At 38.1% G+C, this 57440-nt stretch overlaps 1 long non-coding RNA gene across 1 annotated transcript; it reads left to right on the top strand.

Moving 5' to 3' along the window:
• Nucleotides 1–26169: 26169 nt before the first annotated feature.
• On the top strand, nt 26170–33788 carry LOC145775542 (uncharacterized). Its single transcript, XR_014290160.1, has 3 exons — nt 26170–26276; nt 31799–32596; nt 33133–33788. It is a non-coding gene; the product is annotated as an uncharacterized LOC145775542 (long non-coding RNA).
• Nucleotides 33789–57440: the final 23652 nt, after the last annotated feature.

Genomic DNA, 57440 nt, shown 5'->3' with positions numbered 1-57440 from the left:
AAAACGCCCATCATAAAATTCCGGACATTTGAGCATTTTTTTAAATTCCTCCCGGACGCAAAATTTAACCCTAAATTCCGGACATGTCCGGAATTTTCCGGACGGTATGGCAACCCTAACTTAGTTGCCCAATCTTCATAAAATTGGTATCTATCCCCCCATTTTCAGGGGTGGGCTTTTCAAAAATAAAGGTTAAAATGAGCTAGGAATTATACTTTTTGTGATATAAACATTTGTAGTGCTTCGATTGCATGGCCGATTTCGCCATGCGGCCACGTGTTTTTTTCAAAATTTTTATGATCACTATTATTAGCATAGATGATATATTCCAAAAATATCTTTGTAATCACGATAAATATCTTTGTAATCACGGTGAATCCCCCAACCGCGAATTTTTTTTTTGAAGCACGAAATGTTTTTCATCACCCACTCTTTAATTCTGAAGATATATTATTTTGGTGGTAATCCACTTCTAGCTAGTTGCGTCTACCTTACAAAACAATTTATTTCAGGCAAAAACTCCATCAACTTCGGATAGACGGAACAAAAGCGTCACATGGGGGAAGCATTTTCGAGAAAGGGGAAAAATCCCTAATGCGTAAATGCGCAGTTGGGGAAATTCGTGGATACAACAAATCTTTCAATTGCACGTTTATTTCGTAATAAATTTGCTTCTATTTGACATGGTTAGCTCCTGCATACCTACTGATTATTTTCACATAGTTTCATTTGAAAAAAAGAACAAACCTTGGCGTAATGGATCCCGAAAACGATGTTGGTCGGTAGGAAAATATGCATAAATTTCCTCGGATCCGCAATTTTCCTAATTTTTATTTATTTAGTGAAAAAATATCAATCCAAAGATTTTAAAGACTTGAGAACACAATAGCAGAGTTAACATTACTCATCAATTGATTGATTGAATGTTTATCCTCGGACTGGGAAAGCTTCTTGCAGAGCTTAATCCTGGCAGTTTCGCATACTTGCAGAGGCTTTGAATCACTGACACAGGCCCGGTCACCGAGATTGGCAGAGAGAAGTTTCCGATTGTTGAAGTCATGTTGCTGGGAATTATTCCATCCAGTAGTTGCCGCTGAATGGAGAGAAGTCGTGAACGTGCGACGTGCGTTGCTCAAGCGCACATCGCGAGAGTCGAACCAGCACCGCTTGATCTTGAAGCTTCTTCGTTCCAGAAGTCACGCGCTAACCAACAGAGCTATCGGGCGGACGCCACTACACAACGCAACAGTGGAAAAAAGAAATTTATTAAAGAAATTAAAATGAACAACACAGCATAAGAAAAACAATCAATCAAAATCAATCAATCAAAAACAATCAATCAAAATCAAGCAATCAATCAAAAACGGTGTCCGACGTTTTCTTCGTAAACAGTTCTTCGTAAAGCAATTGTTCGTAAGCAACTTTTCGTAAAACAATTCTTCGTAAAGTTAATTCTTTGTAAAACAATTCTTCCCAAAGCATTTATTCGTGCATGCATGCAACTTCCTCACTTTTTCTATGACCTGATCAAAACGGATATATTTATATAGTCAGGAAGAACAGCTCATACGACGAAGAAGAAAACGGATATGACAAAAGCAGGGTTGCCAGGTCCACTTATGGAAAAAATGCCAAACAACTAAACAAAAAATGCCAAATGACCTAAAAAAAATGCCAAATAGGCAAATCGGAGCAAAATCAAAGGTTTCTTCATTAATAAATAATGGAATTGGTAAAAAATGGGTAAAACTGCAAAAAAGCTCAGCCTACACTTGCTGCTATTGCACAACCTAGCTATCTTCATTCTTGAGAGTACCGTATTCTTCAGAAAAACAATTTTGAAAAAATGCCTAACAGGATTTTTTTCATGCCAAACAACATAAAAAAATTTCAAATTTATGAAATTTGGCATTACAAATGCCAACCTGGCATCCCTGGAAAAAAGCATGGTCGCTATTGCGCAGTGGTAAAATTGCTCTAACCGCGCTTCTTGCTATCGCTATGTAGTGGTTGCTGTTTCGAACTTTATTTGCCGCAAGGTGGTAGAGTATTCTTTTCTGATTTCATTAATCTTTCAGTGGTCATTGTAGGTTCACTAGAAGAGATTTAACAGCAAAGTTAGTGCAGACGGTCAGAAAGTTTTAATTTTTTTAGGGAAAGGGTTTTGGGACTAGGCCAAACATTTGCTGATTGCTAAAATCTGAAAAGCGGTTTTGGCCTAATTTTTAGTGCAGAAATAGGGATAGCAATCTTCTTGCCTGTGCCATTTCAGTTTTTGAGTTTGAACAAATATTAGCCTGTTTATTTTGAAATTCGTGATTGGGGTAATTTTACCAAAAATTCGCGGTTGGGGGAATCACTTATACAATTAACAACCTCATAATAAAAATTGTGCACAAAAATGCAGAATTTTTAAAATAGTCAAAAACATTGGATTTTAATTTTTTTCATCAGCCCATACTGGGCGGTCCGCCCCTCTCCCCCCCCCCCCTTACTACGCCACTGTATGTCAATCAAAGCATAGTAGTATAATACATTATTACACAAAGTGAAGGAGTCAAGACATAAAGATGAAGGAGTTTAATACATCGACAGGATGTAATGAGCTTGTCCGATGTGGGAAATAATTATATCATTTTCCAAACATATCTCGCTGCTACTGGTAGGACAGTGTGCATAGTACAATTGCGTTACTTTGATTTGTCAGAAGTTACATTAAAGAACAGCGACAGTCTTAATAGTAAAGTGAGTTATATGCAACAATCTGAGCAAGTATGTACATTGTACAACACCCCACCGGTACATAACATTGCAAAATAAAGTCACACTATTCTGACGCTATAACTACAAGTCTATACACTTCTGCTATCATTTCTGAATTGGAATACAGTATATATATAGGCTTTGTCTGCACTGATCATTGTAAAATTACATACATACATCATTGTAAGATTATTAGTGCCAAAAAGTGTACGAAACATTAAAGATAGTTTTAAGTGACTTTCTGCAATAAAATACAATTAAAAAGGATTCAATAAACCTGTAGTTTTGCATGCATAACTAGTGCATCCCATTTTGCATTTAACATTATGTGACACTGGACAAAATATGCTCACTGCAGAGCCATTACAACATGTGAGGGGCAACAATCGGAATGAATAAAAACGCAAGAACAAGGGCCGCCATGCATGTAAATTAACCGACAACCACGGTTTCTACCATGTAGCTAAACATGTGAAAAGCAGCATGAATTACTATACAATTGAACACGGGTTGTCATGCATGCGAATAAACTGCAAACCACGGTTTCTAGCATGTATTGTACAGTAACTAAGCTCTGTGAAAGGAAGCAAAAATATAAATACAACATAAATGAACAAAGGTTGTTGTACACTTGGACACATAGAACAACATGCCATTGTTGTAACATTAGTCAAGACCTAGACAGCAATTTCAGGCAATCAAACCCAACCATGGCAATCTATACTACTGGCCATCCCAACATGGCAACAGCCAAATAATGTGGGGGCCTATACAAAAATTCAATTTACCAACTGAGATAAGTGTTACAACATATAATCAGCAATTTTTATTGGTCAAGTAATGTTTTTGAGCCTAAAAATTGTAAATACAGTGCCAAAAGGTAATTTAGATGTAGTAATATTATTAAATAAGTGGCAAGAAAGCAGGACAATAGCTACATGTTAAGAATACAATGAGAATCAAGATATCAACAGAATCAAGGTACATGAAATCAAGAGTGACCCAACTTTCAAAACACTCAGTATGTTAAAAAATTCGTTTTCTAATCCAGAAGTATTTGTTTGTTAGTAATAAATCATGCAAAGACGCCTTTTTTACGCCTAATATCTGTTAGTTGCCAAAACTTAATAGGCCCCCACATTATTTGGTTGTTGCCACGTTGGGATGGCCAGTAGTATAGATCGCCATGAACCCAACCTAATAGAAGCCAATCAATGCTCTTCTTGAATGCAAATGAAGCGACGATTCACAGTTTCCATGTTTGGAGCCGAAAATGTGTATATTCTGCCTGTTATAGTGGAAACTGTCCAAAATCATCATGATTGAAGAAATTCAGGACCAGGCACAGTGCTTCCACGCTGGAATCTTTGTTGAGTATTTCTCACTGGCACCGGTTCCTCAGCTTTTATATAGAAGAAAGTTACACTTGTTACAGCTTCAGAGCAGTATTGATAGGCAGCTGCAGCAGTCAAAATTTGGTTAGCAGTTGGTCTGCCTAGACTTTCGTTACCCAGCTTCCTTTTTACTACTCCATCAATCCCGTCACATGGAGATTTACCATGATTTGTGGCAAAAAATGACCACTTTTGAACAAAGATTCCAGCGTGGAAGCACTGTGCCTGGTACTCGTGGATACCATTACTTTAGTTCAAGTTGTATTGGTTCTTTCAGTTTTAAGCGCGTATCAGATGATTCACAATTCGCTAGCAGCCTAGCACACATTGTTTCTTCGATGCAGCCCCAATGATAAACATCCAAGATGTAAGTGTCATGTCTTATGTAGCATGTGTTTATGACGGACAGTGGTGGGTTGGGCTTGTTGAATTATTGTGGACAAAGAAAAGAATGATGTTCTGGTCAATTTTATGCATCCTTGTGGCCCCTCTCCATCTTTTGATTAGCCTGGCCGTGAAGATAAGTGTTACAAGCACATTTCTTCAATCATGATGATTTTGGACAGTTTCCACTATAACAGGCAGAATATACACATTTTCGGCTCCAAACATGGAAACTGTGAATCGTCGCTTCATTTGCATTCAAGAAGAGCATTGATTGGCTTCTATTAGGTTGGGTTTGATTGCCTGAAGTTGCTGTCTAGGTCTTGACTAATGTTACAATAATGGCATGTTGTTCTATGTGTCGAAGTGTGCAACAACCTTTGTTCATTTATGTTGTATTGTATTTATATTTTTGCTTCCTCTCACAGAGCTTAGTTACTGTACAATACATGCTAGAAACCGTGGTTTGCAGTTTATTCGCATGCATGACAACCCGTGTTCAATTGTATAGTAATTCATGCTGCTTTTCACATGTTTAGCTACATGGTAGAAACCGTGGTTGTCGGCTTATTTACATGCATGGCGGCCCTTGTTCAATTGCGTTTTTATTCATTCCGATTGTTGCCCCTCACATGTTGTAATGGCTCTGCAGTGAGCGTATTTTGTCCAGTGTCACATAATGTTAAATGCAAAATGGGATGCACTAGTTATGCATGCAAAACTATAGGTTTATTGAATCCTTTTTAATTGTATTTTATTGCAGAAAGTCACTTAAAACTATCTTTAATGTTTCGTACACTTCTTGGCACTAATAATCTTACAATGATGTATGTATGTAATTTTACAATGATCAGTGCAGACAAAGCCTATATACTGTATTCCAATTCAGAAATGATAGCAGAAGTGTATAGACTTGTAGTTATATCGTCAGAATAGCGTGACTTTATTTTGTAATGTACTTTCTTTCTCAGATTGTTATGTATTTCTTAGATTGTTGCATATAACTCACTTTACTATTAAGACTGTCGCTGTTCTTTAATGTAACTTCTGACAAATTAAAGTAACACAATTGTACTGTGCACACTGTCGTACCAGTAGCAGCGAGACATGTTTGGAAAATGATATAATTATTTCCCACATCGGACAAGCTCATTACATCCTTTCGATGTATTAAACTCCTTCATCTTTATGTCTTGACTCCTTTACTTTGTGTAATAGTGTATTATACTACTATGCTTTGCTTGACATACAGTGGCGTAGTAAGGGGGGGGGGGGCGGACCACCCAGTATGGGCTGATGAATTGTTAGTGATTAAAGTAGAATTATTAGAATAGGAGTCAGTTATCTACGTCAATATTAGCATTGAGAAGAAAGCTTGACTACAGTTCTGCTCATAAAATAGTTGTAATACAAGTAGTGGTAATGAAATCTAAAGTCTTATCCCAAAATTCCCAAAAAAAAATAAAATCCAATGTTTTTGACTATTTTAAAAATTCTGCATTTTTGTGCACAATCTTTATTATGAGGTTGTGAATTGTAAGTGATTTAAAAGATATTTTTGGAATATAACATCTATGCTAATAATAATGATCAAAAAAATGTGTGGCCGCATGGCGAAATCGGCCATGCTATCGAAGCACTACAAATGTTTATATCACAAAAAGTATAACTCCTAGCTCATTTTAACCTTCATTTTTGGAAAGCCCATCCCTGAAAATGGGGGGATAGATACCAATTTTATGAAGATTGGGCAACTAGGTCCCAAGGTATGAGCATTTTTATGTGGCTCACTAAAAAAATCGCCACCTGGTGGTTAAACATTAAAATAGCGATAAAACAAAAATCGCTCAACCAATTTTGACAAAATTTGTGCCAAATAACTCAGAATTTCAAGCATTTTAAACTGTGAAAAAATGGGACAATTATAAATTTTATGGTTCCATGGCCTGCATGAATTATAATGAAATGACCCCACAGCATTGCTTCACCTCTATCTTAACAACAAAAAATTTAAATAAAACTCTAATAATTGCAATCGACAAGAAATACAATAAATTAGATTGCAGCAACTACCGTCCAGTAAATCTACTGAGCCATGTTCAGTTGTGCACAACTCTATTACTATTATTGCTACACTAGTAAAAAAAAAACTATCTTCACCCTTCCTCTGTACAGTGTACACAAGCAGCCTACCAACCAGGAAGAGGAACAATCTAGCAAGTCCTAGCTCTAGAACTAGAGATGTACCGTTATATCGGTATCGGTGATATCGGCCATTTTTTTAGTATCGGCATCGGCAAAATTTGACAGATACTAAACATTTAAAGAAAGGCTTTTGCTGCGGATTTTCTACTGAAGCAAAGATATAGATTTTTTAAAGTAGTAACTAACGTCACATTAATGTAGAAAAATAAGGGTCCACGTCTTTTAGGCACAGACAGTTAGGCGTCGGTTAAACAGGCGAGCACACTGTGGCGTCAGGATATTTAGGTGCGGAGCACTGTGGTGTCTGTTCATTTAGGTGCTATTCCTAGTAAAGTCTGCAGATTGTATCAGCTTGGCAGGTAGGGCAATGCTTTTTACACAAAATGTCATATTGAACAGAAAAATATGTTGTTTTGTTAATGCGCATGTATTTATTTGTTGTAAGTCAGGGTCTGCTACTATTCGGTGAGTCCGATTCGGTGAGTCTGATTCGGTGAGTTTCTAACCTCTAACCCCAAACCCCTAACCTTAAAACGGCAATGATAATTAGGCTACGGTACCCGATAATTAAAAAAAAAATTGAAAAAATCCCCCGTTAAGGGATCGGACTCACCGAATCGGACTCACCGAAACGGGCCATTCCGGTAAGTCATGGCTTCCGTGAGTGAAGCTGCTTAAACCGGCAATGTTTTTCACACAAAATGCTATCTTGAACAGAAAAATATATTGTTTTTTTAATACGCTTGTTCGGCATTTATTTGTTGTTAGTCCGGGTTTGCGTCGGCGAAAGCTTTATTAATAAATTATTCTAGTTTCCGAACATGACTGAGTTCACTTTTAGTTAAGTCAAATAATAACTACAATAAATATCAGTAAAAAATATACCGTAGCCTATATTTAAGCGGGTGGTAGACTTGAGTGAAAAGTAACTTAGTTTTCCGTCAAAACCCCGACTAGCTTTAACAACGAGCAAAGTCACACCATTATGCTTGCAACTTGTAGCCAGGGTTAATATGCCCCATAGCAGGGGTGGCCAACTTTTCATCGCTTGCGATCGACTGGAAAATTTCTTAATTGCTAGGGATCGACCGGTCGGTGATGAAGTCAATAAGCAACTTTTTTGTTGTAACACTTTTACTGTAAATGGATTTACATTTATCCCACATTTACCATTTTGTTTGTTTGTTTATCTTTATCCTGCATTGCGGGAAAGCGGACTTGAGCGCTATGCATCGGTGTACGCCTTCCGCCGTACACCTGACCCACGCTGCAGCCGACTGCAATGTCAGCACTGATCAGTATCATTGTCAGCACTGATCAGTATATTCAAGTTTCTGTTAATTTACCTTCCATCATCTGAAATCAAGATACCCTATCCTGCCAGCCGCTCAACGTCTGCTGAAAAAAGCTGACAAACAATACACATCTCAGTGGCTAATTGGGCGGACCTTAAATAAAAATCTGAATGGAAGTCAAGTACAGCCAGATTCATAGGCGCCTAACTATTTTTTTGGCCGTGGGGGCGAAAGCGTGTTTCATCAGCAGCAACGTAAATTCAGCAAAATGTCACGCAGATGGATGACGTATTTATGTTGTCACAGTAGGATTGCTTTTATTGCCACACTCGGAGTTATCGCTTACTTTCGACCGTTTCGACCTACCATTAATTATTATAAACAAAACTCGACCAAAACACAGTGACATGCTATGCGTCTGCGTTGGCTAGCGGTTGATGGACTGCGACTCTTTAAGCTAAGCACAACATAAAGTTTAGCAACGAACTAGATTTATTAGCATGGAACAAGAGACGAAAAGGTTTACTAAAAGGTATTGTCTGTAAATCGAATGACAATGTGTTAAAAATGGAATGCAAATTCTAACTTGATCATACGCTTGAAAATATTCATGTTTACATCAATTCAACAGCGAACAGCACGTCACCTTGAATAAATTTAAAAGTTGTTGATATCCGTAAATACGTAGCCCTTGAAAAATAGTTACGGAGAGACGTTTGATTAAGTTTCGACTTGACATTGCTCCCTTTTCACTACAATATCGCAACTTATGACTGACCTGCTTTCAAAATTCAATTTGCTGTAAAACGCCAGTTTTCGTGTAGCAGATGAAACAAAAGATGCGAATATTCCCGCCTTTGATCGGGTTTCTATGGCAACGGTCGTGTGTGCGCCATGCAGTTTGCGCCAGTCCGTTGTTGCGTTGATTATGCCGCGTGTGTGCAATGCGGTTTGTACCAGCCCTTGTTGCATTGGTTACGTTGGTTAGTGGCAGAGGTGGGCAGTAGCGCGCTACTTTTGTAGCGGCGCTACTAGCGGCGCTACTTTTTTGGTAAAAGTAGCGGTAGCGGCACTACTTTTTAGCTGGAGTAGCGGCTGCAGTAGCGGCGCTATTTTTTTTCCAAAGTAGCGGTAGCGGGAGAGGCGCTACTTTTTTTCAGTCGCACTCCCGCTACCCGCTACTTTTTAATTTAAATTGAAAAAAATTCTTGTTTTTTTTGCAATACTGGCGTGGTCAAACAGCTATATAGTCGGCTTGGTTGAAAAGTTTCGGTCTTTTCTAGCTGACGTCAACTTCTTCGGCGAATATCTCCGTGTGATGAAGCCTATCTGCCAGGCTTTAGACATTCTTCAGGGCAAGTCCAAGGCATATTACGGAGTCTTGCTTCCAACCATCACAATTTGCGAGAAGAAGTTGACCGAGATCAGCTGATCTTGTGACCTGTGAGGAGTTGAAAGTGAAAGTCCTTGAAGGCGTGAAGAAACGATTCAACAAATGCTTCAACAACATGAAATGCGTTATGGCATCATGTCTTCATCCCTCCTTCAAGACGTCGTGGCTACAATTTCTGCACTACGTTTCCACGGATGATGCTGACGCACTGCGAGAAAAAGTCAAGACAGATGTAATTCGACTGTTGCTGGAGACATCAAGCCAGGTTGATACCGAGAAGAGTGACACCAACACCAGTCATGACCCCGAGAATGTATTTTTTGGAGTGTTGGCGCCATCCCGTGAAACGTCGTTGCACAAGAAAGCAGCAATTGTGGACGCCTTTTTTTCGGACAAGAGCAAGTCCTTTAAGCTTTTCGAATACCGAGTTAAAACATATCTGTTCAATACAACACCCCCATTTCTTCCAGTGCTGCGATGGAGAGACTTTTCTCTGTTGGAAAAGATGTGCTTAAGCGAAAGCGGGCAGGACTTAGTGACTCTCATTTTGAAATGCTTGTGTTTTTGAAAGATGTGTAACAATAAATTTCCCTTAGAATGCGTTTTCTAATGTCTCAGGCAGCAAAATCAGTCATTTTTACATTGATTCAACGTCTGCAGACGTTAAATCAATGTAAAAATGACAGATTTTGTTGTCTGGTGTGGGATTGTAGCATCGCAACTCGTTCTAATGATTATTTATCGCGAAGCTGTTGCAGTTTGCATTCAAAAAATGTGTTCTCGCTGCGATCGCTAGTTCATCTATTGTTTTATGTATCAATGCAGCATAAAAAGTTACCCCCGCGCAGAAATATGCGTGGGGGCCTGGCCCCCACGGCTTAGGCGCCTATAGCCAGATTCCATTTGTTCATCTCCAAAGCCAACACCCGTCCCATCGGCTTGACGCTACCGAGATTGGCGTGGTTAGGCCAAAAAAATCTTCGCATGGGCATCGGGCTTTTCCGCTCAACCATGCACCAATGAGAAATGGCCTCTTCTTCTTGTTGTGAATATGGTGCTGAGGAACAGACCACATAATCAACGATTGTACCATCTTCAAGCCACCTAATGGAGGGAAAGGTGTGTGTGTCTTGGATGATAAAGTCAAAGACTGGCTGCTTTTAGTACGGTAGCCTTCCAGTGTAGTCCAAAAACACCGTGAAACGTTGGAGCTAAAAAGATAAATTCTCGGTCCCAGAAGTTAGAGCTCGACCGATATCACTTTTTCAGGCCGATACCAATAAAATTTTTAGGCCGATACCGATATATATCGGCCGATATATATCAGCTACGAAAAATTTGTTACCAACAAAGTTATTAAGCAACAAACCAGTCCAAGAAAGTTTATGCATTAGTTGCTGTAATGGAAAAATCATTCTTCACACTAATCACAAAAAAACACCAAACAAAAAAGAAACAACCCAGACCTCGAAATTCGTTTTTGCTGATGGCGGACAAACGTGTCCGGTCTGAATTCTTTGCCATTTAAGAGCTATGGCTACGGTTTGGAAGGCTTTTTAAAATTTCAGCGAAGGCTTTCATCAGATCAACGAGGTGCGCTTGGAGAGTCAAAGCACCGTGTAGCTGCAATACGCCGCATAACTGATTAACTTCCACCGAACGAGGTCATGTGGCTTCTTGCGTCACAATGCTCTGGGCACGGGTCGGAAAACTTCTACAATGATGCTACTATTTTCTTCTGTGCAAAGTTTCACTAAGCTTTTTTTTGGGGTTTATTTTTGCAACTTCTACAATGACACTACTATTTTCTTCCGTGCAAAGTTTCACTAGGCTTTTTTCTTTGGGTTTATTTTTGCATGTCATGCGAGCGAAAGTTAATTTTCCCTGGGCCTTTTCTTTCTTACTGTAATTCCAAAACTTGACAAATTTTGCTGCATCTTGCTGTGATAGCCTACTCGTATAATCTAATTTAGTAACGAATCTTGCCTTATCAATATCACTCAGAGATCAAAGCCAGAAATTGTGACGTAAGACTTGAAATAAGTTGCGCGTGATTAGTGTAGAAGTACACCGGTACTCCCATCGATTCTTAGCGAAAAATTCACCTTTGTTACACTGATTCAATGTCATCAATCGTTGAAGCAACGTAAAACTCGAAAGTTTTCCTGCTTGAATGGAAGCTAAGGGATACAGTACAGTACCCAGTAAACATTGATTGTTGGGGCAACATTGGCAAGAAGTTGGCCGCAACATTGGCAAGATGCAGACGCCAACGTTGGCAAGATGTTTTATGCACCATTTGGATGCATCTGGCCAGCGTTGGCGTCTGCATCTTGCCGCCGTTGGCTTCTGCATCTTGCCAACATTGGATTATGCATCTTGCCAACGCTGGCTTCTGCATCTTGCCAACGTTGGCTTCTGCATCTTGCCAACATTGGCAAAATGTTTTATGCACCATTTGGATGCATCTAGCCAGCGTTGGCGTCTGCATCTTGCCAACGCTGGCTACTGCATCTTGCCAACGTTGGCTTCTGCATCTTGCCAACATTGGCTTCTGCATCTTGCCAACGTTGGCAAAATGTTTTATGCACCATTTGGATGCATCTGACCAGCGTTGGCGTCTGCATCTTGCCACCGTTGGCGTCTGCATTTAGCCAACGTCGACTTCTGCATCTAGCCAACGTTGGCTTCTGTATCTTGCCAACGTTGGCAAAATGTTTTATGCACCATTTTGCTTCATCTTGCCAACGTTGGCATCTGTGTCTGGCCAACGTTGGCAAGATGGCTTGTACACCATTTTGCTTCATCTGGCGCCTAAATTCTGGTTGACTTTTATGCATCATAATGCTGCTTCTGACCTATTGACTATTGTGATGCCCGCGCTTTGACCAAGGTTGGCCATGCGAAGCAAGCTGGTGCATAAAACATCTGAACAGCATTGGCATCTACATTTGCCAAACGTCTCTGTACCTAAACCTCGCTCATCACCAAAAATTTATTGTTGAACCTAGCTAATCCTTGGGCGAAAGAACAGCAGCAACACGGATTTATAAGCAACACTACTCCCTTTGTGACAAAGCAAAGTAACAGCCGAGCTTCGTATATTTTCACATTTATTAGAAACAAGCCACATCAAATCGTATTGATAGATGGAGATTCATTGCACATCTTTATCATTCTGAATTCCTGCAAATGAAGCAAAAATATTTAATTCAAGAGGGCTGTTTGGCAACAGTGTAGGATTTTGATCAGTTGTCGTCCAGGATAATGCGAAGTTAATTGACAATCTGCAATATCAATGTAATATCCCTCTCTCCAACGTGCGTGACAAAAAACTTATCATTCGATTCTGCGCCACGCAGAGCAATAATCAAGTTCCAATACATTCTAATTGCGTGTACAGTAGTTATTCAACAACTAAAGCAACACATTCGCTGTTGTCTTTCAAACATATAACAAGCTCACCAAAAGTTAGTTTTTGCCCTTTTCGGCCACCAATTGCCTGTCCTTCCAATTTCGAAATCACTCTGAAACTCTTCATCAATTTGCTGCACGGCAGCAGCTTTGTCGTGTGCCATCACCATGTCTAATCATGAAAGTAAAAAAAGAAGTGTTAAATCAGTATATAAATGCCGACATAGCCTACTAACCACCATGTTCGTTGTTCACATCAATGCGAGTACACCACTAAAACATTTTCATACATTACTCAATACTCTTCACAATTACATCATACATTAATCAAAAGAGCAAAATGGCATAGTTATGACATAATCATTTAGTCGTAGTAGAAACATTTATCCGTACTCACCAAGAACAACTTTTTTCAGATTCTTTTTTAAACAATCAAACGAGTGCTTAGACTTCACGATGTTTTTTTTCTTTTCTTTCTTTGTTCTCGACATGACTTGAACTGTGTTGTGTTAGATAATAATAGTTGACATAAGTTCACTGATACAATCGCTTGCATTTTTGCCAACAACTTGACTTAAATTTGCGACCTGCAAAATGTAAATCGAATGTAATGACAGGGGTTTCATCCATCATATTAAAAAGCTTCAGCACTTGTTACAGACATTTTCGACTGTTACAAATGACAACCAACGTTTAAAGTTTATTTTGGGATTCCAGTCGTCTGTTGTGTTGCGTATGTAGGTCGCAGTGTAGGCTACTGTAGTCTATATGTTGTCGCAATGGGCGCAAAATAAAACATATTATTATTATTATTATTCAGCTGACTGCAATGAAAGCTACATTTGCAAATACTCTACAACCATCACAAACCTATCCACACGACATAAAAATACGAACACATTCAAGCAGTCAGGCAAACACCGCCGGAGCAGCAAAATCAAAGATTGAGTAAAACCCTACACATGTTGTGGGGCATCACAAGCTCTGCTACTTTGCTGATATGTTCTTAGCACTCATCTAAGAGCACTGGCACTAAATTTGTCACGAGAATATTTCATATGAAAGTTTTCCATTGGTCATTGAGTTTTATAACTTTCTTTAAATTGAGTAAACGTAGCCTAGTGACAAAAACGACTTTACACAATTATTTCAGGTTCAATGAATAAAAGACATTCACTTACCAGGTTTTCATAAACATTGTAGTAAGTCATTCCTATAGTTTCATTTTGATTATTTCTAAAACTCCTTTCGGCCGTAATATCTCAATTGAATTCGATTTTTTTATATTTTCGATGCAAGAAGCGAAAATTCCTCTTAGCGCTGTTCACATAAACATTGTGCTTTCGGCTCTCCACGTAATTGTGTATTGCGCACAACCGCCATGCTTGAACAGTCGAAGTGAATCGAGTGACGTCATAATCCCTTTAGCAAAGGATTAAGTCGTGGCCTTTGTCTTCCTTCATAAAAAAAAACAAGTTCTTTTTCTAAATTGCGTCTCCTCACGTTGATATAACACATCGCCGCATTCTAAAGCTTTGTTGCCTATTTCACTTCAACGCGTCATATTGCCCAGTCAAAGTTTAAGTAGTGACGTCATAATGGAGTTTTCACAACAATTATTGTGCCTGCAGTATTGTTCTATGCAACGCGGGAGAAGAAAAAACGATTTGCCGGATCGTTGAAAGTAAAAGTAGCGATCGTTTTGTGAAATCTCGCTTCAAGAAATTGAGGAGAGATTTCGACGCAACATGACTGCTCCTGACAAAATATTAAAACACATTATAGTATTGTTAAACGTGAAAGTTAATAAAGCTGTTGTTGACTCCAGGAAAAAAAATGAAGACCTGGCAACTTGAATTTGCAACCACGTTTTTATTTTTATTATTTGTTAGCTGTTGCTAACAATATATTGGTGGCGCCAAAGCGTAAACTTCCTGGAAGTGCCCTCTGAATCACAAGACATCTCTTGCACTAAATTATCTGAAGCAATTGAATATGAACAAACGATTTATAATATCATAATGTTGTTGGTGCCAGAATATGCTGGAGAAACTATGTTTTTCTACTAAACCACATGAAAGAGTCATTTAGGCTATTGGTATTTTTAAATTATAAAACAAGTGCTGAAATGAAGTGCTAACACATCAAGCATATAATAACCAACCTTACAATTGTTTATTTTGTGGAAACGTGTAGGCTAATGGAAACTTTAAACTGTTTCGGCATCAAGCACGTTATCACGCTCGCGTTTTGTTGCTCCTACCATTTTCAAGATCTCTGCTTCGTTTGACATAAACCAACTAAAACGCTGGTCCTAAATATTCATAGTACCGGTAAGTTATATTTGTACGGTATCATAAAAAGAATAACAGCATTGATAGCCTATTATTACAATCATAGCAAAATGATGGTATACATTTGCTTAATTTGAAAGAAAACACCAAAATTGTTATGAATTGGCACAACGTTGGCAATGCTTCTGACCGAGGTTGGCCAATCACACAACAGTGTTTTGCAGCAATACCACATGAAAAAGGTTTGTGTTAGTATTTTTCAAGTTTAAAACAAATAAACCTGAAATAAAATCTTTGAGACCATTTTGAACGCTTAATAAGAAGTATTGAAATTGTTGGCAATGTTGGACGAAATTGCCTACCTTGTGCCCTCACATCCAGCATATAGCCAACGTTGCAATTGTTTATTTTGTAGAAACGTGTAGGCTAATGGAAACTTTAAACTGTTTCGGTATCAAGCACGTTATGGCTTTCGCGTTTTGTTGCTCCTACCTTTTTCTAGACCTCTGCTCAGTTTGGCATAAACAAACTGAAATGAAACTACTTTGTTGGCAAAGCATTGGCTACTCTTCTGACCAACGCTGGTCTTAAATATTCATAATATAGCCTACTTGTACGGTATCAGAAAATAATAACAGCATTGATCGCCTATTATTAAAATTTAAAATTGTAGCAAAATGATGGCATACATTTGCTTAATTTGAAAGAAAACACTGAAATTGTTATGAATTGGCACAACGTTGGCAATGCTTCTGACCGATGTTAGCCAATCACACAACTGTGGTTTGCAGCAATACCACGTGAAAAGAGGTTTGTGTTAGTATTTTTCAAGTTTAAAACAAATAAATCTGAAATAAAATCTTTGAGACCTTTTTGAACGCTTAATAAGAAGTATTGAAATTGTTGGCAATGTTGGACGAAATTGCCTACCTTGTGCCCTCACATCCAGCATATAGCCAACGTTGCAATTGTTTATTTTGTGGAAACGTGTAGGCTAATGGAAACTGTAAAACTGTTTCGGTCAAGCACGTTATCTCGTTCGCGTTTTGTTGCTCCTACCTTTTTCTTGACCTCTGCTCAGTTTGGCATAAACAAACTGAAATGAAACTATACTTTGTTGGCAAAGCATTGGCTACTCTTCTGACCAACGCTGGTCTTAAATATTCATAATATACTTGTACGGTATCAGAAAATAATAACAGCATTGATAGCCTATTATTAAAATTTAAAATTGTAGCAAAATGACGGCATACATTTGCATAATTTGAAAGAAAACACTGAAATTGTTATGAATTGGCACAACGTTGGCAATGCTTCTGACCGATGTTAGCCAATCACACAACTGTGTTTTGAAGCAATACCACGTGAAAAGAGGTTTGTGTTAGTATTTTTCAAGTTTGAAACAAATAAACCTGAAATAAAATCTTCGAGACCTTTTTGAACGCTTAATAAGAAGTATTGACATTGTTGGCGTATTGTTGGCAATGTTGGCAAAATGTTGGACGAAATTGCCGACCTTGTGCCAACATACCCAGCATATAGCCAATGCTGGCCCAGCAATCAATGTTTGCTGGGTAGAGATGTACCGATACCAATATTTTGGCCGATACCGATCCCGATATCACTTTTTTAGGCCGATACCGATACTGATACCGATATTTTGGCCGATACTTTGGTGTTACAAAAAGAAGCAATTTTGGTAGGCTATTTGCAAGGAATTATATCAAATGCTAAGTTGTACCTTATTTGCATAAAACTATTAAAAAAAGATTTGAATTGGCATTATTTATTAAAGATTCAAGAATCCAATCTCAACCGCATTGTTGTGTCATAATAGTAGGTTTTAGTAATGAAAGGCCACCCTAATTGATGATTGGGGTGTAAGGGAAGAAACATTACATCATAATTGGGGTTTCTGAAAAATTAATAAAGTGTTTGCGCAAACTCTCCAAATAGGCTATCATAGCTGATAATAAGATGTAAAATGTAAACCAAGTGATTTGTGTAGTCGTACAAAAAACTATTCGACAAGTAATGTGCAACCTAAGGGCGCTTGTCGTTTGGTTGAAAAGCTTTTGCCAGGCCAAGACTACCCAGGTAGCAAAAATGCACAATTCTGCATCGCTCCCACCCCGCCAAATGCTCAAAAAACCTGTGCAACTCGGCTGCCCCCAGCAATCCGGCTCCACCAGTCGGCGAGTCAACTTCCACCCTTAGCCGCAACAAACTCACCAAGCCCAAACAATGTCACGACAGAATAAGTAGGCCCAAAAAAAAAGCAATGGGACCACGAATCCTCACCAAACCAATCAAAATGGTCTTGTTGCGCCCAAGATGACAACCTCATTGCGAAGAAAGGAGCGTCTCCCCCGGCTCCAGCACAAGACTGAGCACTCACCAGCACAGCGAGCTGCCGCGACCCGCCAACCACAGCGAGCTGCCGCGACCCGCCAACCACAATGGTGCAGCTTCCACACTAGCCATTTCAAGTCTTGTCGATGTCAATTATTGCTACAAAACGGCTGCCGAGAAACATATAGTGGATTGGATGGTCTAAATGGCTAGCGAGGAAGCTACACCGTTATGGCCAGCGAATCGCAACAGCCCGCCGCACCAGTGAGCGCCCAGCCCGTGCCGACAGCAGGGAAGGACACCCCCCTCCCACAATGAGGCCGCCATCCCAGGTGAAACAAGACTACTCATTGATTAGTTCAGTGAGGATTTGCAGTCCCACCGCCCCACCCCGAGCCCACCCACTCCGCCACAACATTGTTCAAGTCTGGTGAGTCCACCACAACGAAAGGCGGAAACCAAATCACAAACTGACAGAACCAGCCCACCTAAAAACAACCAAGCCACACGGGTCCCTCAAACGTCCAGCAACACAAAAACGATGCAAAACTACACATTCCCGCCACCTGGGTAGTCTTGGCCTGGTTTTATCCTCTGCTGTGAGTAAAAAAAAAACACAAATGATAAATATTAGAGAAATTGAGTCTCCTTCACAACTTAAGAATCGAACAACGCAAAACTGCTGAAACAAAACGTTTTGTTTAAGTGAAAGAATCACTGTAAGCAAACAATGCCCAGGGGCGGATCCAGAGGGGGCGATTGGGGCGATCGCCCCCCCTAAAACCTAAGAAAGTAGCTTTATTCTTCATTTATATGTGTACGATTTGGAAAACGACACATCGAAAGCAATGCTGAATAAGTCTTTCGCAATGTTCAAAGATTAGGTTAGGCTAGAGTAGGCTATAAGGCTATTATTTCGTCACAGAGTCTAATTACCGAACAAAATTACTAAAATTTAAAAAGTTTCTAAACTTTTTGCCGGCGCTGTAGAGCATAGCGATAAATCCCTTAGCCTAGATAAGTTGGTTTACAGAGCAGGTTATTGGCAACTTTGGCGGTCAAACGTGGAACTAAAACCATTGGAATTCTACATTGAAATTGCATCTAGAAACAGCAAAATTCAATTTTTTTCAATGAGACTTTAGCATCTTTAGCATACGAGACTTTAGCATCTTGTCACCTAACATCATTGCTACCACGAAATTGCTCAAGTATAGACCCGATAGCAATAGCATTGACAAAAGTCATTTGCAATGCCTACAACGGTTTGTTACGTCATATATATAGTGTGGAATCTGCTCTATGTTCAGAGATCCAACTATGGAAGAAGAAGTGGGCAAATATAACTGTTCCGGCGACTGCTGCAGTCTTACCGATGACTGCGGAACAAGCTTTACAACAGTGTGATGAACATGTGTACACAATCGTACACTCTCTTCTAAAAATACTATTAACCTTGCCAGTCAGCGTAGCATCAGCCGAAAGAAGCTTTTCATCTCTTCGGTCGTTGAAAACCTGGCTGAGGAACAACATCAGCGAGGAAAGACTGAATGGATTGGCCTTACTATAGCCTACCAGCACAGGGACATTTTAATTGACACAGACTCCGTGATAAATCGATTTGCCAACATTAGAAACCGCAAACTTGACTTTGTGTTGTAGTCAAAGGTACGACACCTGTTAGTATTACCCGTACCGGCAAAGTAGCTCTTTATTTTTGTTTTATTTGTGAAGTCCACGAAAATAGTTGTTTTTGTTATTATTAGTTTCTTTCTTTGTCTGGTGCAGCGACCGTGCATGACACGTTTTAAGGAGGACTATACCCTTGGTCGTCATTTAACTAATGTTTAAACTACCATTCTATAGTTTTAATTTACAAATTGTAGTGTTTCGCTGGTCCAAAATAAAAATTTACAATCGAAAGCTATATATATAGCCTATAGGCCTAGTGGCGATTCTACGGGGGGTGGAGCATGACCCAGTGTTTTGACCTGGCCCCCACTTTTGTTGCTCATTATGTTGAATGCATGCATAACCTTTCCTCATTGCTCTTTATAACAATTCAAAACTTGTCAGAGGAAGAAAACCTCGAAGTTACACAGTAAGTCTGTAGGCCTATCAATATTACGCTGTGACATTGGGAAGACAGAATTACCTGTTATTATCTTTCCGTGGTCAATTTTTAAATTGCTTTAAAACAATCAAGAGTGAAACCTTCAATATGTTTCTCGGCAGCCGATTTGTAGCAAGAATTGACAGCAATAGACACGTGTTTCGCCCATGAGGCTGGGCTCATCAGTATCGCACTGTACTCTTGCCACAAAGTATTCGATCGCCGCCGCTCTCGACACGTGTCTATCGCTGTCAATTCCTGCTACAAATCGGCTGTCGAGAAATATATCGTTGATTGGATGGTCTGAATGGCTAGCGTGGAAGCTACACCGTTATGGTTAGCGAATCGCAACTGCTGGCTGTACTAGTAAGTGCTCAGCCTTGTGCTGATAGCTGGGAAGATTGCCCCTTTCTTCACAATGAAACTTTCAGTCTCAACTATAAATGCGGCTAGGTTGTTTAGGCTTCAACTTGACATGGCAAGGGCACATCAGCTCTTCATCCCTCCCTTTGTTAAACAACAGCATTGTTGAGGGTTTTTAAGTTATAGAATTTCTCATAATTTGTGTTCGAAATGCTCTCAGAACGCACCAAAATCAACCTAGGGGAGCCTCTGTCGTTGTTTGTGCCGGGCTAATCACATGCCTGAATGTCAATGACATCGCCCCCCCCTAACGTTAATACTTGGATCCGCCCCTGACAATGCCAAAAGGTGCGCGCATGATGTCATGGGACGGTGAGGTATCAAAAATTTGAACAGGTTGTTATTTTTCTACTTCAATGTGACGTTAGTTACTACTTTAAAAAATCTATATCTTTGCTTCGGCAGAAAATCCGCAGCAAACGCCTTTTTTTACATGTTTAGTATCGGCCACAGTATCGGCCAAATTTTGCCGATACCGATACTCAAAAAATGGCCGATATCACCGATACCGATATATCGGTACATCTCTACAATACAGTATTAACATTTTCTAGATGTGCGCACTAGAATGGGCAGGAAATTATATTCTCGCAACAATTGTTTGTGCTATGCAAGCACGTTTGAGCAACCTGTGTTTCTTCTAAAGACATGTATGGCTGGTTTTGAGTGTGCTTTTGCTGGCCGATGTTTATCGGCAAAAATAGCCGATACAATATATCGGCTACGCCTGATATCGGCCGATGCATATCGGCTGACCGATATGTCGGTCGAGCTCTACCAGAAGTTTATACGAAAAAGAATAACTTAGTTTAGTAGTATATAATACTGTAGGTTAGACTAGGCTGCAATAAACGGACATAAATAGGGTAAATAACTAGCCTCTTCTAACGCAAGCAACAATCAAACTGGATAGTTACTGCTATTTTTTCGCCAAGATACCTATTTTTCAGACTACTTCGATTTTTAACCTTGGATGTTCGTACTTGTTACACAACAATAAAATTATGGTTCCATAGGCGTCAAAGATAGGTAGGCTATTCTGTTTTTATACATAGTGTAACCAAGTGTATTGTCTGAGTTGATCTACAAATTTTCTCTCAGGATTTTGATTGAAAAATGCGCTTTTTAGGAATTTTGTCAAAACAAAATCTGGCGCGATCTACGTACTCGCAAGAATTGCCCTACCTGCCCAGCTGATACAATCTGGAAACTTTACTTGGAATAGCACCTAAATGAACGGGCGCCACAGTGCTCCGCACCTAAATATCCTGACGCCACAGTGTGCGCGCCTATTTGACCGGCGCCTAAAAGACTTGTTCCTAAAAATAACACCCTGTTCCAGGCCTCGAAATTCACGGCGGACACCGCGGACATGTCCGCCGTCACACCATGTGATGTCAGCGCGAAGCACCATCTAGATCGGTCATATTTGTCTGCCGAAAAATAACACAGGAACTAGTGATACAAATTACCATTGCATAGCACGAACAATTATTGCGAGAATATAATTTCCCGCAAAATAACAAAGGTGAATTCTTAGCTAAGAATCGATGGGAGTACCGTACTTTTACACTAATTACGCGCAACTTAGTTCAAGTCTTACGTCACAATGGCTGGCTTTGATCGAGTAATATTGATGGCAAGGTTGGTTACAAAATTAGATTACACGAGTAGGCTATTACAGCAAGATGCAAAAAAAATTGTTAACTTTTGGTATTACAGTAAGAAAGAAAAAACACAGGGAAAATTCTAAAAGTGAGAATGGGGGTGTCACGATTTCTTTCTATCTCTTACCAGGAAAAAGACTTGGAAAGGTTCAGTGACGTAGTTTAATGGGTTAAACCGAAAAGCAGTCAATTAAAAGCCGAATAGTTCTACTAGTGAAATGATATATATAGGCTATATGAAAACGCTTGAAGGACTCCAACAAATGGTTCACCACTTCCAGCAATTAATCAAAGTAACAGTAAACAGCAATAGATTCCAACGCTTGCGGCTTTTGATCGAGTCTAACGTGATCCACTCACAGCTTCTCATACGATTCTAATTTCAATCAGAAATTATATTAGCATCAACTTTGCTTTACTTGTATTTAATACTTCAACTCTCGATCAACAATAATCTTTGCGACTATTAACAGCTGCTACTACTACAACAATGATCTCTCATCACCAACTCATAATAATGATCAACTCATCATAATACAACTCCCATAATAATCATCATAATGCAAATACACCACTATTTATAAAAGGTTCGTTCGGTCTAGTAACTTCGAGAAGGTTACGTAATGTCACATTGTTCTGTCAAGTTGCATTAATGTAAACAAGCAAAAGCTCAAAGAAGTTTAAAGAATGTCACGTAGGGTAGAAGATACTTACATAATAAATATTTCGCAATCGGACATCTACGGGTAAACATCCTTATGATGTCATGACAAATGACGCTCAGAAATTATGAAAAACAACAGAACATTCCAGATTTGCATGCTTACAGACGATTTTGGAAATACGTTACATAATCCAGATTTCTCATTCAAAGGTTACTTCAGGTCAATACCCGATAATAACACATCGCTCAAAATTCCATAATGAAAACAGCACATTCTGTCAAGACGCAAAGCAGCCCAACGCGAGGCCTTGCACATTGATTGTGACAGGGGGCGATGAACCTACTCGTTCTTTGACACTTTCGCTCACATGACACGCAAAAATAAACCTAATGAAAGAAGCCGAGTGAAACTTCGCGCAGCAGAAAATAGTAGAGTTAGTCATGGACTTCTAAATACTAGATTCTATACTAGTATTTAGAAGTCTATGAGTTAATAATTAGTATAGGAGTTTTCCGACTCGTGTCCAAAGCATTGTGACGCAAGAAGCCAAACGACCTCGTTCGGTGAAAGTTAATCAGTTATGCGGCATATTAAGCGGCTACATGGCGCTTTGATTCTTCAAGCGCACGTCGTTGGTCTGATGCAAACCTTTCAGAGTGCCTTGGCTGAAATTTTAAAAAGCCTGCTGTTCACATTTTTGATACCTCACACTTTTTTACTCTTAGCAGAGTGTAAAACTTGTAAAGGTTTTTCATCCATACGACATCATAACTTTCCTTTTCGCAGTAGCCTACGTGTCCTAAAAATTGAAGTTGTTTTTCTTTGATATTTTTTAGTAGATTGTTTGTTTGTTTGACTTGATTTAAAACAGTTTGATGGCTTTTTCTGGCAGTCCAGGAAATCATCTGCATTTTTCGGAATGCCCACATTTCAAGTATAGAACAAGTATAACAAGTTAAACAAGTATACAACATGAATTGAACAATGGTGAATATGGTTTTCATCTGGTAAGGTTACAATATATGAGAAATATTGATTATTTTGCATTTTGAAGAATAAATTTAGAAAAAGCTAAATTTAAGGCCAAATCCAGAAAAAGGTCAAATGTATAATTTCTAAGGCCAACAGACTCTAAAAAAAGCCAAGCCTTAAAAAGGCCAATGTGGCAACCCTGTTCAGGAGTTAGGTCAGGATTGCCAGATGTAAATTGAAAAAATACCAAATGTACCTTAGCTCAAGAAACGATACACGACTTAATGCTGCGATCCAAATGACGCAAACACAGATGACGCCATCAGTACGCCACAAGGCACGAATGACGCATGGTCAAAATTTTGCTATACCTGAGTCCTGAATGACGCAAAGTTTGAATGCTGCTATACATGAATGCAGTGCTTCCACTTTGAAGAATTTTATCCCGAAATAGGGATTTTTCAACGCTTCGAAGGATAAAAAAAGGAAATGAAGATAGGAAGGATTTTTTAAGAATTTTTAACAATTTTACAAGGAAATTTTGTCTCAAAAAGGGAGTTGTTGTATTTAGCAATTTTAAAGAAAATTTCTTAACATTCCCCTTCAAAAGTTGTAAAAACGACTGGAATAACTTTGATCAGCTGGTTTCCATCGTCACTCGCCATTTCGGAACCCCCTCCCCTCTAACTCTCTTTCCCATTCTCGCCTTTCTGTCTCTTGTTGATTTCTATTCTCTCCATTTTGGGAATTGGACGTGAGTGTCTGAGTGAGTTAGTTCTCATTTCTCAACACTTACGGTAGTTAAAATTAGGTAATCCGTTGACTCCAGGTGGTAAATGTCCCAGAACCGACTAACTGACAAGCAGTTTTTTGGCTGGACAGTGAACAGAGAAAGTAAACCATGTTATTGTAAAATATGTGCTGCATTTGTGTAGTCTACTGTTCTAATAAAACAACGTTGCTTCGATATAGGCTACCTGTGCTACTGAAAAAAAAATCGACATTAAAATAACTTTAAGTGAGATTATATTATTATTATTATTTATTTGCGTCAGACAAAGTTGTCCATATCCACAACAAAAACAACAAAATAATACACAAACTGCAAATGCACAAAGGTCACAGAGAGCCACTTTGGATGCCGTCGGTTTAAAAGCTCACTAAATGGGCTATCTACTGTTACAAATTTACATACAATGAGCGTTGGAAGAATTGAAAGTATTCAGAAGTCAGAACGATAAAAACAATCAGATGACATCAGGTCTGATATAAAGCGATTTGAGGAGTGAATGCAACGGTTGATAAACGAAAACATGTTTTTCCTCAATAAAGCATCAAACGTTGTTATATTATATATTACTTGATATTCACGGGCACTGACATAACGAGGCAAGTTGTGCAATATTCTAAAAGAATCATTGTAAGCAACACGTAATCGTTTTATACTAGAAGATCTAAACTTGTTCCACAACTGGGATGCGTAAAAGGACATACAATAAGAGCGAAATACAATGTTTTTTACAGCGAGTGAGCATTTAGCGAAATGAGATTTTGCATTGTTTGCAGCACAGTACTGAGAGCGTACCTGCCTTGAAATATCTTTTTCATCTGAGAGAGAACTCTCAATAAATACACCCAGGTATTTGTAGTTTACAGAGTCTGTGAACACAATTTCAGATTTCCCTAGATGTAGCAGAGGAGCACGTGAAAAATAAAAGTTTTTTGGCGAAAATAACATACCAAATGACTTTTTAGAATTGAAAGTAATTTCATGTTCAACAGCTAGCATACTTGTGGCAAACATCTAACAAATTTTGTAAGCCACACAAACTAGGCGAGATGCAGCAAATGTCATCAGCAAACATAATATGGTTTAGACAAGAGTTGCCAACATAGCAACCAACAAGCACCTTTTTTAACTTAAATAATGTCAAAAATAACCTCGCCTATGAAGGAAATTGTGATGGATTTCCGACTGAGAAAAAAGGGATTTTTCAGGACAAAAAAGGAAACTGAAGAGGATTTATCAATTGTCAGAAGTGGAAGCACTGCATGAATGAAATGACGCAAGACTTGGTTATTTCTTACTAAAATTGTGGTTTTTGTGATCGTGCTAACTACCGTACTGATATATAGCCTACCAGTAGCGTAGCCAGGAATTTTGAAAGGGGGGGGGGTTTGACCACCCAGCGGCGGGGGGTCTGGGGGGCCTCCCCCAGAAAATTTTGAAAAATTACTTTGAATTTGGTGCATTCTGAGAGCATTTTCAACAAAAATGTGGGTACGAATATTCCTGTAAAATGGTGTTGTCCGGTAGCATAGCAAAAGGATAAGATCATGTTTTCTTTGGCATTTTTTAGAAAAAAAGCTAAGTCACTGTGTTTTTTTGTTGCTAATTCCTGGCTGAGATGTTTGAATGTTTGGTATTGGCAAAACTCGCTCTTTTAATGCAATTTTGTTTAAAATTAGGCAATTTCTTTTTTAGACTGAAAGCATCATTCTCAATATCGTGGCGTCACACGCGTGCCAAAGGGGGGGGGTTGTAACCCCCAAAACCCCCCCCTTGGCTACGCCACTGTAGCCTACTACATGATTTTCCATTCAGGCACGTTTTAAACCTTTCAAGGTTTTGCCACCTTTTCCCGTTCATTAACGTGCTGGTAGGTCTATATCGATTTTTGTAGTTATAGTGTCTTTTTCGTCCCGGAAGCGTTAATGACGAAAAATAAAATGATTGAATGATTGATTGATGATTAGTTGTTTTTTTAATATGGTAGTTGGTAGGCCTAGTATTTTTTGCCCAAACAAAAGTATAAAAATTGCTCTTTGCACTTAGCAAAATTAAGATAAAAGTGGCAGTAATTTAGTTGTTGCTTTTTAATCTGAATGGAGACATCTGCATAAAAATCTCACTAACCAGAAACGTTTGGCAAACTGGAAGCGTAAGTGTTTTATCTTTTTTTTAGTGGAATTATATGATTACATGAATGAAGTATGCAAAAGAGAATTTCGTGTGTATTGATAGTCCAAAAGCAGTTGATTATCACAGATTGAATTATTAAAACAAATTAATTTTAGTAAGAAATAACCAAAAATCTCGTGTCATTCAGTCATCAGGTTTGGTGGCCTTGCTTAACTATATTTATCGATGCATGACATAGGCTACTGCAATATTAGATCTTTCATGGCCACCTGGAGATGCGGCCTGATTTGTCACATTTCGCAGATTTTGATTAGCCTACAGCTACTGCTGGTGCTTGACTGACATTTTTAAGATGTTTTTACTTTTTGTGGTTTCCTAATGACATAAAACTGTTTTGTTGCCTTGGGAAAGCAGTAGCAAATGAGAAAAAGTAAGTTGAAAAACGCAAAATCAGACTGTTATTGAAAATTAACAGTCTGACTAAAATCTTCGAAATCAAATTTTCTTTGTTTTTCAACATGTGAAGATGTTAAAATCTATTGTATCATCTGGGGAAAAGAATAATAAAAGCGTAAAAATCTAATTTTTAGAAAAATTTATTTAAACGTTCGCCCAAAGTTAGAAAAACCTGAAAATTTATGCAAAATGTGACAAATCAGGCCGTATCTTTAGGTGGCCATGGATCTTTTCATGCACATCTTAAACCATTAAGGTTTTGCCACCTTTTGCTTTTGTTGGTTTTGTTACTGTATTTTTTTTTCACAATATTATTTCTTTTGCATTCTGGCAAAGAAAAATAAATTGAATTGAATTCATGTAATGCGGCATTCGTGCCTTGCGACCTAATAGAGATGGCGACGGCGTCATTTGTGTTTAGGCTACGTCATTTGAACCCGGCATAAAGTAGTGTATCCCTAAAAAACTGCTAAATCAGGAAAAAAATGCCAAATGTTATTTTAAGGGAGTCGATCAACAAAAAAGTGCCATTGTCAGATAATGTTATTGGATGTTTTTTTATTCAATGCAAAAATAGCATTGGGGAGATGTGGGACCTATCGGACTAAATTGACCTAACTATGTTTACTTTTAACTTTTAAAGCGGTGTTGATTGTTCTTACCCAGGTAGCAATGGTCGGCGTGCAGCTGGCGTCATCAGGGCGGCGAGCGCTCACATTGGTGACATCGAAAATCGTTAGCGGTAGGACAGTGCCTGGATGGCGAATATCGTCATGACTTTTTTTCTAGTTTATCGTTTTCTGCTGGCTTCGCGCCGTCTACTTTCGTGCGAGAGACGAGCTTTCGATTTTCGCTCGCTTTCCGCTGGCAACGCGCCGTCGAGTTTCGTCGAAAGGCCGCGGTTCGCGCTTGATTAAAAAAATTCGTCATCATACCGTTTAATTGCGCTTGATTGAAGTCATGTGCCATTTCAAGCACGCGATTGATTTGAGTTGATTGAAGCCTGTTTGGTTTGCTGATTTGCTCAGTTATTGGGTAGACTATTAGACTGATGTACAATAAAGCTTATGTTAGGGTCGTTAGGTTACCGCGATATTCAATTGTGTTGCTAACAAATTCACTAGCTAGTTGATTTGATGCCTAATGGTGTCTGGTATTCTAGTCACTTATGGTAAACCACTAATTAATCTAAATAATCCGCACCGTTAGCTCAGTTGGTTGGCGCATGACTTCTGGAACGAAAAAGCTTCAAGATCAAGCTGCCTTAGTTCGGATCTCGGGGTGTGTGCTTGAGCAATATTGATCTTGCTTAAAAATTATTGTTTCGCGAAACTGTCAAAATTCACTTAACAGCTGCTGGGCTTTTACAAATAACCTCATGTTTATAGTCTTTAGCTTTGCTCTCACATGGCTTGGACTTGTAAATTGTTTTGTTATTTATATTACAAATGATCAGAAAAACCGCCATTCATTAATTACTGAAACATTTTTAGCATTGTATTACGAAAATGGAGCTGTGGTAAGACAGTGTATTAAAAATCTTCATTGTTTTCGTTGTTTTACATTCTTGAATTGCGTCTCGCTTTAACCACAATTAAAAGACAATTGATACACAAAATGCTTCAAAAAGTTTTAGTGTTTTGTTTTGATAATTTCGCAAATTCCGCAAAACAACAGCTGCTGCTGGTGGCCAAAAAAAAAGGGCTTCTGCAGGGCGGCATTCGTCAGCCAAGCGACAGCGCGCGCAGCTGCAAAAACGTGCCAGCAAGTTTAGCGAAATTCGTTGGCGTACAGACAGCGCGCCGATAACTAACTTGAGCGACTTTCGCGATCGAGGCGCTTACGCGCCGCCGACTTTATTGTCGATTTTCGCCAGCGTTACGCCGGTTATACGATGAGCAGATCGGTGGCGGCTGAATGGCGATTATCGCTGGTGCGTCGCCAATAACTTCGCTAGCGTGGAGCTGTCTAGACGCCAATCTTTGCTACTTGGGTATGTGTTTTTGTTCACTTACATTTATAACGAACTCACACTGACCCGATTCTAGACAGAGATTCGCTATAATCATAGGTGTACGGGAAGCATATTTTTTGGGGGTGCGAAAAAATTCTTGCCCAAATATAATCAACTTTTGTTGGTTGGTATTATTTTAAGCTTTGATGGTTGGCATTATTTGTATCTTCCGAAAATTCTCTTTTTGAAGACTAAGGTGGGTGGTGTAGAATTTTGACGCAAATTCTACCATAGAGAATATCTTTCTCACTGGCGCCAAACAGTGGATCGGATTATTGTATGCGTCGCTTAGTTATACGGTTTTGAGACCTCCAACAATTAAGACAGAGTCGCAAGTCAAGTAGATTGAGTTTAAACACGGTCTTGAGTTCTGTTAGTTTATTGTGGCAGAAAGCTTGCAAGGACGCAAGTTTACAAGTTTGGCCACAAGGTCACAAGTTTGTTTAACAAATTTAGTGCGCAGATATCCTTCAATCCTAAGTAGAGCTGGTGTAAGGGACAGTTGGTGTAAGGGACAGTTCAGTCGACTCACCAAAGCAGGGCTTGAAGTGATAAATCCGTACAAACAATAATCCAAATGAATTACAGCAAATAATTTAACTAGTGCATCCTTATTCAAATAGAATACAAAATTTACAATTAGCAAGTGGTCAAGAAATATTTAACATAACCTTTCTCAATTTATGAAGGATTAACATTGAACAGCTCACTTTACAAAATGCAGCTAATATAAACTCAAGAGAATTTCATCTATACTTTCATGAGTAGCCTACATAAATGTTCATTTCGCTGAACTATAATGCTGATGTAGCAAAACACAGAGAGGCCTTATTATTTAAAGAAAAAGTGTGGAAAAAATAACTTCAAATAATATGCTTTGGTTGAAGTAAGCAAGCGGATAACAATTGTTCGCTAACGTTGATATTGCATCTTTCAAGATGTGACAAAGGCTTCGAAGAGATAACACGCTGCGCCGGTATTCAAAGTCACACACAGACAAATGTCATTTAGACGTTGAATTAACGTTGGCCATGCTATGCCAACGTTTAAATGGATGATAGCAGATGCCAACCAATTTTCAGCTCGCACAATGACATAAATTGTTTTTTTACAGAAGTAAAAGTTAAAAATAGCGTTTCTGAAGCAACAAAATACAGATTCTGCTGCCTTTTTATGAGTCAGGCCTTACAAACCAAGTCTCTTGTCTAAAAACTGACAGCAATCTGTTATTTAAATTTGTTTTTCAGAAAGAATAAAGGATTGCTAAAATGTAATTGTTTTTGTACAATGCGATGGACGACCAAAGAGGGATATGAATTCAAATAAACGCAAGCTTTATGTCTGTAAATGTAACGTAATAATCTATTAACACAAAGACACCGTTGGCCTGTTAGAGGTTTTTTAGAAACAACAAGCATCGCTTGGTCTTCTGATACTTGACAAGATATTCAAGGCGGTTATAAAATTAACAGGTAGATAGGTATGAATTCTTGCCCAAATATGAAATCTTGCCCAAATTCTCGACAGATTGGGGGTGCGATTGCACCCCCTGCACCCCCGGCTCGTACACCTATGGCTATAATAACAGTAATTCTATTTACATATGAAAAAGAAGACTCAAATGTCCGAAGGGTTCCAACCTGTGGGGATCTTTCGTTCACAGGGTGGGGACTTTCCGGACATAAAAAAATGAAGTAAAATATCATGAAATAATATTTTTACAGCGTTAACAATTGCCGATGTTGCAAAAACTGTGAAGATTGGCTATATAAAAATCGTCTTAGAACACGATTTTATTTGCAACCCATAGGCTACAAAGCCAGATCAATCCTAAACCTAAAAACTTCGTGTAGCCTACGGTAGTCGTTTTGTGCCTGTGGTAACGTTTATTTTAGGCCTTTTTTATTTAAGGTCTAATGTTTGTTTATATTTGAATTAATAATAAGGCTGTCTGACTACCTGATGAAAATTCTATCTATCTAATTCAATTTAGCTATCTGACTCCATTAACTAATTTCCACACAATTATTATCGGTACTCGAATTATAATTTTAAGTTATCAGAATGTGTTCGTATAATATTGTAGGTTTATAACACAAATTGAATTTAAACATTACAGAATGGTTTGTTTGTCGTATCCAGGCGTACACCTGGTGGTTGAAGATTTATATTAAGTGGACGGGAAGGCAAGGAAGCCAATCTTCGTGTCCACCTTCAGGCATGCCTATAAGTGTCCTGCCAGAGACACAGCCGCATGCTCTTGAGCGGTGTCGAACCAGTGCCTTTTCAAACGTCGTTCCAGGGCTCTCACCACTCGGCAATGCAGCCGACTGAATGGTGAAACTACAGGACAGTGAAACATTATCACGATTTATTACATTTTAACTAAACGATCATTAATGTTTCTAAGCGGAGCTGAACTGGTCTGACTGAGCTTTCGCCAAATGCGAACAAATCATTTTATTGTCAGTTCTCTTTTTCTTATTTACTTCGGGAGCAGATTGTATGGGAAATTACAGAAGCATTAGGAAATAAATTTAGGTTAAAGTAGTTCACTTTAGTAAAAGAAAGGGAAACTTAGGCTATATGACGAAACAATGGATCGCTACAGTTTTAGTGGTGGTCACAACGGTAAACCATAATCTCTTCGTGGGAAAATTGTAACATAAGATTCCCGAATCCGTTCGTCTGTATGCAATGACCGAAAGAAACACTCTTCTGAAAACGTCTATTCAAGAATTGTATTTCTGTAAAAATAGCCACTGGCTGTCGAAAATGAAGTGCAACACCGTACACCACTATAACTTGTCACTACAATACAAATTACTGAGATAAAGACGGAAATTTCGTCTAGTTGGTAATGCACAAGCAAAACCGTTTTAATATGCGACCAACTTTTCAAGCAACAATTTTAAGAATGACGAGAATAGATTGCAATATTTCAAACGCACGTAAGCAGCTTCTGTGACGTAATAATGATAAGCATTATGAAGCTATTCAAGCACCTGTTCAATCTGGCTTACACCATATCTCGTAATTAAAGATTTAACGATGATGTAATGTTTCAACAGGTGTGACAAAGGTGATGCAATCTTTGCTCATTTCTAGCAATAGTCCATATGACGTAAGACGTCAGGTTCAGTAGACAACGGTCCCACGTGACGCCTGATCTGTACAGATATTGTCCGTACCAAGTGGCAACTGGGGATGGTTTGGGTTTGAATGTCATTCAACGTAACTGATGCTGCATCTAGCCTACTTCTTCAGGAAAGTGAAAGCTGCCTTTGATCTTCTGTGATCACTTCACAAAATTTACCTCGAAGTCACTATCTTCATCAGGCCCGGCACAGATTTTTCTGATAAAATTTCTATGTTTTCCCTCTGATGAAAAAAATTTTAATGACAGCAAAATCTCCAACTTCCACCTTGTGCTCTATAGAAGTTGGGCTACCTGAGATTTCACTTATTCCACTTAGGATAGAATCATCGTCACTTACAGTGTCTGATGATAATTAAGTGTAGGCTATACAGATACTGTATATCACTTTTGCTGCTGGAAGAAACCGCTCTTTGTGGGCGTTTCGCCGGCAGCTTTTTGCGATGTGAAAGAATAATTTCTTTTTCCGGAGTAGCCTATCTGTAATTATTACAATCTTGCATCTTTTTTTATTGGAACGTTTTCGAGCAACGTTAGCTTTAGAAAATAGTGTGATTGTATTGAAAATTACTTCATCACATAATTCATTTGAAATGGCTGGGCTTGTAGGTGTTATAGATGCAGACCGACCACTTGTCTTGTCGATGGAACAGAGAACGAATCTTCATCTGCATTCCCATGAAAAGGAATATCTGTAGCCTAACAGCAGCAGGTAGAAACACATAGCCTAATCAGTGAATTGTATATTTGACAAATTTCATTGTATTTTCCGTCCCAACAATGATAGTTGTAGCAAGATCCCGATATCAATTGAGCAATTGTTCAAACTGGAAATTGGTGTTTTCGTGTTTAAATTTCCCAACAATTTACTACCAGATTGCTTCTCCAACCCTTTTTAAATATGTCAAAGAGGTTCACAGCCTGTCTACAAGAAACCATGATAATGGTTCTCTAAACATTCCATACTTCTCAAAAACGCTTACCGGTACTCAACATTCAATAGAATTCACAGGTGCGAAAACATGGAACGGGTTTCCTTCTTCAATTAGAAAGACTGATACAAAGTCACTTTTTACTCACAATCTAAAACAACATTTAAGCAAAACGGACACGCAATAGAAAGACAACGTAGAAAGGCTTTCTTGCATACTTGTGAAGATTTTAGTGGAAATCCGAAAGTTAAGATAATTAGATTAGGCTTACCTAACAATAATATCGATTGCTTGTGCTGTACTTTTATGTTTGTAGATATTAACAGCAAACGCAATATTCCATAATCAACACGACACGTCGCAAAAGGGGATGACAGCTTCATCAACACCATCAGGACATCATCATCTACCAGCTCATCCATTCCATCACCCACCAGGACAAGAAACAATAACTTAAACTGGATATCAAACCTCAATCGTCTTAGGCTACTGTGTGATGTGCAGTCTAACCATAGAAAGAGCTCAACACCTGCTCTCCTGGGCCACATCGAAACGGGCTTTTGCCTGAGGATGGGTTTCTTTTATGTCCGGTTTTCTTTCTCCATCCTATTATTATTATTATGACTGCTCATCCACATCAATATTGGAACTAGCAAATTCAATCCACAACACTTTTCATTAGGCTGTCATTCATTACTACAATGTGTGCTTGTCTCTGTTTTTGTTTTATTTTTTGCTATTTGTTTTTTGGGTTTTGTGGCTGTGCTAGCTACTGATATATAGCATAGCCTACTGCATAATTTTTCATTCAGGCACGTTTTAAACCTTTCAAGGTTTTGCCACCTTTTCCCGTTCGTTAACGTACTGCTGGTAGGTCAATATCGATTTTTGTAGTTAGTATCTTTTTCGTCCCGGACGCGTTAATGACGAAAAATAAAATGATTGATTGATTGTGAAGATGTCAGAATTGTAAGGGTGAATAGCCTACCTCTGGACTTGAAAGAAGAAGTTATATTTTCGATAGTGAATGATTTTTGAAAAGCCTGGCCTGACAATTCTACAACTTCATAAATTGAGAGTGGTTTTCCTGGATTGAATGTTGTCCATGAATCGCAGTGTAGAGTAGTAGCGTTTGAACGGCGCATAGGTTACACACCAATATCAAGTGATTGTAGCTTGTGGCTGCAATGTGGCGGAAATGTGAGAAAGTATAACCCGTTCTCTTTGGCCATGTCAATTGCACCCACAGAAAGGTGACTGATGTGGTCATCCATTAGTAGCACACCAGGGTTGCTTTTACTCACCTTCATGATTTCAATAAAATGACCCAACGCTTTGGGAAAAAGTTCACTGATTATCCACCCAGATGGATAGGCCAATGGCGTTAACGCAAAAACACATTGTCACCGTCACTCCTCGTTCAGCTGACGAAATGCGCCCTATCTGTTTCACTCCCTTCTCTGCAAGGATTTTATTTGGTCTTACAACGGTAGATACATCAGTCTCATCCAAGTTTCAGATGTTTTGAGGAGATATAGCCTACCTCTTTCTCGAAGAACAGCTTCTTTTAAGTTGCTAAATAAGGTAGGCTATTCACTGCAGGGCGATTAAATCCTATTGATCTGACCAGGCTTGTCGACTCTGGATTACGAAGAGGCAGGTTTCCTGACCTCTTTCGAAATCCACGTTTCTTGGCAGTCAAGTGGGGCAAAAATTGAAAGCGAAAGATACATGTCTCACTTAGCCTATCGCACTTTTTTACGTCACTTAAACCGTAGCTTATGATTGGTTGGCGGTTTCATTCTAGTCATTTTCAGTGGCAGAATTTCGACTTGTTAAAGTGGCTACCTGCCAGATAAATACCTGTCATCTCTCCAAAAAAATGTCAATAAAGAAATAGGAAAAATTGATGTGCGGATGAAATCCAATAAACTGTCATTAAATTATAGTAAAACTACTTATATGATCCTCTGCAACAAAAAAAGTGCAGCAGAAAATTTTAGTTTGTCCATCAGTGGCCGATCTATCGAAAGGAAGAAAAGTATAAACTATCTAGGTGTAACTTAATCTGGAAAGTCATGTTTTCAGGTTGTTTGAAATTTAGAGCGCCACCTAGGAAAGATAGAGTCAGCTCACAGAATCTGCTTGGAAGCAGTGTTTTTTCACTAGATCTAGTGGTTTTGGATTGCATCTAGTGTTCTAGTGTTTTTTTTGCTATCTAGTGTTTTTTTAGAGATTTAGCGCTATGTTCAGTATTACCATTTTAGTCTTTTTAAAACCAAATCTGGTTTATTTTGCAACCGTTTGGTTTATTTTTTTTTTCGATTTGGTTTATAGTTTATTTTTTAGTTTATTTTTTTGGTTTATATTTGTTTTTTTTAGACATACTTTACGTCTTATTTTTTAGTTTATTTCTGCTTCAATTTGGCTTATTAGAGATGCAGCGAACCCAAAATTTTGATTCGCACAATTTATCTAGAACTTTGACACTGCACCGGTGCACCGCAATTACAAAATTTTCAAAAAAAAATTTAACGCGTTATTTTTTAGAAAGTCAATTGTGGCAAAAAACACCCATGGCATATAACTGGTAACCTACCGGTACAGTTCTGCCGTAATTTGGTTTATTCTGGTATTTTTTTTAGCTTCATCTAGTTTATTTTAAAAAAACCTAGATGGCACCACTGGCTATGCTGGTGTGCATAACAGTCAGTGTTGTTCAGGATCCGGATTTTTGGAGTCTGATCCTGCCGGATTTGAAGAAATTTTGCGGATCCGGATTGGATTAACTTTTTCCCAAGCTGGATTATCCGAATCTGTTTAACTTTGTTTAGTTACGTTTTAATAAATTGAATGACATAAATTCCATGTAGTTGCTGTTCTTCGTTTCAGGGAAGCTAGCCTCCGTAGATCTGGCAGCACTAGTCTGATACCGATGTACGCCTGTACGGTACTCGCAGTCAGCCACTCAGCAGAAGCAAACCAGCAACTAAGCAAACGTTAACGAGGCAACAGGCACGCCACGTTAAGAGGTTGATTAAAGTAGCCTACCTCGATATTAGAAAGTGCTGGCCGGTGCCCAGCAAAAGCTAAAAAGTTTGCGATAGTTCTCCTGTTGCTGTGCAGTATACTATTATGCTTTTGACTTGACATTTTAGATTATACAGTAGAATTCGCCTATAACGACTTCGTTTATAACGTCAATTCGCCTATTACGTCACATTTCGCTCGGTCCCGGCAGAATTCCTATCTTTTACGTACATTGTAGTTCGGCTACAACAGCATCGCCTGTAACGTCAATTCGCATGTAACAGCACCCTTTATTGGTCCCCAGATGTCTTTTGTTCGTTTATAACGTCACTTTAAGCCATCACCTTCACCACGAACGGTCAGTCTTTTAATCCAGTTCGAGCTGCTGCTTGCAAAATGTCTTGCCTTTATTTTGCTACGTCGTTCGCAGCAGGGACTTTAATTAACTGAATTAACTTTTTTACCGAGTGAAAACTATCACGTGCAAAAAGCAGCTCTACAGCTGACCTTTAAACAACTCAAAGCAACAGTTGCACGTGCAGTACTGTATAAACTAGAAGCCGCAGTGTTACACAGTACTAATGTATGTAACAAGCTGTATTGCTCAAGTTTCCTGTACCTTTCTCGCTGTAGGTTATTTTTTTTAAACATTTTCTTTGTTTACTGTGTGACTTTTGTCAGTTTGGTGGTACACAGTAAACCTGACTGGATTATACACCTCTTTCTTTTATCAAAAGACAGTTTTGGAATAGTTTGCGGTAATTCGTCTATAACGTCAATTCGGCTATAACGTCACTTTTTGCAATCCCCTAGAGGTGCCGTTATAGGCGAATTCTACTGTATTTACATTATCAACTGTTGATGCTTTACTTGTACTCAACTCTGTGATTAGGTCTGAGGAAGAGTAGTTTTCTGAACGACTTACATTTCTATATGGTTCATGGAAGTGAGCATGTGATTAGTGACAATTTATTATACACTGATCTTGTAATGACATTTGTATCATTATATTCAAAAACAGTATGCTTTTGATAAGTGTGTGCAACTGCATGCTTACACTGCTATTTTCTTTGTTTTGTTATTGTCGTTTATTGTTTTGTTTCAGATTGATTACTGGTAGGCTGAATGCTACTTTAATATCAGTATAAATTCATTATGCTGCAATTGAGACAAGGATGGTAGGGTAAGAAAAAAATGTTAGTGTAACACATATGTCTGGTGTCTGCTATAAGTATAATGGTAGTTTTCGGATATTCGGATCTGGATTGGATATTGCTTTTCCTATTATTTTTGGATCAGGATTGGATTAGGATATTTCTACAAAATTTCGGATTGGATTATCAAATTTCAATATCCGCACAACACTGATAACAGTGCTTCAACTTTGAAGGATTTTATCCCGAAATCGGGATTTTTCAACGCTTCGAAGGATAAAAAAAGGAAATGAAGATAGGAAGGATTTTTAACAATTTTACAAGGAAGTTTTGTCTTAAAAAGGGAATTGTTGTTTTTAGCAATTTTAAAGAAAATTTTATTAATATTCCCCGTATTCCCCTTCAAAAATTCTAACAACGATTGGATCCGTCGTCACTGGACATTCGGAACCCCTCTTACTCTCTTTCCCATTTTCGCCTCTTACTCTCTTTCCCATTTTCGCCTTTCTGTTGCTTGATTTCTTTTCTCGCCATTTTGGGAATTGAACGTGATTGCAGTCTGCAGTGAGAGAGTTAGTTCTCAAATCGTTGAGTTAACATTGGGTAATCCGTTGATTTACACTTGAAGTGAGTAGCAATGACAAAGTTCACTGAGGTTTGACGTACAGTTAGGTATGATAAGCTTAGGCTAGTGATATCCTTCCGGTTTAGAAAAGTTAGTTTTTGACTATGCTAACTGATTATGGTGTCATAATAATAGAGGCTATGTAGTATGTATACAACATGTATATTTTTTGTTTTGTTTTATTATCTTTATCCTGCATTGCGGGAAAGCGGACTTGAGCGCTATGCATCGGTGTACGCCTTCCGACGTACACCTGACCCACGCTGCAGCCGACTGCAATGTCTGTTTCCGGTTGTCTACTCTACTTATGACTTAAATTTGGTACTACCCATTACTCGAAATCGATCACTGGGTAGTGGGTAGAGGCAATTATCGTAAAGTTTCTTGCCCAGAGAAACAACAGCAAGTGCGGGTGGCTGGAGTCGAACATGCAGGCTCTCGACTGCGAGCCCAACGCGCTAACCACTCGGCCACTGCTGCCGACTATATATGATAGTGTACACAGTCAGACTGAGTCAGTATCATGAATAGGCCTAGTATCCTGGAGTTTTTCGTCAGTCTCAGCTGATTGTGAAGACGTTACTGACAAGGAGGAAAATGAGATAGCCTAGCCAATAGTGTTAAGTTAGCGGCTTAGCGCATCAAGGAAAACTAAACTAAACACAAAAATAAATTAATTGTTAATGGATGGATAATTCGTTGAAACTGGACATTTACCACCTGTTAATTTTCGCTGTTAGGGATAGGTTAGGAGTCCGGGTAGGAAAGATGGGAGTGGTAATTGGTAAATGATATCCAGGACTCCAGGTGGTAAATGTCCCAGAACCGACTAACTGACAAGCAGTTTTTTGGCTGGACAGTGAACAAAGGAAGTACCGGTAACCTAAACCATGTTATTGTAAAATATGGGCTGCTTTTGTGCAGCCTACTGTTCTCATAAAACAACGTTGCTTCGACATACCGGTGCTACTGAATAAAATCGAGATTAAAATAGCTTTAACTGAGATTATATATAATAACTTTAAAGTTGTATTAGCACCTTTTTTAACCTAAATAACGTCAAAAATAACCTCGCCTATGAAGGAAATTTTGAAAGATTTCCTACTGAGAAAAAAGGGATTTTTCAGGACAAAAAAGGATATCGAAGAGGATTTACCAATTGTCAGAAGTGGAAGCACTGGTGCAGCCATAAGTTTGGACAGTGTTCAAAGTTGCCCTACCTATTTTTTGTTTGGCTGCGTCAATGTGTTTGTAGTGCTTTTCTACATGGACAGCGAGTTTTTTGTCTGGTTACACCCAAAGATGACCAAATTTGAGATATTTAGCATAAATACTTTAAAAAATACACACAAATGACTGTGAAAAGTGTTCAAAGTAGACTAAAGTAGGTAGCGTAGACTAAAGTATTTAAATAAAACAACTTTATACACCTTTACCACTAAATAGCGATACAACAGAAGGGTGATAGGTTTCAATCTGTGACACTCAAAATAGCCACTCCCAAAAATAATTTATATATGCACAAAATTGAGCATTAACAAGACAAATTTGAGTACCGTACCTGGTGCTTTCTGTTAGAGTTCAAAATCACTCAAGGATCTTGAAATCAAAAATTATTTGCAGATAAGCTGGATACAATTGTCACATCATATTTAGCTCTAATATAGGGGAAAATGTTTGAAACTGTTTTGATTGATTGAATCTTTATCCTCGGACTGGGAAAGCTTCTTGCAGAGCTTAATCCTGGCAGTTTCGCATACTTGTAGAGGCTTTGAATCACTGACGCAGGCCCGGTCACCGAGATTGACAGAGTGAAGTTTCCGATGGTCGAAGTCTTGTTGCCGGGGAACTATTCCATCCATTAGATGCCACTGAATGGAGAGCAGTCCTTAATGTGCGGTGCTCAAGCGCACACCCCGAGAGTCGAACCAGCGCCGCATGATGATGTATCGTAGTGTAATATTTATCCAATAAAGGTTCTTTTTTCACCCATTGGAAATCAGAGCTGTGGAGTCAGTGAAAATTATATGACTCCTCGGTTTATAACTATCTGACTCTGGACATGTTAATATCCCCCCGACTCCACAGCCCTGTGGAAAATTATTGTTTTAGCAACAATTAAATAACATGCTTAAAACTGACCTACCATATTTGTCTCATCAGCTACTTAAAGTATCAGAATATTCTTGTATATGAAAGTATGACATGGTACGGTGATGGTTGGCAGATGGATCAGCGTAATTATAGCAGAGAGCAAGCGGCAGAAGAACGACAAATATGGGAGCAAAGTATGGAAGCATCCAATCATGTTGCCTTTCAACACTTCCAAAACTTTGCACCATATAGGCACAACATGGTAAATATGGGTGCTGTAACTGGTTTCAGCGGAGTCAAGTTTCCAGAAGGCATGATGTTTTCAGATTCTTCCCAACCTTGTATGATGAGCAGCGAAATACCTTCATCTTCCAACAAGGTGATGTCAGTGGATGAACCTAAAGATGGTGGACTGGATCAAATGAAAACATGTTGGAAAGCATCATCAGCCCATGTTATGCCTGAACAACAGCAAAAGATTTTACAAGAAACTCCTGTTAAAAAATCACCAGATCCTCCTCCTGCACCTTTGCCTGTAAATCAAAGCAAGCCTTCCACTAGCAAATCGGGTAAACCCAAAACTGCCAAACGCTCCAAAAATAAAAAGAAGGTCACTCTTCCTGCTACCCCTCCTGTAGATCAACCTTATGTCAGCCCATACCAGTGTCCAGTTTGTGATAAACATTTTGAATTTCAAGCAAGTTTAAAAACACACTCATTGCTTCATGGAGGTGGGGGTTATCTTTACAAGCGCACTGTTCTCGAAAAATCAATCAATTTAAAAACAAAAAAAGAGCCTGCAAAAACATTTCAATGTACTGTGTGTGGGGAATGGTTTGCTCAAAGTCGAATTTTGGAAAGACACATGAAATTTCATACAGGAGAAAGTCCTTTTCGATGTCTGACCTGTGACAAAACATACAAATCCAGTGCAAGTTTGCGACGACATTTAGTGTCTCACACAACAGAAAAGTCAACTTATTCCTGCAGCCTCTGCAGCAAATCGTTTGCTTTGAAAGAACATCTACAGAAGCACATCAATGTTCACAATGAAGATCGTCCTTACAAGTGCACAAGTTGTGAAAGAACATTTGTGTTGGAAAAAAACTTGAAGACTCACTTGAAAGCACATGCAACACAACAGCCATACAAGTGCTCAACATGCAACAAAGCATTTTCACAACCAGCAAGCCTGTATCGTCACATGAGAGCTCATCTTGAAGGTGGACCAGCAAGCCAGTAATCAGAATTATTACTGGTTTTGACAGACCCACTGCAATTTAGGGTGGCCTCTTTTGAGGCAATTATTTCATTTCAATTTGCATGGGTGATAAAGTTTTGTCTTAGCCCAAAATATTAATAAATCCAAAAAAATTTTTGAAATCTGACCCTGTTTAGACCCTGCCTCAACAGCATTTTTAAATCGAGCCCCCTAAATCACGTTTTTAATGATAATATGTTGTTGGTATTCATTTTTATTGCATTTCTGAAAGGAAGACACTTGCATGCCTTAATTCAAGATTTGAACAACTTTTTATAAATTCATTTTATAGTATCAATGTAAATGCATCTTAAATTGACCGATGAAGTGATATGATTTCTTTCTGAGAATTAGGCAAAAGACAAAGTGATGAAAGCACAATAGCACATCGTATTTCACACAATAGAATCTATGTTTGCTTGGATTTTCTGGTGACACGATGCTTTTTCCCGATCCATGACTTTTTTCTTCCTTCTATAGTGCACAAAGCTTCACCAATTTGTCGTTTTTGCCCGGCTATCCGCCCAGTTGCTCTTGTTGTCAGTTTAACTCCATGTTCTACAGATTGAGTGTAACTTGGATAATTTAAATGAAAAGGATGTTCCACAAATTGCTTAATGTTAAAATGCATGGTTTGGTCAGGGAAGGTTCATTCACAGGAAGGATTCCTTTTTTGGAGGTAAGGTATTGTGGAGCACCCACTGCCATATCGGTACACGACAAGTGGGCGAGACAAACTGGGCGACGGTAGCGAAAGTTTAGCCGTTTGGAACGGTGGTGACAAATATAATTTATCTAGTTGCTTTGCGGCGTCACGGTTTATCGTGCAACTTCAGAGAAACCCCTCAGAAAAGAGACAAACGAATGGCCAAGGAGTGGTTGAAGTTATCGAAGCTTGTCAGTTGTTATAAAGTCATATTTTCTGTTTTAGATCGTAAAATATTACTTTTAATTTTTACTTTAAAATACAATAATTGATTTGTGGAATGGAGGCAATGAGAGTTCTCACACTGAGTTTCACGAAGCATTGGAAGCAACATTTTCATTATTTTTTGTAATCTAGTAAAAAAAAAAACTTTATAACTTCTTAAATTGACCCCGTAGCAACGTCGTTGTTTCACTGTTATCGGTTTGACAACTTTCTGCACCACCAAAAAAAAATATGATTTTAAAGACTTTTACTTACATCATCAGCATCGGTATTGCGACTGACAAGTTTCTATTACGGTTAGAGAGTATTTTGAACAATAACACACTCGAACAACTAACAAAAAACTTCTGTTTCGCTTGAAAACCACTACAAAAATTCAAATGTCTAATGCATGTACGTACCTACCAAATCAGTTACAGTACTTAGTAGTTAAGATCTCAGCACTGGCTTATCTAGTGACCCACCGCAAGTGTTTATAATATTCAGAGACTGGATTGTGTGTTGCAAAAGAATGTGTCAAGATGATGTCACAATGCAAATTAACATCAAACAGCAAGCGCTATTACTAGACTACAAAAAATAATGAAAATGTTGCTTCCAATGCTTCGTGAAACTCAGCGTAAGAACTCTCATTGCCTCCATTCCACAAATCAATCATTGTATAAAGTAAAAATTAAAAGTAATATTTTATGATCTAAAACAAAAAATATGACTTTATAACAACTGACAAGCTTCGATGACTTCAACCACTCCTTGGCCATTTGTTTGTCTCTTTTCTGAGGGGTTTCTCTGAAGTTTCACGATAAACTGTGACGCCGCAAAGGAACTAGATAAATTATATATGTCACCACCGTTCCGATCGGCTAAACTTTCGCTACCATCGCCCACTTTGGCCGTCGCCCACTTGGCTCATCGCCCACTTGGTCCGTCGCCCACCTGGTCTCGCCCAGTTTGTCTCGCCCACTTGTCGTGTACCGCTGCCATATATGGTTATCATTTCTGTATAAGATGTTGCCTCAAAATTTAATTTAGGAAGGTGGAACTCTCGCACTGAAGAATTTTACGATTGACTTTCATCATTGGTGGTGCATCATATCTTAGAGATTAGTTTGACTGCATTAGCTGTGATGGTTTTGTTATCATCGCCCAGCATTGCCAAAAAGAAAACAAACTCAATGCAAATATTCCAAGCAAGGGTGATGAAGACATGCCATAGCAGTTTAGAATGAACTTCACAATGCAATACCATGTTAAGCACATTTTCGGGATGAGCAAACAAGCAATTTTGTTGAACACTCTGTTGAATGACTAGGAGCACTTTGTTGCCATTGAATAGATTCTTTTTCAATTGCATTTCTTAAAAAAGATTCTTTGGCTCATCCCTGATAGTACTTTTATATTTAGCTTGAATGTGACTTTTCCAATAAACGCCAACAATATATTTTGCAAGAAAGCTGATTTTTTTTGTAAGGTGCATTTTGTAATTGGTATCCAATCCATGGATATGTAAACCCTTAGAACTTGCGATACCAAAGTCAGCCAGTGAGAATGACACAGTGGACCAATTTTGTTATAGACAAAATCAGAGCTTTCATGACCATCTCCAGGGTAACAGTTAATTATAAAATCCTTCCTCTCCAACAAAAAAAGGAATCCTTCCCTTGAATGAACCTCCCCTGTCGGCTGCATAGCCGACTGGTGAGACCCCTGGAACGGCAATTGAAAGGGCACCAGATTGACACCGCTCAAGAGAATGCGGCTGTGTCTCTGGCAGGATACTTAAAGGCATGCCTGAAGGTGGACATGAAAATTGGCTTCCTTGCTTTCCCGTCCACTTAATCTAAATCTTCAACCACTGGTGTAAGCCTGGATACGACAAACAAACAAACCTCCCTTGACCAAATCATGCATTGACATTAAGCAATTTGTGGAACATCCTCTTCATCTAAATTATCCAAGTCACATTCAATCTGTAGAATGTGGAGTTAAACTGACAACAGCAGCAACTGGGCGGATACCCAGGCAAAAACGACAAATTAGTGAAGCTTTGTGTACCATAGAAGGAAGAAAAAAGTCATGGATTGGGAAAAAGTATTGTGTCACCAGAAAATCCAAGCAAACATGGATTTTATTGTGTGAAATGCAATGTGCTGTTACTTCTTGGTTAATAAATTAGTAGTGCATTCATCACTTTGTCTTTGCCTAACTCTCAGAAAGAAATCATATTACTTCATCGGTCAATTTAAGAAGCATTTACATTGATACTATAAAATGAATTTATAAAAAGATGTTCAAATCTTGAATTAAGGGATGCAAGTGTCTTCCTTTATGAAAAGCAATAAAAATGAAAACCAACAACATATATCTAGCTCAAATAGTACTAATTTTATCATTGAAAACGTGATTTAAGGGGCTCGATTTAAAAATGCTGTTGGGGCAGGGTCTAAATAGGGTCAGAGTTCAAAAATTTTTTGGATTTATTAATATTTTGGGCTAAGACAAAAATTTATCACCCATGCAAGTTGAAATAAAAAAATTGCCTCAAAAGGGGCCACCCTACCACTGCATGTGTATGACAAGCATAAAAGTGTTTTATAATCCATACTTTGCTGTTAATCGGATGAAATTCCTTTTCAAGATAACTGCTGCCGCATAGATTTTGGTAACATGGTGTACATCCAGACACATTTGCCAATTGGTGGATTGGTACCATGTTAAATTATGCCATTAGCAATGCAGTATTTTGTTGCTTCATATTTTGCTGCCAAGACACAATCTTGTTTGTCGCTTGCCTCAATATTGTTGACAATCCAATGTATGGAACATTAGACTGCTGTAAATAGTTTTTATGATTTTGCATATCATATCGGGCAAAGACTGAATATTGTTGATTTATCAGCATTGCTTTGTACATAAGGGTGCTATATGTATACATATTATGTAAAACCTTACACATTCTGTAATTTAATGTTTGTGAGACAAGTTAGTTATCGTTTGCTCTTCAGTAATTTCTGTCGTATTTTTTGCTTTGTAATTTTATTGCAGCATAAAAAAGACTGAAATGCTTTGAATAAGTACAGTATCTTGGCCTGTCACATTTTCCTCCTAAGCTTATTGCTAACCTGCATGTGAAAACTTCAAAATGTTAACCTCATTGTCCAACATGTGTTGGATTGTAAGTGATTTGAACCTGTGACGATTTTGTTACTGAAGCTACTTTTCATTAGAAGAGGAATATTTCTTCAATTGGTTTTATGCTTGAATACTTTTTCAATCAAATGAAGTACCGGTATGAATTTTTTTAAATCTGTTTTTTATCATTTATGATTTCTTACTGGAGTGCAAATCTATGCATGAAAGGCAGAAACTTCTTCATATAAAAATACTTGGTAGATTGCTGTATTTATGGTACGCTACAATATTGGTAATTGCGAAAAAAAAGCCGTACCCCAACATTGTGTAATGTGTATCAGTACTACATCTAGAATTATACCAGCTTTGTTCTTACAAACTGTTTGTCGCCGATATGATACTGGATTGACAATATTTTCATAAAACAGTGTGTGTGCATCCAGTTGTGAAAGTTTTGTTGGCCTCCAGTGTAAGACAACTTTGTAGTATACATTGATTGTTTTTTCCGCTATGAGTTTAAGACCGGCGTACATTTCCAATGTTTTTCAAGAAATTATTACAGTAGGCTACAACACATTCTGTCACAGGCTTAATTAACCCGTCAGAGTTGCACACTTTACTAATGTAGGCTACTGTTATCTTCAAAGCTGAATATGATAGTATATATAGTCGAATATGAAATATTAGTGATTGTTGTCACCATCTCGTTTTGCAAAAATGACGTAATGATACTAGTGATGCACCGGAGGCTAGATTTTGGCCGGATGTTCCGGCTAGAGAATGTCAACTCCGGCCCGAGCTACCTAATGTAGGCTAATCAATGTTTTAACCATGTGGTTTTTGGGAGTAGGTTAACAGGGAGGTCCAGAGGGTACTTTTGGACCCGGGGTGACTTTAAGGGCTGTGACCATTCCAAGGGACCCGAAAACTTGAAGAAATCACCTCCTATTTGTCGGATATGGTGCGTTTTTCTTAGAAGTGTCTGAATTTGGGGCCTGGGATTCTCATTGGTACCAGGCCCAAATTATCCTCTCAACGGCTCTGGTTGTTGTTACACCACTCTTATTGCAAGCAGTGAAGCAATAACCAGGCACCTTTAAAGAAGATGCTTTATGGCAATACTTACGGTTTCTTAAAAAGGTCCATTTAAAAGTAAACAAGGGTAAATTCCAAATTTGGCTATGTTTTCTATCCCCACGATGTAGTGTTCTTTTTTAAGATACCATACTGAAGCTTTTTGCATTTTCAATCTTACATTTTATACCTTTAAAATCAATGTTACAGCCAACATGTGTAATCTTGCATTACTACAATGATTACTACAAGTTACATTTATCCAAGGTCATAAACTTAACTACAGCCACACACAGTTGAACACTTGATCACAGCCACACACCTCCAGGCCGGAGCCACTATCACCTCCAACCCAGTCCCAGAGCTTGTTCTATCACTGAATGATACTGCATTATCCTTTTTCGTGTGTAAGCAATCAATTAAGTAATGTCGATCTTTGCAAATTTTTGTGGCTGTGCATAATTCAGGAAATGTTGATTACAACTTTAAAAAAATCAAAATATATCTGCTAACCATACACCAGCATTTCACAACTTCGGTGCCACAGTATATCATGTAGCCGACTACGGTATTCAGGCCTACTATGAAAGACTGATCTTTTGAATTGCATGCTCTCGTTTTTGTAGATATCATATAAATTGTATTTTTAAGTTGGTATTTGTTCATACTATGATAGGCCGTATATATAGTGCTGCGGTAGGAGAAGGCCGGGCTAAACGGAGGTTTGCTTTTTTGAAAAAACTACAAAAAATTTTTTTTCTCTATCTTCTAAAATTACTCGAATGAATACTCCACACAAAAAATGGAAACTTTTGTGCGATACTCGGTGGCAAAGAGGTCGAAACCCACAGCTTTCTCAGTACTTGTTATAAATTATTGTCTACTAAAATGTGATGATATTTAGGCGTTTTTTGAAAATTTCTGCTTCTCTTTTAGTTTTGAACATTGGTGAACAATGAATCACTATGCTATAAAAATGAGCTTTCTCCATATTTTAGTTTTTCTTATAATTTTAGACTTTTTTAAGTAGCTTGTTTGGGGCAAAATGAACATATCGATATCACTGGCAACACAGCCTTAAAGAAATTGCATTTTAAACTTGAAAATTGTTTTCAAACAGATAACTGGTTTGTTTTGGAGAGCTGAAACAGCAAAGATGCATTTGTCAAACACTGATCTTGACAAACAGTTAGTTCCATTCTATTTGAATAAGGCTACTTAAAAAGTTGGCTTTATGGTGGCAAAAGCTTTCTTAAAATAACTTTACTGGTCACCAAACCCTGACTGTTTTTATTCATTTTAACAAGTTTTGCTTGATCTTGACAAAATATTAACAGAATAAAGTTCGAGTCAAAGCGGTCATATACTATGTCACCCAGAATAAAAATCGTAGTTTGTAAAACAAAACATAAAAAAGTTAAGTTTTATACTCCGGGCAGTTGTTGTTAAGTGACATGTAAATTTAAAAAAACGTAACAGGTCCATGATATCGGATTAGTTTGCTCTAATACAGGGGTCACCAAACTTTTTTCTCTGAGGGCCGGATTGCTGCGAGATTAACAGCTGCGGGCCGGATGCAAATTGCGAAAAGATATACAACTATTTAGAATCTCCATTGACTTGAATTGAGCACAATAAATAACAAAGTCAACGGTAGAATAGCAAAGTTGTAATGAAAATCGAAAGGTTGCTGGAAAAGTTATCCCCTGCTGTGATAGGGGAGACCCAGGCCCGGATTTAGGGGGGGCAGAGGGTGCAGGTGCCCCGGGTCCCCAACTTTTGAGGGCCCCCCTACGTGAAAAAAAAAGTGATTTTGTGTTGTTTTGTTTTTTTCTTCAGCCTTTGAAGTTTCTGCAAAATGCCGTGCAGTGTTGGATTAATGCTACTGTAGACATAGAGGTGGTTTTTGCACGAGGGGCCCCCCGATCTAAAAGTGCCCCGGCCCCCCATCAGCTCAATCCCGCCCTGGGGAGACCGGGGATAGTTTGGACGCGGGGATACCTCGGATAAGGCTTTTGACGTCACAGTAGAGTATTGTTAAATCACGTTTACCGAAGCTTTGTGGCTCCATTACAAATCAGGATAAACTTTGCAAGTATGTTTAGTTTTCTTAGAAAGTTGAAGTCGAAAAAGTAACTTTATCAGTGATATCAAGATTTCAAAATTGTACGTGTAAGGTAGGGTGTGGCTGGTGCCTACCAAAAATTAAATACTTTACTAAATCAGCTCTTCTTTTGGTATACTCTGTGGATGGGTGATACAAACTCACCTGCAAAATTTCAGCTGATTTCAACAACATTTAGGTGTAGCACACGGGATTTAAAGATTGCGCAATCACACGGCACCGAAAATAGTCAAAAATCGCTTATTTTTTAGCATTTTTCAATAATACAAGCATATTCTCAACTATAAAATGTATTATTGGCCTATGTCAAAGTAAGTATTGTTTGCATTATAATATTTGGGTATTATTGTGATAATTTATTTGCTTTTTCACCTAATTTTCATAAATTTTTGGTATTTTTTTTCGTCGAAGCAACAAAAAACTTTGATTTTTGAAAATTTGTCATTTCATACAGACACAGTAGGCCTACCACACAAACACAGTTAAAACCAATATTAAATATAATACACATTAGCATAGCAACAATGTTTATGATGTATACAGAAACCAGGTTTTTAAACTATCCCCAGTGGAACGTTCCTCGTTCACGCTGGTTAGGAAGAACCTTTCGATCGTTTTCATCAACTTGAAGAATCAAAGAGAAATAAAACAAAGTAACTTCAGCGGGCTTACCATGATGTATTACATACACAAATATAATTATAATTAAAAATAAACTCTAACGTTTTCGACACATCATGTTAAACTTGCTGAAGTTACTTTGTTTTATTTCTCTATGGTTCAACAAAGCAAACTCTCTACCAAAGCTTTAACTTGGAGAATGTTCTGATACTTTTCTTCAGTTTTGGAGTGATGTAAGAAATCAGAAGCAAGCTTCACCCCTCTTACAGCAGTACCATTTGAAACATTCACTATTGATAATAGCTTTATACTTTGTTGATAAGAAGCATCAGACTCCCAACTTTCAACGGGTAGTTCAAGGAATGCTGTATCAATTTTAAACAAATCAAAAAACATCCATGAATCAGCGCTGACAAATTGATCTAAAGAAGATGACGATGATACCTCCTTCAGAAACTGGGGTTTTCCATAACCTTTTTCAGCAGCGAAACCAATTCGGTTGATGAATTTTATACCTTTGTCAAAGCTCTTAAAGTTTTGTTGCAATTTTTTTCCTTTGAAGACAAGTTAACCTTTGAACTAAACAGGGAAAATGGTATCAAATCTTCTGTAAGGTACCAGTGATGCTTTGCAAATGACGCAATTGCGATAGTGGAAATTTCTTCATCAACGTCTTTATATTACATTTTTTTCAATTCAGTTTTAATCTTGTTTTCAAAAAGAACAATCTTAATTGTATACAAAACTCGTGCCCCATCCACCGTGCCTGATGAAGTGCACCAGGCTTTAGCATCGTGTAATTATCAAGTTCCACTAAGTTTGAGCCAGCGTTTATCAATGAAAGATGCAACATCTCTCTGTAGTCATCCCTGCACCAAAATCTTGTATTTGCAGCCATCATAGAGGTAGCTGTTTCAATTGGTTGTGCTTTACAGTCGTATAAAAACTCTGCATTATTAACATCTTTCCAATTGAAAACATTCAATTCTGCAAAATCCTGATTTGTAATACTGTCCCAGTTTGTTCTAAAGCGATTAAATAAAGTTTAATTTGGTCCTCTGGATGCTTCTGATTGCTGCTTTAGCCTTTTCTGAACCCATGGGGACTTCATCAGCTCCTGATGTTCTCTTGTTCAAGCGCTTCAAAACAAGATGGCAGTTTATTGACCAGACTGCATTTGAAGACTCGTCAACTGATGATTATACAGCCAATGCTGTGGTTGACATCAATAATGAGATGGTGAATGTCTTGGAGACGGCTGTGAAAGTCACTCAGCCAAGAGATGACTACATAGAACTACTGGAGCTGGTAATTATTTTTCTTTGAGCTGTCCCTCCTCAAGGCATCCACTTTGTAGCTCCCGGAGCCATGCACCAATGGATGGCAAAAGTGATCTACACTTTCAAAGTCTGGATTATTCTTTCACAGTTTAAATTGACAGCATGCCAAGGATTGCAGGAACTCTGCATATTTTCCCATATCTACGTTGAAGCATGGGCAACAACGAGCATTGCTGTAAAGGCCCCAAGAAAGAACCTAAAGCTGCTGAAGCATTTGCAGAAGTATCAAACGATTAATGCCGACATATCCAACGCTACAGTGAAAAAGATTGCAGGCCAACTGTGGTTACTTTCTGAGTAGTTGGTTGCCTTGGCGTTGTTTGATGACGTTTTGGACAATGGCTTGGACAAGATGGTTGTGGCTCAGAAAGAGAAAAAAGGGGAAGAAGAGCCATTTAAGCGTGCAACTATTGACATAAAACTCATTCAAGAGAAGACTGTAATCGACTTTATGATGAGGAACTCAACACTTCTTTTCAAGAACTTGCGTCTTTTGGTTGGTTTCCTTGAATATCCGGCAGCTCAGTGGAAGGATCAGCCTAGCTTCAAAAAGCTTCATCAGCACATTGGCTGTCACCAATGACCAGTTACTGACCATGTTAAACATGGCGTTGCCTTAGTTAAGGATTTCTCTGGCCCTCTCACAAAGAACGAGGAGCAACTGCAGTTTGCATTGAGAGTAGTTGCTGACCATCATAAAAAGTTCCCTAACATCCTGAAGCAGACCTTACTGGGCAACAAGTGATATTTTTCATCATGACACCCCTGCCGATGAGCATTGAGCAGCTAATATCCACTGTTAAAAAACACATGGGGGGGGACCCAGGCATGCGAGCGTTGGGCAGAGAGCAACTATGGAAGTGCTTATGTGTTCTATACCTCATCTGGGTAGAATTTCGGATCCATTGAGCCACCTCTAAACATTAATGAATATCAATGAAATTTTCCTCTTGGTGTTTTTTAACCAAAAGGAACGTTTTGGCAGGGTCGGACCAACACTTTTCCAAAATAATTTTTTTTAGTGTGCAACTAAGGATCACCCTATTTAACATAAGGCCAATAATACATTTTATAGTTGAAAATATGCTTGTATTATTGAAACATGTTAAAAAAACAAGCGATTTTTGACTATTTTCGGTGCCGCGTGATTGCGCAATCTTTTAATCCCGTGTGCTACACCTACATGTTGTCGAAATCAGCTGAAATTTTGCAGGTGAGTTTGTATCACCCATCCACAGAGTATGCCAAAAGAAGAGCTGATTTGAATAACATAAGGGCACCAGCCACACCCTAGTGTAAGGTCATAAAATTTTCCGTTGCAGTTAACCAAATCAAACTTTTTATTGATTGAGGTTGTAGTTAGAAAGCAATACTCAGATAAGCAAGTGATGATTTTGACCAGCAGTTAATCAGGTAGCCTAGCCGTATTTTCTTCATTTACCTGAAGTCACGTGGTCGGGGATACTTCGGACACAATGGCCGAAGTATCCCCATGGAAAAAATCAAACTTAAACAAAATCTTATTTTCAGATCTTTTGAATAATTTATTGGATTTTAAAGACATAATGGTTTGGACATATAAAAGAAAAACAAATATTCTGTATTAACTGTCAAATCAACTCAAAACGTCTGCATAAAATTGCTGTCCGAGATGACCCCTGGCATGTCCGAAATTACCCTGGTACCGGGGTGACTTTGGACATTTGAGGACCGTAAAAATTATGCTTTTTATAAGTATTTTCGGTTTTATGAAACAAACCATACTCCTACCCTTTTTGGCAACGGTTTACAACAAAATAACATTTACAAACTTGCTGTGTAATTTAAAAAAATTATGAGCTGTTTTCAAAAAATCGTCCGAGCTATCCCCGGTCTCCCTTACACTGCAGGGCATCGTGCTCTTGAAAAAACATTACACTGATGAAACATTGGTGTTTTGAACAACAAAGGTTGAGATGTCATAAGAACAATATGGAAAAATCATTAGTAGGTTGTGTGTAGCTCAACAGCAACATCAGTCCTTTACAAAAAGTTTGGTAACTTTTTTCCTTATCAGTTGTAGTGCAGCTGTTTATTTCCGCAGCACGTGGCGGGCCGGATGAAATCAGTTTGCGGGCCGGTTCTGGCTCGCGGGCCGTAGTTTGGTGACCCCTACTCTAATAGAGCACTTTGAAGTTAGCATGTCCGTTTTGCCCCGCCTTCCCCTATGTCACACGACACACTGTAATGAAGTTGAATACAGTAAATTTGCAAGTAATTTAGCATCTTTGTCAAACATAAATTGTTGTAATTACAAAATATTGTAGATCGTGTTTTTACTGTAAAAGTAGTCACTACGTAGTAATATACTCTGACAACAGTTAATCACAATTTAGAATATTTACAACTGAAGGATTTACCACTAACACTCAGATTCCGTACTTGTAGTTTCTACAGATTGTAAGGTTTATTATTAACATAGCATTTGTATTGTTTGAATTGTGCTCACTTTTTAAACCATGCTTTTTCAACACAATATAATTACCAACACCATGCTATGTGCAGTGTGTTTGCGACTTGCAGTCTTTTTAGTGTACTACAAAAAAAGAAATGATTTTTATTGATTTGACTCTTGGAGCTACAGTTGTACTGTAATTGCCCTGTGATGACAAGATCAATTTGGAACAGGGAATTTCAAAGTACAGCGCATGAGCCGGTTCAGTGATATGATTTTATACGGTTTACAGAGAGCTTATGAAAACTGTGAATGAATAATAACTAGGGCGATTTTTTTGTACGGTAACCTTAAAAACTCAAAAAGGGTTTCAATTTGTACTCAAATCAGAATTACACATTCAAACTGCACAATGTAATAGGAAGTTTCTGTCAATCAAACACTTTAGACAACTTAGCTGTTGCAGGGAAATTATTATAATTGGTTAAATATAGTTAACACAATTTGTTTCAAAGAAGAAATTACTTAACGAGTTTTCGGTAATATACGTGATACGAACAAGCATGGGCTCGTGCATACCTAAAATCCGTACCATAATAGAAGATATATTAAAAGTCTTGGCATCAGGGATGGATCCAGCCTCTAATTTTTGGGGGGGTGCTGCTGAAATCTATTTTCATTCAAGGAGGTCGATCAGTGTGGCACTGTCAAAATGTGTCTCTGCTGTATTTGGCATACTGATAAGCATTCATGTTGTTAATACAGATGTTTTTGTTGGGTGCAACCTAGTTCGTACCCTGAACAGTTCATACCCTCAGTTCGTACCCGGAAAAGATCGAGAAAAAATTAAAAAAAGCCGAAGTCGCTGTTCGGAGTTTCCACAAACAAACTGAAAAGGTCGATTGAAAAAAATAGAACAAAGCCGAAGTCGCTGATCGCAGTTTCCGTTTTTCCGCAGTTTCCGCAAACATTTTAAAATTTCCGGGAATGATCATAAGAGTTTACCAAAGTCGCTGATCGCAGTTTCCGCAAACATGTTAAAAGGGTTAGGGTTAGGAAAAGATCGAGAGAAAAAATTAAAAAAAGCCGAAGTCGCTGATCGGGTTTCCGCAAACAAACAAACTGAAAAGATCGAGAAGAAAAATAGAACAAAGCCTAAGTCGCTGATCGCAGTTTCCGTTTTTCCGCAGTTTCCGCAAACATTTTAAAATTTCTGATAATGATCCTAAGAGTTTTCCGAACCGAAGTCACTGATTGCAGTTTCTGCAAACATTTTAAAATTTCCGGTAATGATCCTGAGTTTTTGTTTGTTTATGGAAACTGCGACCAGCGACTTCGGCTTTGTGCTACTTTTTCTCTCGGTCTTTTCAGAGGAAAAATTTTAAAATGTTTGCTGAAACTGCGATCAGCGACTTTGGCTTTTTTTAATTTTTCACTCAATCTTTTCAGGGTACGAACTGTTCAGGGTACGAACTAGGTTGCATCCTTTTTGTTTAATATTAATAAAGACCTGAAAACGGAGAAAGTGTGCATGAAAAATCAAGTCTTGAAAACAAGCATGAATAAAAAACACTTATGGTATAACAAAATTCAAAAACGTGATGAAATTTTAGGAAATATTCTAAAGTTTAAAAACATGAGCAGTACAAAACACATGATTATTTCCATTGGTACACATTCCATAATCTACACAGCATCAATTCGTTACATGCTGAGATAAAATGCTATGATCTATCAAAATATAAAGTAATACTAGTAGATTTCAATACCATTAGTTTATTAAAATAATAACAGTTTGAAATTTTTGGGGGGGTGCGCACCCCCCCCCCCCCTTGGATCCATCCCTGCTTGGCATTACATAAAATGTAAATTCATCTCTCCAGTAGCAGTGAAAGATAAATACAAGGGAATTAGGCAAAAAAGTATGCAAAATAAGGTGACCTAACAAATGAAAAGTAACCTAAAAACACAAAAAGTGACTTTTGGTAACTTTATAACTTCTTGAATATTGACCCCACAACCATGAAATTTTGGTTCTACATTTCTTTTGTTAATTGGTACAACTAAAAAAAAAGTAACTTTGGTGACAAAAAATCGTCCTAATAATAACGTTTTGGTGCTTTCCCGCATATTTTGAATTCGCTTAAAATTATCGCTTAGTCGTATCGTAAACACAAATATCAGTGCCCATTTCTTTGTAATATCAATAAATTTCCTGAAATCCAGGTGGAGGTAGCCTAATTGATCTACAGTGTAGCAACATGCTCAAGGCTAAATGCTATAAAGCACTTGATAGATTTATAGATCTAAAAATATCTTTCAAACGACTGTTGAAAGTTAGAAATTTGCTTAAGAAATGTTTTCAATTGTGAAATGTGCCAATTCTTACGAAAGATCTGCTTTCCCTGATCAACATCAAGTCGTGTACCAGGTTATCGAGGGCCGGATAAAGCGACAGGACTTTGTTTAGCCAATGTAAAACATGGCACCGTTTTTTCTAAGATTAAGTCGGACTGGGGTCTGAAAAATTTTTTTCCCAGTGAAAGGTATTGCTAACGTTTGAATTTATTATGTTGTTAGTGTATTGTATTTGTTTTGAATAATGCTATTCCATTTTTATTTTGTTTAGTGCAAAAACAATATTTATATTTTTGTGTGTGTAAAAAATGAAAATTTAAACTGCTACCATAATAAATGAAATTAGGTACTGCTATTTTGCATTCATCAATTGCTGGCATTTGCACAACAATCTAACCTCTCAGTGTAATTTATTTAAGAAAACGAACAAATAAAGCAAACTCCGATATTATCAACACGCATAATAAATGAAATTATTATTGTATTCAAAAAATCAATTAATTTTAATAAGACATAACCAAGTCTCGCGTCATTCGTGCCTTGCAGCGATGGCGTCATTCGGACTGCGGCATAAAGTTGTGTTTGGTTTTGAATTTTTATCCTTGAACTGACGAAGCCTTGATAGGTTATTCCTGGTAGTTTCGCATAGTTGTAGATGCTTTTGACGCAGGGCCGGTGACCGAGTGAAGTTTTCCGATTGTTGTTGCCAGGGAATTTTCCAATCCATTAGGTGCCGCTGAATGGAGAGCAGTCCTTAGAATGCGTTGCTGAAGCGCACACTCCGAAAGTCGAACCAGCGCCGCTTGATCTTGAAGCTTCTTCGTTCACGAAGTCACGTGCTAACTAATTGAGCCATGGGGGCAGACACATTGTGTATCCTCGATAACTGACAAACACTGAATAGCGTACTTCAATGTTTTTTTTATATGCCAGTGCTGCTCATACAGTGATGTCTCTGTATTACTAGCCGATAGCTGACAATGTTGCTTTACCTCCAATAGACGATGTAGACTATCCCTGAATTGTTTATCTGGCCCTCCTCGTAAAATGTTAGGAAACGCTTGATTTGATAGTTCAGTTCAATTTTTGTATTTAGCGTTTTCAATGATTGTTTCAAAATCCCTTCGAATTTTCGGTTGTTGCACTTTTGAGGTGTCTAAACAAGATGAAAATTGGCGTTCAATGAGCAGTCTTTTGACAGCTGCATTTCATTGAGAGGCATTCAAATCTTAGAATAGGCTACTGTAGGAATTTTATCTTTCAAATAATAATAGCGCACTGTATGAAACATTTTAATGAGTTTAAAATACCATTGCGATTAAAACGTGTATGGCAAAGTCCTGAGTGATGTATAAATGCTTTCATTTGCTAAAGGTAAAAATGTTTTTTTTTGGCTGGAGTCAAAATAGGCACAGTGAGGTCTAGACCAAAATTAACGTTTTTTTTTCTCTTGAGCTAATGCAACAACCAAGAGCTGTGTGCCCGACGCTCACCATCAACACTCTTATATCGTACCACGGGGGCAACCAATAATATGATATATGTCTATCTTTTTTTTTTCTGTTTAAATAAGTTACTGATTTTTTTCCGAACACTAGCTTTTGAGATAATTTCATTTTCTTCACATTATTTAAATTTCTCAAGGTGTTGCAACCGTGTCAAATCCTTGCATTTAGCAAACCTTTTCAGTCTCAAAGAATGCTTTAACATTTGTGTTTTGTCACTTTAACCTTTTTCCAGATACCTACTATGTTACAAAAAGTAATATTTCTCGCTTTGATGGTCGAAAACAAAACGTAAAACTGAAGCTTTATTTTCTTGTTGAAACAAATTCGTGAAAATAATAACCAGTCAGCACAAGAGGCAAGTTCATGGTGACATATTTAATATAAAAAATATATCATATATATACAGTATGGCAATTTTTAATATAAATTATGTGTTTAGGATAGTTAAAATTTGTAACCTTACAATGTAAAAACGAAATGTATGAGTGTTATACCTATTTCAAAGTTTATATTTGACAATACACATAGTTATATGTTTCACAGTCCGAAATGATAACTTATGGAACCTACTTTATAATTGTTATGAGCTTGCACACTTATACAGAAACTCTTGCTTCAAATTAACACCGAACTTTACATGAAATCAAGTTACCACATTATCGTGTTTATAAAATAAATCAATCAATTCAAATTAAACCTGAAAAAATGTTAAACTCATCATTTTTGTGCAATTGTACACGACATAAACATTTGTTTCTTTTTGAAATACAGCCTAATGTCAAGAAAACTTTACATACAAAAAAAGACACAGAATTGACATGGGACCTAGAATAAAATCAATCCAACTAGTAAACACAAAACTTTATTGATGAATTAAAGCTAATGATATTAAATTTACTTGCTAAGTGGATTTGTTGGTTGGTAAAGCTGTTTTGTG

Source organism: Aplidium turbinatum, chromosome 8 (genome assembly GCF_918807975.1).
Source record: "Aplidium turbinatum chromosome 8, kaAplTurb1.1, whole genome shotgun sequence".
Taxonomy (NCBI): Eukaryota; Metazoa; Chordata; class Ascidiacea; order Aplousobranchia; family Polyclinidae; genus Aplidium; species Aplidium turbinatum.
This window is presented reverse-complemented; position numbering and strand designations above follow the sequence as displayed.